The sequence below is a fragment of the Nelusetta ayraudi genome, unplaced genomic scaffold (genome assembly GCF_046127955.1).
Source record: "Nelusetta ayraudi isolate G7.1 ecotype Tasmania unplaced genomic scaffold, CSIRO-AGI_Nayr_v1 ptg000034l, whole genome shotgun sequence".
Lineage (NCBI taxonomy): Eukaryota > Metazoa > Chordata > Actinopteri > Tetraodontiformes > Monacanthidae > Nelusetta > Nelusetta ayraudi.
The window spans coordinates 4,979,115-5,042,500 of NW_027466084.1; the positions used below are offsets into that span (position 1 = coordinate 4,979,115).

The following is a 63,386-nucleotide window of genomic DNA, read 5'->3' on the forward strand; positions in this document are numbered from 1 at the left end:
ATGAGGAAAAATGATGATGGTTCTGAGACTCCACCACTTGAGAACCACTGGTTTACATTAACCAGATTACAATGTGACACATTACTAATTAATTACTAACTAAATAATGAATTCCTAATTAAATAATTGTGCTGCACAGATCTCTCCTTTGTGACTAATATGTCTCAATAGAGCTGTATATGTATCTGGTTTGTCACACTGAAGAACACAAAGGGGTCAGACCCCCCTCCCCCATATAAACCCATGAGACCCCCTGAAAGCCATTTATATGTGTGTGTGTGTGTGTGTGTGTGTGTGTGTGTGTGTGTGTGTGTGTGTGTGTGTGTGTGAATATATATATACATATATATATACACACACAGTCAATTCAAATTAAATACAATTTTTAATTGCGATTAATCGCATAGCATCCTGAGTTAACTCGCAATTAATCTCTAATTTATTGCAATTTCATTTTACCCTGCTCTACATGTAACTTTTAGAAGATATTTATTGTGTTTCTTAAACTCTAGGAAAAATTGGCGAGGACAATAATAATTCCTTTGTGGAAATATTCTATTTTTTATTTTCATTGGAACATTCCAAAACTATTACATACTTATACTGTCCAGATACTCTGCAAAAAACCCCCCTCAAAATTCGAGGTAATCTCAAATCCTGATCGCGTTTGTCAATCGCAGTATTTTTATTTTGAAAATTAACCGGATTCTCTCGTTTTTGTTTTTGTTTTGAGTGACTTCTTGTCCAGCTTGACGCGGATCGCTCGCGCACAAAATAGACCAGACGCTGAAACGATCGCTGCACGGCGCGAGCCGGCCGCGGAGGTGCGCGGCGCTTTGAGTTTGGCGTGAACGATGCCATTGGTTAAACGAGGGCGCCGAAAGGAAGCGGGCTCCGTTTGACCGGGTTCACACCCGAAGTGTCGCGCCTGCGAACATCGCGCCCGAGCCGCAGCCCTCTGGTTCACGTCAGACGCGCACGGCTCGGCGACAGTCGTCAGGCGCTTCTGCCCAGCTGCTGTTTATTCTCATGCAGAAAACGCCCTCTACTTCTCTACTTTCAAGATCAATTTTACATCGTCCATTATGACTTCACAACAAGTCCTCTCTGCCTCTTCTCTGTCGCTCTTTCCCTGTTTGTTTGTGACACCCCACCTCCGCCCCGTGTGTGTGTGTGTGTCGTCTCATCTTTCGCACTCTGATACAAGATACTGACAAATATAACGTACACAAATATGATCGCATTTGTCATTCGCGGTATTTTATTCTGAAATGTCTTTATTTTTGAAAATTAACCGGATTTTCTCGTTTTTCTTTGAGCGACTTCCTGTGTGTTTGACGCAGATCGCTCAGATCGCTCAGCGACTCGCGCACACAATAGAGCAGACGCCGAAACGATAAATTCATGGCGCGAGCCGCGCGGGCAGGCGCTTCGTTTCTAGATTGATTAACATGGACGCCGATTGGAAGCGGTCTCCGCCTCGCGACGGCGCTTTGTGGCGGAACAGGACGGCTGCGGATTGTGATAGAATTCACAAGGATCTGATTCAAACAAACAAAAAAGAAAAAAAAAAACAATTACTTTGAACGACTCAACTGAATGGTTTCCTTAAACAGTTCCCAGTTCAGACCGAGATCTGTTTTACATTCAAGACTTTAAACAATTTTGTTGAACTTTGAAGGAAATGTGGGCAGAGACTGACATTGCCAGTACGACAAATGCCAAGTGCAAACCAGGGCAAGAAGAAAAAAAAAAAAAAGAAAAAAATCAGAGCATGAAATAAAGAACATTAGGTGGAGGAATAATGCCCAGTTGGAGGTCAGTTGGAAAAATGTAACCCTGTGCATTCTGAACTAGCAAAAAAATAAAAAATAGCCAGATTTTTTTTCTTTCTTTGTGAACTGAGATCTTTAACAAAATCCCCTTTTTTGTTAACAATTTCAAGATTAGACACAAAAAAGTAGTTACCTATAGCGAATGTGATACAAATGGCTTAATCATTTTAAACACAAACATATAAACAGCTGACAAATAATAATATTAATAAAAAAAGAAGAAGAAGAAGCAATAATTGTCTATATTCTGTGAGGAAATCTTTAAAATTCAAAGATTCTTTTTTTTTCACTGAAGGTTCCGGCCATTGTTGGAGACAGCTGGGAACTGAATTACTCAGTGATCAAATTCTCTGAACACATAATCTGATTGATATGATCCTCTGTGTTTCTCCTTCAGTGAACCGCGCAGCCGTTTTCTACTTTCAGGGGAGTAAAGTGTTTGTTAAATTAGCCAAATAGGTGCACATATTTTTCTTGTATTGACAGCAGGGGGTGATATTTCTGTATGCTCTTTTTTCTTGTTAATCCCAGTGAAATGTGTGTTTGTAATTCATTATATAAAGTTCAGAATAAACCTGTTTTTAACGTTTCTTACATTCCAACACTCTTTATAGTCTTTCATATCTTCTCAAGACCTTGATTGTGTTGATTGTATTTGAGTCCAACTGTTCTGTATGGAGACAAAGTGTCTGAGGGTGGAAGGGAAAAGTTTGATACAGGACCTCATGATTTAGGGAGGAGACCAGCTGTGAAAGCAGAGGATTGCCCTCGCTGCTGCATACAGACAGAGGAACATCTTTTCATTTTGTCAGTTGCTATATCATTACTGTATATACATCTAAGAAAAAAAAACATGAAAACTTTGTTTTTTGGGACGTATGAGGTGGAGAGTTGGACTGAAAGGTCACTCACCTGCTTTTCCTGTTCACCGTCATCCGGAAGTTGCTGCTGCCTCATATTTGTTTCCCCGTGAGCGTCCTGTGTGAAATTTCCTCATTCCCCTCATTCACCGTGGGGAATGAGGAAGCTAAAAGTCATGGGAAACTGGTAGATTGAAGTTGTGATGCATTTGAACAATAATAATAATAATAATAATAATAATAATAATAATAATAATAATAATAATTATTATTATTATTATTATTATTATTATTATTATTATTATTATTATTATTGTTATTTTATTTTATTTTATTTATTTTTATTTCAAATATGCAGATTTGACAAGGCTTCCAAACTGCTATTAAACAATTCCCTAACATAAAATAACATAGAAAGAACATTTGAGGAAGCTAAATGATCAAAACACAAAAGAAATGTTCCACAATAATAAATAAAATAAAAAAAATACACGGTTGGGCTGACCTGTGTATGAGGGCGTGTACATTTGGGGAAGCAGCGCGGCGCTGTGCGCCTGCGCAGTGGCCAGCCTTCCCTAGAGTAGATTGACTCGAAGCCGATCCTCCAGCTGCTTCCTCGGTTCCAGGTACACGGAAAAGCAGACCGGTCGGTCGCTCGGTCGGTCGGTGTCAACCAGCCTCAAGTCACAAAACGTTGTTTTTGTTTTGTTTGTTTGTTTTAATCGGGAATAAACACATTTTATTTTTTCCGCTCTACGTTCAGTCGGCGTCACTTTGACTCTGCATCTCTCTGAAGTCCGAAAGAGCAAGTGGAAAACCTGCCCTCTTCCGCAAGAATGTACGTTTTTTTTCTCTCTTCCTCTTGCTTGTTTTCTTTTTGTTCGTTTGTTCTAATACGAATCGTGCTGCCTTCCACAAGCCTCCATACTCTCCTATTATTATTATTATTATTATTATTATTATTATTATTATTATTATTATTATTATTGTTATTATTATTTGTTTAAGCGGTTTCTCTCCCCTCGCCCTTACTGACGTTAATATTATATTACGTTTGGTTTAATTTATTTGTCACACTGATGCGGCGCAGACAGTTGAAAGATAATAAACACCCAACACCCGTCCACCCATGTGCTGTTGCTCAATACTGTGAAATGTTCCGGCAGGCTGCTGTGTTCCTGCTCGGCAAACAACGCTGACACTTTTATGATTTGAACATTTCACGAACATCCCGTTCGATTGTGTGGCTCTAAGCCCACGCAATCCCGTACGGCACAATGAAACTGTGGGAGGATAAAGGGATACTATTCATTAGAAACTCTTCACAAGTAAACCACATGATAATGATGTATGTGAAAGACATGAGTTCGGAAAGAGAACAACTGCGACAAGTGTCTCGACAAACTGAGACAGCAGTAGGAGAACCTGCCTCGAGCTGCAGGGTAAACACTGAGGACATGTGACTGGGTTTAACAGCAGGCTAAGAAGCGGTTGATGGGAAAGCTCAGAAGAAGAAGAAGAAGAAGAAGAAGAAGAAGAAGAAGAAGAAGAAGAAGAAGAAGAAATGCTGTTTTGAATTTCAAGATTCGAGAACTTTATTGGTCACATGCGCGTAGGAGGCGCAGTGAAATTTAAAAGTTCTCATATTCATACAATAGCAGTGGCAACAATGTAGAACAACCATATATATACGCCCATTTATAAGATGCACTGGGACATATCGTCTTGTTCCTGAGTTCAGCGGACGTTTCGGGTCTTTCAACATCGTATATGCCCTCCCTCCGGCGACGCAGCCTAGGGTTGATCATTCCCCGGCTCCTCCACACACACACACACACACACACACACACACACACACACACACACACACACACACACACAAGAAGCACACCAAAGGCACTTAAGTTGTAAAATATGTCAATATTTATGTCATATGCCAAATGCTGTTTTAGTACGAGACTCTGAAAAAGTATTTCTAAAGCGAGAATTATTATTTGGTTGACTCGTGCAACGTTTTTTTTTTTTTCTTCTTCTTCTTTTCTGTAGATGGCATCAAATGAGTCGCGACTCCAGCAGCAGCCCTCACACAAGGATGCAGCTGACCAGAACTTTGACTACATGTTCAAGCTGCTTATCATAGGCAACAGCAGCGTGGGGAAAACGTCCTTTCTGTTCCGCTACGCTGATGACTCCTTTACCTCTGCCTTCGTCAGCACTGTGGGCATTGACTTTAAGGTCAAGACTGTCTTCCAGAATAACAAGAGAATCAAGTTGCAGATATGGGTAAGTTATTTAAAGATTGGAATATATGTAATTAAATTATAAACAATTGTTGTGACCACTAGGACATTTCTGTGTGTTGTTTGCATGTTCTCTCTGTGTCTGCGAGGGTTCTCTCTGGGTTCTCCGACCTCCTCCCACAGTCTGAAAACATACATGTGAGGTGAATTGGGAACTCTAAATTCACCATAGGTGTGTTTGTGAGTGCGAAGGATTGTTGTCTTTCTGTGGCTCTGCAACTGTCATCCTATCTCCACCTTACAACAGCTGGGATAGGCTCTAGCAGACCCCCGCAACCCTGAGTGCAGGAAGAAGTGGGCATTGAAAATGGATGGATAATTTATCTGTTCATCAATTTTGAGAAGAAAAAAAAAAGTCATTGGGTGCCTAAAGTGCACTTACTGTCTGAATGTCCTTCAGCTATTATAGGAGGCTTTCAAAGTTAACTTTTCTATTTTTTTTCTTCTAAAATTTGATTAATTATTCCATTTAAATGTCTTTTCATATTGCGATAAAAATAAAAATAAATGATATTTGGGATTTTTAATTATTCTTCTCATCATTATGTCTTGTGGGAACGCACGCAACATCTTGGCTGGGCTGAATTCTCGTTTTAGTAATACAAAATAAGGCACACACTGATTTATTACGGTCACAACGAGGCAGGGGATTGGAAGGACCAGCTCTAAATCATAGTAAAAACCTTTCACTGGTAAGAATGCTAACTTAATTTGACATGGTAACATGCTGCCCAACTCCTGGTTTCACTGGACAGCTTGGACACACCGGCATCCCCATTTTGGGGACATCTTGTCATCTTGTCATCTCGTCATCTTATCAGTCAAACCATGCTCATCTCATGTCTGGAGGAGGAGATGCAAACATGAGGACAAAGGGGTCCTGCATGGCAGCTTGTATTAAAGTTGTTCCAGTAGGACATCAGTTGGCTCAGGGATTCTGGGAACAACTGTTAACTGGACGTGAGCATTGCCCTCAAGATGCAAATTAAGTTTTCAGAAGAAATGATCTTCACCCTCAGGCCGTAGTCCTTGGGTCCCAAGCAACAAAGCAAGCAGGCAGGGAACCTCACGTTGGAAGTAGGTCGTTGAAGATTCCCATGGCAGTAACTGCGGAGCACCTTGTCCAGGCATAATTTATGCATGGACAATAATAATAACAACATACAATAATAAGTCTTAAATTTACATGACACCATGTTTTCTCTCTGTCTCCTTGGTCCACACTAAACCTGTAGGCAGATTTTATTCATGTCTGTAGCTGCTTACCCATCTGAATATGCTTCCTTTATCTTTGTCTTTATCCACTTTTATCTTGTGTTATGAGAGCTGTTGTTTTATGTAATGCATGGTTTTTATGTCTATGCTTTAGAGATTGACGTATTTGAATTGGAGAATAATGCTGCTGCTGCTGCTGCTGCTGAAAATGTCAATAGATAATACAATATATCAACAATAGCTTGTTTCAGTTTTAAGTCTGGAAACACAATCTGGAAGCCACGAAAAGAGCATTATATATATTATAAAATCACTTGTTACAATACTTTTTTTTATTATTATCATTGTTTATAGGTAATTCAGTGCTTATTACAAACACAATACTTGTTTTGAACTATATATTATATTTTTTCCTCTGATTGGTGGTTTTCAGTGCCTCAAAATTTGCTGTTGCTTACAAAGACAGGAAGAACAATAGTCAAGATGAACGGCCAGATAACCGGTGTAAGGATCGTATGATACATCTGATGTTGCTTCAAAAGTAGCTTATTACCAGGTAACGATTTAGTTATTCAAATTAAAATTCATTCAGCTGATTCGTCAGATTCGTTTAAATCATCTGTATGTATGTAAAATATGTCTGTTTTTTTTTTACATTCACTGCATACATTTGATTTATAGCATTTATAGCATTTCGCTCGCTTTAACTTTTAAACTAATATTAGAGTAAGCATGTCCCTCTATGGGACTACTCTATGGAGAAAATACAAATGGTTTGCATTGTTAGGGTTGTTCAAACAGACAATTCATTAAACAAATGACGCATATTCCACTGTACACAAATGGTTGTCGCAATGGTGATGAATCAGCAGGACATCGACCCACACCAAAATACACATGGAAATACGCACGCACGCACGCACGCACGCACGCACGCACGCACGCACGCACGCACGCACGCACGCACGCACACACACACACACACACACACACACACACAAATAGAAAATGCATTGTGCAAGTGATTATTAGAAATAGAAACAGACTTATTATTAACAAACCCAAGGTCCAGTTCACAGGATATTCATTTCTAAAGAATGTAACATTTGTGCTGTGCAGTTGATTGAGGGAGTGGTTAGCAGGAACATGCTCAAGAATCATTAAGTGATCTCTGGGTGATATTCTTCAAGTGAAAGATGATCCACAAGGCATTGCCGTAGTGTGTCCTCAAGGTTTTTAAGACACAGAAGATTTTGGACCTTACAAATAGTAGTGCTGCTGATTAAAGGAAATAACAGAGAGCTGTCATTTCCCTAACCTCAGGAAACAGAGGAAGTTCCCTATCAGCGTCTGTCAGTGACATAATGAAAAGAATACTCCAGTCGTATTGTAGCATTGTTTTTCAAAGGGTGTGGTGACCAAGAGGGCTCCTCCTTTTACTCGTGTGGCAGGAGCAACTGAATGAAATGAATGATGAGAGTAGCCATTGGACCATCAGTTAGAGGTATCTCCAAGTTTCACCTATATCGCTAAAGATTGAAATGATGTAATGACGCCACTTTGTAGGTCAGAATTTTTACTCCCCTTAGTGTCAGGTAGTTGCACTTGCAAATCAGATGGTAAAGTCTTTTGAAAGATCTGTAACGTCGCTTGAAGGTCGGGGACGGTGCCTTTGGATTGGCAGACCGGGGTGCTGGTACCTCTTTTCAGCAAAGGGGACCGGAGGGTGTGCTCTAATTATCTAAATAATCCACACTGGGTGGGGTGTCATCACCCTGGGGATTCCTCTCAGTGTGGATGATCCCCCCCCCCGATGGCTTTTTCCGATTATGGTTCCTCAGTGCCCTGTCATAAAAGGGCAAAAACACCCACTCAAAGCAGTAAGTGGGCGTTTACCTGAGTGCGTTTGGTAGGAGGGGGAGGATTTTAATTGACTGCTGCACTTCAGTTGAATGTTGTTTTTTTTTATTATTTTTATTTTACTTTAATTTTTTTGTCAAGCACCTTTGGTTGCATTGTTAAATATGAAACATGCTATACAAATAAAGTTTGATTTGATTTGAGATTATTTTCTTTTCTATTCTATTCTAATTTAAACAAATAGGTATTAATGAATAACCTATTAATGAACTGCTCTCTCCCTCCCTCCCTTTCTCTGTGTGTTGTGTGTCTGTGTGAAGGACACAGCCGGACAGGAGCGATACCGCACCATCACCACCGCCTACTACAGAGGAGCCATGGGCTTCTTGCTCATCTACGACATCTCCAACCAGGATTCCTTCAAGGCAGTTCAAGACTGGTAATGGTGCTGCTGAATATTTGCTAGACGCTCGTATGATGAATGAATCATTTTTGTTTTGGTTGTGTTGCGGTTTGTGCCAGACTAACAAAGAGAAAATCACATTAGAGACAACATGAGAAACCAGGCGTTGGGGTTGTTTATGATCTACCAAAAAAAAAAAAAAAAATTCTGTTATGTGTTGCTCTGGTTTTGACCATGCAGATTCTGAGTGAAGAGCACAGTATCCCTTATAAGTAGAAGATGCAGGTTAACATATTGCTGAGCGAAGAAAATACATTGAAGGTCCAGTGTGTAATATTTGGCTTGATTTATGATTTTTAGATGAGTAAAAGCAAAATTTACTGTTCATAATAACAATATAGAATTAAAAAAAAGTGTATACTGGCAGGACAATAAAAGTCATTTTGTTTTCCTACCCTTAGAGTGGTTCTTATATATGTTTAAGAATGTCCATTGATCAATAAGGGTCTTTCTCCCAGTTAGCTGCCATCTTGAACCATCATATTTCTAAGGAAGCCTGGCGTGGACAATCCAGTTGCCTGACAGGGCGTTTAGTATTAAGGGTGAACGCTGGCGTCCTCAAATAAACTAACGAAGAAGAAGGTGGACGAGGTCTCCAGGTTTGGGTACCCAGGCCACTGTAATTCACTGACTAACTCAGGAGGGGGAGGGAGAGTTAAAGACACTGCAATGTAAAATGTAACCACTTGATGTTGCTGTTACGTCTTCCAAATCTCCAATTATTGCACACTGAACTTTTAAGAAATAATACCTGGAAGAAAACAATGCTGTGATGAAAGGGCCAGTGAAATGATAACTCATATGTAAGTAAAGTAGATAAAGTAAGTAAGTAAATATGTACAGCTGTGAGAACAGTCACACTTCTAGTAAAAGGTGAGAAATACAAATGTGAAAACATGATCACAGTCAGTTGCTTCGCAGGATGTAAGACATGTTATGTTCTACAGGGCAACACAAATCAAGACCTATTCATGGGACAATGCTCAGGTGATTCTGGTTGGAAACAAGTGTGACCTTGAGGATGACAGGCTCGTACCCACGGAAGATGGCCAGCGGCTAGCGGAGGACCTAGGTACAATTTTCTAAAGATAAGCTTCAACGTTTAAGCCTCTGCAGACTGATGTATATCTGTCATCTGTGTATCTGTGTATGTACAGTATGTGTCATACCAAGCACTTGTTCAGAATCCATAAAGTAAAGTTGGGTAAACTGGACTGGTTTTTGCAATATTGAATACGTTTTGCCTCTCATCACGAAGGCCACTTCAGTTCAGAACTTAAGAACTGAAGAAGGCTTTCAGATGAGAAGCGAAACGTCTTCAAGATTGCAAGAACCAGTCCAGACGCCCCAACTCAACTGAACTCTTCAACATTATGATGACCTGGATGACTGAGAACCTTCACAGACACTCCATAAGGTGAAAACACCAACCTGGTCCTATGTATGTTTTTAGGTTTCCAGTTCTTTGAGGCCAGTGCCAAGGACAACATTAACGTAAAGCAAGTGTTTGAGCAACTGGTGGACGTCATCTGTGAGAAGATGAGTGAGAGCATGGAGGGAGACATGAACCTTCACTCCAACGATGGGAAGCAAGTTCTCAGAAATCCACCGTCGGAGAGTCACGGAGGTTGTGCTTGCTAAGTTATCTGATTTTTATATAATAATAATAATAATAATAATAATAATAATAATAATAATAATAATAATAATAATAATGATGATAATGAAATAATACAACTTTATTTGTACAGCGCTAAATCACAACCAAAGGCGTCTCAAAGCGCTTTATACAATCAGAGAGAACGTTCTATATCGTGTCCTTCAACGCGGATGCAGTTGTACACACTAATAAAGATTGTTTTACTGTATTGTTTGCCTCGACCATGGACAGATAAAAGTGTCCGTTCTTTCTTTCCACCATCACTGGCCAAGTCTGCATTACCTCACAAGATCTTCATCAGATGGTGGGAGACTATGTACTTCATCATTCAGTTAAATTCAGTCAAAGCCACCATACCTTCCCCTTTTGACTACTGCTTTTCAAAAGGTTTGAAGTACTACCAGCAGAAATCTACTGATGCTGATGCTCAGATTATTTTTCTATGTGGATGGGGGGTGTTGGGTAAGATAACTGTAAGTACAAGCACTCTAATACTCAGCCTATATTTGTTATTTATGTCACCAAACTTTAGTTAGTATAAAGTATAAACACATTAAATAGGTAAGTATAATTAGTGAATATTAATGACTTTCTCGTCCATGGAACTCTGTTTGGATGCCAGTTATGCAATCAGGCAGAAGTCATAAAGTACTCAAGTACTTTTAAAGTCATCATGACACATTCTGTAACTGTAAAGGTCCTTACACACCGGGAGCGGATTCGCCAAGAGAAAAATGTGTGTTTTTTTTAAAAAACCTATTGAAGTCAATTCAACTGTACACACCAGCAGCGAATGTTCGCAACGGTTATTTTTTTTTAAAACTCTTTTGTCGAATTTTCCGAGGCGGAAAGGCGAACGCTGGACACCTGGACCAATCAAAATGATGTTGGATGGTCGATGACGTCACATCAAAACGTCAGTTATGTTGTCATCCTCTGCAACCGTTGAGCCAGTTGATGCAGCAGTCCTCGAAATTGTCCAACGGACATTCTGAAGTGCTAACGGAATTTCACTGGGTAAAATCTGAGCTCCTGTATCGTCATGTTGGACTCACCCATCTCCTCTGATGTTTGCTTTTACTTGTAAAAATAAATAAATAAATAAAATAAACAAAAGCCGAAATAAATGTTATTCTTTTGTTTAAATCTGTTCCAAAAAGCTTTCTAAATGATAAGTACATTCAAAGGAAAACAAAAAGAAAATATTTTATGGTGTGGTGTCTGAAGCTTTGGTCCTACTCCCCAGGATGGTTTCATCTCAAGTGCCTCGGAAGAGTGTTTAGACAACAATTCCAACTCTGTTCTGTAACTTTCCCATCCCTTCGTCTCCTGTTTCACATTTATCTCTTTGTCCTCCTCATAAGGAACTGTGCATAATGAGACCTGTGTGTATAAGAAGGTGATGTTCGAACTGTTTTGATGAGGTTGGGCGATTGTGAGAGTTTGTGCGCATCTGGACACACAACCTCCTCAGGCGCCTGCTTGATACCTGACTTCTTTGTAATAAACCTGCTTTATACAATCAAGTCGGTGTCAACGAGGATTCCTTCAGCATCCGCACTCCACTGCTGCAGCCTGACGAATCCACCACAATGGCAACACAGGAACTTAAATAAAGTGGACAAAAAACAAAAAACAAAAAACTGTTTGTAACCACTGCTTCTTTAGTGTCTCCCACCTGCGTCGCTGCAATTTCACCTGACCTATATATCCACCTGACGCAAACAACATGTTACGTTATAATATCAAAAATAACGACATAGATAGAGAGAGTGACAGACTTCGCTCTCACGGGACGACTGAACATCATCGTCAGAGTGCGAATATTCCTCTTCGGAATCTGAGTCAGCCATTACTTGACGAAGTACTTCGTCAACGAACAAACCTCTCGGCGATGTGTTCTCGGATAAATTCGCTGTCTCTCTCTCCGCTCCCACTACAAGCACTTCCTCGTCTCCTCGACTGAGGCGGGCTTTCTCTCTCTTCATGCACCGAAATCTGAATATAAACATCCCCACAAATGCTGCTCAGATTGAAGCCACAGGTGTCTGCCCCCTCCTGGTGTAAAGTGGAAACTACTTTCAGCACCGTATTTGCCGCTGTGGCCTGTTTAATTCAGCAATGACGCTTGTCGCAATTTTGCGACCATGGCCCCCAAAGGGTTAAAACACAATAACATCTAAACAGTTTGTTTTGTTTTGTTTTGTTTGTTTGTTTGTTTTTTTAAGTAAAATTCAATGACAGGGACAATGATTCATAAATATGTCAGCTTACACCAGATTGGATAATTATATTCTTCTCACTATTTCATGGTATAAAATTCAAACATTCAAAAGATTTTATTTGTCGCGTGTCCCATTACATGGCAAGAAAATGTTGGTGTGGCAGAACACAACGTGATGTGCACCACAAGGAATGACAAAAAAAATAGAGAGAATTTGTAAAAATGAATAAATAAATGATTGTGACGCGTGAAGGGGGGAACTGAAAGGAATACAACTGATGATAAAGTGGGCTAACAAGAACAAGGCAAGGGGGGGACCGACAATGCCACCGTGGGAATTTCACCCAGGGATTAAATAAAACTAATAAGGCACACACGTTTGTTACTCAGTAACGGACACGAGACGTGGTTCTCAAATGATACAAAAGATACAAATTTTATTTATAAAATTGTGCTGCAAATAAAACCAGTCTTTAAAAAAACAAAAATCAGTACAATGGAAAAGAGCAAATGACAAATAAAATAAATCACACTCTCGCACACGGACACACACACACACACACACACACACACACACACACACACACACATTAATAGGCCCTACTTAAATACCGTCCACAGTGTTGCAACGACCACTTGGGCACCGTGTGGGCCAGGCAGTGGTGGATGCAGCACACAAGCACAGGACTTTGTACAGAAAGCACAGGAGTTTCAGCAGCACGTGGCGTGAAGCAGTGTGAGATAGCAGCGAGGCAGCAGCGACAGGGTAGCAGCAGCGAGGCAGCAGCGACAGGGTAGCAGCAGCGAGGTAGCAGCGACAGGGTAGCAGCAGCGACAGGGTAGCAGCAGCGAGGCAGCAGCAGCAGGGTAGCAGCAGCGACAGGGTAGCAGCAGCGAGGCAGCAGCAGCAGGGTAGCAGCGACAGGGTAGCAGCAGCGACAGGGTAGCAGCAGCAATGGCGATGGCAGCAGAACAGTACGACACCTTCGTCAAGTTCACACACGACCAGCTCATGCGGCGATTCGGGGAGCAGCCCGCAAGCTATGTTTCCTGAGTGTGGTACGGAAATCTTTGTGTGGCTGGCCTGCTCTTGCTGCAAGGTATTTGTATGATCTCCAGAGAGAGACACCCCATCATCCAAGAGATTCTGCTGAGTTTGTTTCTATTTGTTAGTTTGTTTCTATGTAATAATAATAATAATAATAATAATAATAATAATAATAATAATAATAATAGTGAAACTGTGCAGTATAATATTCACAATAAAAATATTCCAAATCAGAAACAAACTGACAAGTGTGGATAGTGCAATCTAATGTGCAACAGCTTGCCACATATCCTCCTTCCTTCCTTCCTCTGAAGAAGAAGAGCAAGAGAGACAAGCTTTGCCATTTCTGACACTCATCACAGATTTCCTCCAGTTCCTCTAAACCACTGAGGTACCATTCCCCTTGGAATACAGTTGCAGCAGTTTTTTGTTGTTTTTTTTTGCAAAAAACTGTCTCTGTCACCACTATGCTGTTTACTGATCTGACTGGCTTTGTGGCCCTGTGACGTTTGAAGACAAGTGAGAACTGCTAAGTGTATGGATGTGTATGGATGAATGAGTGTTTCTGAGTGTTTGTGTTCATATATAAACGTTAAGTAAAAAGAAAGTTCACTATCAGTCTGAACAATTTTCCAATTTTCACACACTTTTCAAGCACTTATTAAACCCCCAACCCCAGCCCCCCCCCCACCACCACCACCACCACCACTGGGCATTGGACATCTGGGCCTTTGATAACGATGCTTCAGTGATGAAACACTTGACTGCACTTCCTAGATAACCCCCCAGAACACCCCCCCCCTCACCCACCCTCCTGTTGCTTTTGTTTTTCACCGCACACCCATCAAGCCAAGCCTATGCCTACATTTATGCGCTTTTATGCTTTGCATGTCGCCTTTTATCAGTGAGGGTATGATTCCTATCACATCGGCAGAGGTGGGAAGGAACAAAGTACAAATACTTTGTCACTGTACTTAAGTTGATTTTTCAGGTATCTGTACTTCTACTTTAAAAGATACAAATTCTTGTGTTTTTTTTCTGTACATGTCCAAAACTTAACTGTCTATTTGAACTCCGCTCTGCTCTAGTGTAGCTCAATGTACAAGTGGATGATATTTTAGAGACAGGAGATTATTTTAGAGTTCTTCGGCTTTGGGGTCAAAGTTTTTGTACAGGGAAAATGATATTGGTTAATGTTATTAAAACTGTTATTGGAAACATCCAATAATGGCTAACTGATCAATTGTTTTTACCTTTTACTTATATTCATGTACTTATTTGTATCGGGGAGTCTTTTTTTTGGCAAATAGCTGTTCAAGTACAGAACATGAATACTTTCACCACCTCTGCCCAGTGAAAATTTTACAGTGAGAGGTAGAACCGGGCTACAAGACCCCCCCCCCACCCCATACTCCACCACTGGGCTTATCGCTCTCCAACAGGCACGCAGCACCGTTTGGTTTGCTTCTGGTATCTAAACCAACAAAACAACCTCCCCTCACTCGAGTTGCAACAGACACGTTTGGAGGGTAACCTGTTCTCCAGTTATTATCCAGTTATTATGTGTGTGGACGACGGAAGGCCAAAACCTTTACGTTTACAAACGGAGGCGAGAGGATGATATACAATTTTCTCAACTATCTGGTGGCTCTTCACGTGCTGGCCGCCGCTCTGACAAGACCGACCTTGACGCAGGGAGCCCAAGATTTCCAAAGAAAGGGTGAGACAATGACGTTTGAAGCCGTGTGCACGGAAAATAAGGAGGATACGGTTAAAAAGTTGGTTTTTGGTTTTAATTTACTGACAAGGTATTTTTTCATTCCATACATTTTGCTTTTTGGGGTGACACGGTGGTCAGCGTTGTCGACACTCACAGCAAGAAGGTTGTGGGTTTGATGCCCATCGGTGTCTCCTGGGACCTATCCCTGTGCTAGTATGCATGTTCTCCCTGGCTGTGTCTCAATTCAGGGTCTGCACCCTTCGAAACGAGCGTCCTCTGTCTGAAGGAAGCGTCCTTCGAGGACCTGGCCTAGATAGACGGACGGACCAAACCTCGCCTCCCCGGTAACCACACGGGACGGTCTAGCCTTCGGCGTATTTCCTCGTTTCGTCACCGCCGTTCCCTCCGGCTGGCCAACCCTGAAAGTAACGTTTTTATAGCATCAAGCTAACCATTGGTTCGCCATCTAACGATGTCGTTCGATATTCAAATAAATAAAAACCCGATGTTAAAACTGCATATTTTATGTGAAATTTCAATACTTAAATTTATATGTTGTGTCTTTACCAGTACATGCCGCTAATTTCATAGGGTTAACCCGGTTACATAAGTACGCGAAGGATAGTAGCCCTTGCTGTGTCTCAATTCAGGGTCCGCATCCTTGAAGTACGCATTTTGAAAGGAAGTTGCGTCATAGCACTGCGCGAAGGCTTGTCCCAATTCCCAAGGGTCCTTAGGACGCTCAAAATGCGTACTCGGACTGCATCCTCATCTTATCCGATTTCCAAGGCTGCACCGCTACTATCCTTCGCGTACCTGTGTATCCCATGATGCTTTGCATGCTGCTGCAAGGCATCGTGAGATCTTGGGAAGTCAGCTGAAATTAGCGGCATGTACTGGTAAAGACACGTATAATTTTAAGTATTCAAATTTCACATAAAGTATCCAGTTTTTAACGTAAGAGTTTATTTATTTGATCATCCAACGGCATCGTTAGATGGCTAACCAATGGTTAGCTTGATACTATAATAATGTCACTTCCGGGGTTGGCCAGCCGGAGGGAACGGCCGTCACGCAACCAGGAAATACGCCAAAGGCTAGACCGTCCCGGGTGGTCACCGGGGAGGCGGGGTTTGGTCCGTCCTTCTAGGCTGGGTACTCGAAGAACGCTTCCTTCAGACGGAGGACACTCCGCTCGAAGGGTGCAGACCCTGAATTGAGACACAGCACCTGTGTCTTGCCAGGGTTCTCTACGTCTGCTCCAGGTTCTCCACCAGGTTCCTCCCACAGTCTAAAAACATGCGTGACAGGCCAATTGGGAACTCGAAAATCCAATGTTTTTAAAATAACTTTTATTGAACTTAGAAAAGTATTGCGGAGGCCCGAGGAAGCTCAGTATTGCACGAGAGCAGCAAGGCTTCATGCAAGGGATTTTACAAAGAAAGAGGACGTTACAATGATTTAGCGGGTTTTACTGTGTCGTGTGTGTGTGTGTGTGTGTGTGTGTGTGTGAGAGAGAGAGAGAGAGAAAGAGAGAGAGTGAGTGAGTGAGTGGTTGCCCTGTAATGAACTGGATGGATGGATGGATGGACATTTTGCTTTTTATGCCACAGTAAAAGCACACACCATTGTTTGCTGGTATCACACTGCGATTACTGTCACCTCTCCAGTGTCCCTGATGCTTCAGCAGGAGCCAGAAAACCCGAAATGCTTTGCTCAAGGCCGGAAGGACTTCACATGCTTCTGGTTGGAGGATGAAGAGCGGGCTGGCTCTGTGGATCAATACTCCTTCACCTACACCTACACGTGAGTTTCATCGTGAGCAGTGGCCTCACGTCAAGGCCTTCAGTGACGTCGTCCTCAGTCCCACCTCAATGAATACTCCTCATAATACCATAAGTACTGTCAACACTCAAAATAAATGAATCGAGATTTTAAGACATCAGTCAACACAGCAGAAGTCCAGCAAAAGTAAAGCCATGAGAGCTTCAAGAAGTTTGTCCAGAAAACTGGGCACTGTTGCTATTTTATATAAAACAAGAACGAGACAACAACTCAACTAACGAATTCATTGAAAATGAAAGTGAACAGATTATTTGCATTTGTTTTTGAGAGTATTTAACAATACCTCGCGGCATTATTAACATTATAAATTGCAGATGACTGAGAAATGTACCTTCAACTCCTCCTTCAGCCGTTGGAGCTCCAGGGTTGGTTAAGTCTGTCTGGCTCTCACGAGTGCTTATCCAATCACAGTTCAGCGTAAGGTCTCGACCTCGCACTCTCGAGATATGATTGGTTCATATCACAGCTGACAGTGGTGCGTTAACTGACTCAGAACAGCAGTCTGCAATGTTATGGCAAATATGATTGGATAAAAACTCAACCGTAATACACAACAATGGAAACAGCGCCACCATGTGGATATCATACGACATGAAGAAAACAGACTGTGGAGAAAAACTTTTAAAAAATGTACTTCTCTGAGTTTGTTTGGACCATCTGAGACGAAGAAGTCCTTCCTGGTCTTGACGGCCTCCCACTGATCGTTGGGAGCATGTGGGTGAATGGGGCGGGAGGCGGTGTGGCCCAGTGTGCTGCAGAGCTGATAGGTTAAAGCCCTGACATTCTGCTCCAAACAGGAATGAGAACAGCAGCAGGTGCCCGCTGAGAGTCGTCCCTGGGGACGATGGCAAGGTGCTGTTTGTCTGCCACCTGAACAAAACCCAGATGTTTGTCGATATGGAAATCCAGGTTCGCAGGGAGGAAATGCTAATCCACAACCGCACCCTCCTCATTGACCGCGTCTGTGAGTAGTGTTTACTCAACATACTGAAACATTTTTTTCTAAGAACATTTGCTGGTATTTTGAAATAAAACGATGAGTTTAAGTTAAGTTAGCAAATTTGGAACGCCATTGTCTCCCCTCAGAATCATATTGACTACATATTACATAATCCCTTAAACAACAGGCGATCTTCCAGGCACACGTCTGGTTTGGCAAGAAAAATGACCATTCCCAATCGTTCCCCGTGGTATTCCCAACTCTTGCTCATATTGGTGATGCATTTAAGAGTGGATTGAAATTTGGTGATTAAATATAATTGTAAAGTTTAAAGATTGTAAGGTTAAGTTGGTTTATGTGTGTGTGTGTGTGTGTGTGTGTGTGTGTGTGTGTGTATATATATATGTATATACATATATATAGATATACTTTACAATCATATTTACAGAAAGTCATATTTGTTTTCAGTGTTTACAAAATTAATTGTATGTGTGTGTGTGTGTGTGTGTGTGTGTGTGTGTGTGTGTGTGTGTGTGTGTGTGTATGGTATGCTGTGCCTTGTTCTTGGCATATTTGTGGGTTTGGATGTTTACACCAGCATCCTATGAAAGCTAGAATGGTGACCTACTTCTGTGTTTTTGCCTTGGTGTGGTTAGTCTAGCCTTTGATTGGTTGATGGGGTGTCAAGTGCCTTGGTGGATCGGGAAGTGTGTGGTTGATAAGAAGTTCTGATACAGGCGAAGAGCTTCAGTAAAGTTCTGCCAAAACATCTCCTGTCTCCATCCTGCTGTTTTTGTGTTCTATTTCCAATCATCAAACCCTCACGTTCTATAACCATATCTTTACTAATACTGAAAGGTTCAGCGCTTAAACCTCAGCACAAAGAAGTTTTTCTGACAGTTTTGACATTCTGAAATGAAAAGCGATGAATGAACTGTGGCAATTTTGTACCTTCATAGAAATCAGGATGTTTGTGCTTCACAGAGTACAGAGTAATAGTAGTAATAGTATAGAGAGCAGAGTAATATTTGGGAAACCCTTTACATTCACCAAGTGCTTCTACCAATAGGTATGTAAAAAAAATAATATATATATATTTTTTTTTAAATGTGTACATATTACTCTTGTAATAGAAAGGAAAAAACAAAAAACTCTTTGCTGTAAACAGTCGTTTGCAGGTGTTCACCTTTTACACCCTACCTTTTACATTTTCCTCCAAAATTTCTCTCTTAACAATTTACTTCATGTCCATCTGCACCGCAGTTCTCTTGAACCCGCCGGCTAATGTGTCCGTCAGTCCAGGCCAAGACCGGCTCAACGTCACCTGGTTACCGCCTGCTCTCAAGTACATGGATGACAGCATGATGTATGAAGTCAGCTACGCCACCGCAGACAGCCACTTTTGGCAGGTAACAAGATTTTTTTTTTTTTAAAGTCTCACTCTTGAATCGTCAAATACTTCAACTTTAACTTCGGGCCTTGGCCAAGAGCTCAATTCAAGTCAAGGACACGTTTGGCGACCTTGCAGGTGGAAGTGGTTGGAGCCACTTCGGAGCTGATCCTGAGAGGCCTGCAGCCTGGGACCATGTATAAAGTGCGAGTGCGAGTCAAACTGGATGGTCTCAGCTACAACGGTTACTGGAGTAGCTGGAGCCAGCCCGTTTCTATAGAAACACTGCCTGCAGGTTGGTACTCACATGAGTTAACTTAGGGACCCACAATACCAATACCAGTGTCAGGGTTGAGTACTCTATTTGGACTATGTAAAATATGTACCGATTGCAACATTTGAACACAAATGCAAAAGAATTCATGATATTCTGTTCCTCCCAGAGCTCGACCTCCTCATCGTGTCCATGGCCCTTTCCACTTTCTTCGTTCTCCTTGTAATGTTTCTAAAATTGGCCCTGTCCATTCGCAGGTCAGTTATTATGGTTGCTGATGTCTGAATTTCATTACGACTACCTGAAGAGTAGAAGAAGAAATTTTGGGGGTGGGTTTTCTCACTATTTCTCCTCTTTTCAGATATCTTGTTCAAAAGATTTGGCCCACTATTCCAATTCCTGATAACAAGTTCAAAGGCCTTTTTACTGTTCATGGCGGAGACTTTCAGGTAAGACTCAGTCTCAACGAGTTTATCGCGTAGGCTAAAGGCTTTTATTTTGACATCAAGTACTGACCTAACCTGTTCCTTCGAAAAAGAAAATGAAATATTAAACCTCTTCATACACATATAATAATTCAAATTTTGATCTGATGTTTTTAAAAGTCACGTTCCTTGTAAATATGCATTTCAACAAAGCATCAGAATGTATATTTCTTTAAGGCACTGTGTATTCATATTGGTACTTTTTAATTTACATGTTTTTTTAAAGGTTCAATGTTTACAATTTGGTCTGATTTATGTAAAAGTTGAACATACTTCTATTGGTGAAACCTTTAAAACAAAAATGACATTACTCAATGAAATATATTTATAACTTCAATGAATTCAAGAGTCATCATCCATAATAATAATAATAATCATCGGTACGAGTGGTGTTCAATCATCCACCATTCTTTAACTGTGATTGCTGTGAGCAGGAGTGGTTGGAGCAGACCAGCGGTGGATTGTGGCTAACGCCGGCCGTCTTCAGCCCCCACGAACATCCTTCTCCTCTTGAGGTCTTGTCAGAACTGAACCTGTACTCCTCGCTGCCTCCTACGCCCCTGTCTGTGGAGAGAGTCCACACAACGGCGACAGCGGACAACAACGGCAACGTGGCAACGAGAGGGTCGCATGGAAGGGAGCTTCTGGAAAATAGACCTTCGGCACAACACAGCGACCTGCTGATGGACTGTCTGCGCATGCTCCACCAGGACAAGAGGCGGAACCCTGCTCCCTGCTCCCAGTCCTCCCTGCTGGAGTCCCAGGATGCCTACGTCACCCTAAGTGCTGCCCCCTGCAGCCAGGAGGGACGTTTGGAGGGAGTTGCAACGAAAGACCTGGCACTCTTCACTTCCAAAAATCCAGCTCCCTGCGACACCCATTCAGACACGGGATCGGTGCCGCAGAGCTCTGGCTCAGGCCGCCTCTCGTCACAGTCCAGCGTTGAGTACCCAAATGATGTCTGGATGGCCAAAGGTCCTGGTTACACCTACATGGCAGCGGCTGACTCAGGAGTGTCGATGGACTACAGTCCCATGAGCAGGATAGACGACACAGTCAAATCCATCATATACGCTAACAACGCCACTTACAAGAATGACATAACAACACATGAGAACGGCTTCTGTTAAGGCAGCGCCCCCTGCCTTTGGAGTCAAGTTTTGCACATACACAAAAATAAATGAAAATAAAAAAAATCACAACTGAGGAAAAAGTCTTGGCAATGTAATAACACAAACCAGGACAGTCCGTAACCTCCGCCATAGTAGAGATTAAGGTCCCGCCTCCCAGAGGTGTCATTTAACCAACTGGATTCAACGCCAATGAGGATGTCTCCGTCTGATGACTCTCGATCAGGCGCCACCGACCTTTCAGGACCTGAGAGCTACCTCACGGGTCCTGAGTCACAAGAAGGTCCGACCATTTTACTACACTCGCCTGAAATAGCGAACTCATCTTCTCTTTAGCTACATCTTCAACTTATCTCTATGTCATATATTATTATAGATTCTACTGATCGATGTCAAGACTAAATGATCCCGTTAATGAGTTCTCAATCCAACATTGACTCAAGGTTGGATACAAGTGAATTTTAGATGCAGCTCAAGGAGTTGTGCTGTTTTTAGAACTAGTATCCTGCAGGGGGTGACTCATGTTGTCCTTGGCGGGGGGGGGGGGGGGGGGGCACATGTGTGTTGGTAACCCCTGGTTCAGCAGCTGATTGGTCGGTGGTGAAGCGGCTCATCACTGAGTGCAGATCTGTTTTCTTGTTGCAGAATTTCCTTGTGTGTTGTGTGAGTAACAGAGACGGGCTGTACCAGGCATTGGCAAACTATAGCCTGGGAGCCATATGCGGCCCATAAAGCTTTTTAATGTGGCCCGCAAACTTGAAGAAATGGTATTAATTGTCAGTAAGTCATAAAATAGCTGTATTTCATCCATTTTTTCTACGTTTTAAGAGACATTTTAATAAATAGCTAAACACCGTGGGGCTTCAAAGATTTTTTTTTTTTTTGGAACTCTGCCTTGGTTCCTTTTCAATTGACATTAAAGCTCATGTTTTCTACATATGCCATTACATATTTTTTTTCCTTTTATGAGGTGGGTCACCAAAAAACTCCACCCATCTGCTCCTGCTCTGGCCCTTCAGTCATATTTTAGAATCCATTGTGGCCCACCAGTCAAAGAGTTGGCCCACCCCTAGACTATACTGTAGACCTCTGTTTCTATCTGGCAGCTCAGACTTGCTCTGCCTGTCTGTCCGGCATAGTATTTCAATTTTAGTTTTTCACTACTAATTACTATTCTCTTTAGTAAAGTTCAGCTGACTGCTAACAGAATGATTGGTTTTGTAAAAAAAAAAAAAAAAGACTTTAAACGCACATAGTCACACAAGAAACTCTCCTACATTTAAATATCTGTAAAAATTGAATTGTTTGTTCGTTTTTTTCAACAAAGCTTCTTTTGGTGGTAATTAAAGTAGGATTTGATTAGAATGCTATTTTCATTAAATGTAGCTCTATGAATAGACTTTTTCGCCTAGTATTTCAAATACTTCTAATTCACAAAATACTTGTGTCAGTCCTCGCCCATGTTTATATTCGCTGTAAATGTAATCATGTATTGTCAACAATATAACATTTATTGCTGTGTAATTGTGTCCGTCTGTATTTTTATCGATAAGATTTGAAAAAAAAAAAAATAATTCCTGATATCTGCATTTCTAATATTATTAATATTTCTGTTTAAGATACTTTACTTTATTGCATTTATAGCACTTAACAGATTCATAAGACCACCACACAATGTCATGTTTATGCCACTGCTACCATAAATGAACAGCTTTGGTAATTGCCAAAATCATATTTCAATGTTTCTGTAATGGTTAATTCATTAGTATGAAGGAGCTCAGTGCTAAAATATAATTATGATCCATGGATTTTCAAATGAACTGTTTCACAAAAAAATATTTAAAACACTTTTGATTAAAATGGCAAATTAGGCCATCCCTGTACATAAAATATTATATTTTTTGTTGTTTGGATTTTATGCTTTCTTAAATTTTGAGCCGTGACAAATGTATGCCTATCAGTTTGCTATTAAGTTTTTATCATTCATCTGATGAGTGCTACAAGTGCAGAGAATGATTATTAAAAGTATTTGTACAGGCAATAAAAAAAAATACAACAATGTTGCAGAGGTTTAATTTTTGGTTCATAATTGTATTTGTAATTTGTAAAATAGTCTTAAAAAGGCTGACAAATTTTTGTAGTGTCCATGTACAGTGAGTTTCAGTAAGATTTTTGTAAGCTTTGTCATTTTTAACTCATTAAAAGTATTATTAAGCCGTTATGTCGATTATCATCACTTGATTACACTCACAAAAAATATCGATCTTGCTTTTTATGAATGAAAACAGTGACATTAGTCACAACAATCACAATAAAATAAAACACACCTTGAAAACCAAAAACACGACACAAGTAGAATCTCGGGTATTCTGTGACAGCCATGTTTAATTCCTGGGGATGTACAGTTTGATGTCACATGTTGTGGGATCAACAGCAGCGAGACAACATATTGTAAAACACAACTATTGCAAGATAACACAGGGAATGTAATGACCTTATAGGGAGGAAAACCACAGGCTGCAGGACATTTTTCCAATCAGGGACATTGAGAGATGAAAGGAGAAGACAATAACTCGAGTACCTCACTGATTCCAGGTTACAATCTGCAAAATAACTTCTGCAAGTTGATACAAATGTATTCTAACCCCCAACAACTGCTTTTACTTCTTATGAGGCTCCATTCAACAACTGAATATCACTTCCTTTCAAATGATATGTATTTCTATATTTAGTCTCATAGTGAATGCAAGTTTGCGAGATCAGTGTATTTAACCTTTGATTGAAATCATAGATCCCATACACTTTTAAAACACATATGAACTGAATGAGGTTCATCACGTCTTCATAAGATATACACGATGATTAGCCTTTTTCTTTTATAACAGACACGTTACTATTTTTGAGACGTTCTCTTTGTAACTCGACGTGTTGCCACGATAGCGTCTCACACACACAACACCACCACACAGGTGACGTTTTGAGGAAGGCGGAGGCTCCTGTGGAAACATGTCCAGGTACGAAGATAACATCTTAAGATAGTCCTGTGTCTGTTATAGAAGAAAAACACACACAGAGACCTCCCAAAACAGAACAAACACATCAATAAACTGTCCCTTGACACTTATTTAGATATGTAAATCCATTGTATACATATTTATATTTATTATTACTTTACTTCATTTTAATTCCCTCTTGGCAATCCCAATGTGGGATCAATAAAGTCTTGGCAATCCCACTGTGGGATCAATAAAGGCATTCTTCTTTTAACTTTTACATTTAAACTGCAATAACCCATCAGTGAAGAGCACCATCTGCCACTCTGGGGTCGCTGCACCATCAGTGAGACCTCGGCCGGAGAAGTAAACGTTCCAGAGACCCTGAACAGCTGTTGCTGCTGCTTCTCTGGCTCCAGTCTGGTAATCCCCAGCCCGGTGCAGGGTGCAGCGGGTCTGGAAGTAGCGGTCCAGGATCTCCATGATCTGTGGATCTGCTGTAGACGGCCCACCGGCGTCGCCCTCCGACAGAAAGGAGCCAATCAGGCGGCAGGCTGCCGTGCTGGGGTCCTGCTGCTGCTGCTGCTGCTGGAGATGCGTGAGGAAGGCAGACGTGTCCAACAGCAGTGAAGACAGGTGTGCAGCACAGGAATAATGGCGCAGCTGGTGTCCACCACTGCCGCCGCTTCCAGAACCAGCAGAACCAGGACTGGCCAGGTAGGAGTCCAAACGCTCCACGACGATCAGTGAGGGAAGAGCAGCAGGCATGTGTGTGGCGGCCTCGTGGAGACCAGACACCTGCTGCAGGAGCTCCTCCAGTGTCTTGGGGTACAAAAACTGGATTTTCTTTAAGGAAAAAGAGAGAAAGATAATTCAACTGACACGTCTTTTAAACTACATTCACTGTTTTTATCATCAGAATATCTTAAAAATCAAACACTAATGGAAATAGAATAGAATAGCCTTTATTGATTCCACATTGGGGAAATTTGCAGAGTTACTGCAACAATATAGTACAAAGAGAAGGAAAATTATGTTACTTGTTAAGTTAAGAAATTCAGAAATAATATATATATATATATATACATATACATATATATGTATGTATGTATATATATGTATATATATATATATATATATATATATATGTATATATATATATATATATATATATATATATATATATATATATATATATATATATATATATATATACACACACATAAAATGTGTATATAGTAAGAAAGGAAACAACAACATATTACATGTAAGAAATCACATGCAGTCCAAAAATGGTTCACTCTAGTGGTAATAAAAAGTGGATTCTTTGTATACTGCAACATCAGGTATCTGCAATTGTTTTGTAGCTTAAAACTGTGTAAAAGATCAAAATGTAATTTTATTATTGTATTAAACTTGAAAAGATTAAAATAAATTATTTTAAAATTAAATTAACTCATTTTGGGAGGTATTATTCGTAAACATTTTTGTGAATTTTTGTATATGTTTGACTTGGGCCGTAAATATTGGCCACTATGACGAAGCTCATTCGGCGTAGCATGAGCCGGGAAAAATTGTTTATTTGGTATTTTGGATTTTTGTATTATTTTGTGTTTTTATTGGGTGGATTGTTGTTATAATGCAGTTATTTTCGATGCACTGAGAAATATTTATCTTAAATGCGTATTTGTAAGTATATGTTTAAAACATTTTCACGGTGCTGTAAGGAGACTACCAAGATTATTAAAACCTGAAGCATCGGTCGACTCTCACGAATCGTCACTCCAAGGGTTGCTACAAACTGGAAAAACTACTTTGTGAAGGTGCTGGCCAATTCTGTCCCAACTCGTGCTTCGCTTTAAGTACATTTTTTCAGAGAGATGTACTTTACTTTGAGTATTTCTTTTTACTTTTACTCTCTAGATTTGTGCTTTATACTTTTTACAATGGAAGAACACACTTGTTACTTTTGTGCTTCAAAGATGCAAATGTTAAAGTCTGTTAAAGGCATTGTTGTTGCTTGATGTGGAGCTATTTGAACTGCCATACCTCTCGTCAATGCTAAATCATTGTAGCTGCAGTAGGTTACATTAAAATTTGATTTATAATCCATTCTTCTGGAAAATCCTGTCTCTTCTTCTTCTTCTTCTTTAAAAAAAAATCAAAAAAATCGATATAATTAAAATGTAATAATTTCATACTATACTTATGGTGATGAGAGGTGATGAGAGGTGTACAGTGATCATGATAGGCGGACAATAAATGAGTTAACTCAACTAACTCCGCCCCCAGCACTCACCGCGTGATAATATCAAACTGAACTTGAGAGTCCTATCATATGGATTCTCATCCTGATGATTAAGGAAATTAATAAGGTTGACTGGACACTGGTAGAAAGATTACAATTAGTCTTAAGAGGTGAAGTGATATAAAATACTTCCGTGAGCTTATCTGAAAACTGAGTTCTGATTGAATCGTTAGTTTGTTGATTATTACATTTTAGAGACTTGCTGTCAGCCTCAGGCTAACCTAGGTTAAAGGTGCTGGGTACCTTGAGAGCCTCTGGGCTGAGGTTCGGAACACATTTCTGCACAGATGCAGGAATCTCTTGGATTTTTGTCTGTGTGAAGAACAAAACTCTCGCCCCCATCTGCGACGTGGCCGTCACGGCCGTCAGCAGCAGCATCGCCCGGCTGATGCAGTGCTCGCCGACCAGCAGGGCGGCGCACGGTGATGACGATGCAAGGACTCCAAGCTCCGTCTCCACGTTTCCGGTTACTGGCGTCAGCGTCCTAAAGACGGCGTTTAAAATGTCCGTCATTATTTATTTAATGACTTTCACGACGCAGCTTTGTTACCGTGGAGTGAAAACCATCACAAAGTTCACTTCTTCTTCTTCTACGTCTACTTCTTCTTCGTCTTCTTCGTCTTCTTCTTCGTCTTCTTCAAATGGCGGGTGCCAAACAACTTCTGACACAATACTGCCATCAACTGGTACGGAGTTCGTATCGGGACGTTGAAAATCTAAATTAACTCCATTTTATTTTTATTTTCGTTTTAAGCAATTTTCCAAATCTCGAATATTATCTCCTCGTGGGGCTCAGTTGTAATTTTTTAAAGCAACATTTTCTGTCTGTGAACCCCATTTCCACCTATTATGAATTTACTCATTTATTTATTCCATCATTACATGTTCCAGTGTTTCCGGTTGTCCGTGAATCTCACACCCACTTCTGAATAATTTATTCTGTAACCAAGAGAAATTGAAAACCCTCCTTCACTGGATTTATTAACGAATTTAAGTGGTTTTTCTCATGTCTCAAAAAGTTGAAAATAACAGAATAGCTAGGAAAATTCAAAATACATGTCCTTACCCTCCAGTATGTGAATTTAAGAATTTAAGTGTCTTTTTTATTTTTTTTATTATTTTTTTTTTTTTAACTTTGTAATTCATAATCACCTTTATTTTTTTTTTCTATTTACTTGGACTTTTTTTTTGTTTGTTTCCTTAACAAACCCCCGTTTTCATTTATTTTGTATTGTATTTAATGTATCTGTGCTCATTATCCTCTTCTAGAGTTTGTTTTTTTTTTCTTATTATTTTCAATAAAGTTCTTATTTAAAAAAAAAAAAAAAAAAAAAAAAAACAGAAGAAGAAGAAGAAGAAGAAGAAGAAGAAGAAGCTTTGACAAACATGGCGCAGACCACTCCAGAATGCGGGGTCTCTCCGGACGCCCACCGAGCCGCTGGCCGAGAACAGTGTGTCCAGAGGCGGTGCAGAGGGAGGCCGAGGCTCGCCGACACGGACCGCGCACAGAGGCGCCTCGAATCCCGGAAGAAGTACGACGTGAGGAGGGTCTACCTGGGGGAGGCTCACAAGCTGTGGACGGACCTGCGAGGGCGTACCAGCCTGAGCGACGCCGGGCTGGCAGAGCATCTCATCCACCTGCTCAATTCCACGCACGAAAACAAGTCAAAGAAGGAACCTCGCAGGTAAATTCCAATGAATACCGCTTAGCTTCTGCTGAGCTACAGCACAACTACCAGAGCGTGGAGACGGGCAGTATGTGTGAAATACAAGGGGGTTCAGGGGTGTCGGACCTAGTCTCAGTCTCAGACTAGACGGACTGAACATTTTTGATCCAGACTCAGTGGAGACTTGGCCAACACTGATAGCTTTTAGTTCCATCATCTCATCCCTCTACACTGCGGTCAAGCCAACCGACACAGTTCGACAAAAGTGGTCGAGCCAGCAGGCACTCGCTTTTTTGCTGGCTCCTTGTACACCAGGCATTACGGTAATCATTGAGCACAATGGGGAAACTAGATAGCTAGAATCGCTTTTCTCTGAACTTTGGTTCAGATTAAAATTTTTGGAAAATTCTTCATTGTCAGTCCATTCTTCCATGTCTGCCTGGTAATACATCTCCCCCCACTCAATTTCAGAAAATTCTGATGTAGCATTTCAAAATAAAGCTCCTCCAAAAATTAAGATTTATCTGTTTAATGTTCTTGATTTCATATTAAAGTTTCAGGGAAATTCTTAATTGTCAGTCCATTATTTCACTTCAGGGTGATAGTGCACAACCCCAGGAACACCCTCGCTGAATTTGAGAAAATTCTGATTTAGCATTTCAAAATAAAGCTCCTCCAAAAATTAAGATTTATCTGTTTAATGTTCTTGATTTCAGATTAAAGTTTCAGGGCTAAAGCTTCTCCACAAATTTACATTTTTCTGTTTATTATTCATGAATTCAGATTAAAATGTTTGGAGAATTCCTAATTGTCAGTCCATCATTCCACTTAAGGGTGGTAGTGCACCACCCCAGGAAGCACCTCACTGAATGAGTGAAACTTAAATAGAGTGCTTTCACCGACGTCACATTTTTTTTTTTACCAGTTACCCGGATGCATGGCCATAATGGAGATACTCCGATGTAAACAATACAATAAACAGCACGTTGAATGTACATTTTTGGTGGAATTTTAAATGCCAAAACTACAGGAAAGCCAAGAGGAACGCGTGGAAGCTGCAAAAATATACAGAGAAGGACTCGGTCAGCGGAAGAAACAGCGATATAATAAAAAATGACGGTTAATAGGAGGTAAAGAGCCGTACGAACTAGCCGCCTCGTCTTGGAAAGATGACCCAGCAGTTCTACCTTCAACATCATATCCAGATATAGTGAACTACTTAATCCCTTCTCCAAGCCCATACACACCTCAAGACCTTAAGTGTTATAAAGGTTTGGATGCCTATAACCAGATAGTGTGCCTTTGGGTGAGTGAGACACATCGATGGCATATGTGTAATCAAAGCCAATGTAAGCGATTCTGTAACGCAGTGGTCACCAACCCTGCTTCTTGAGATCTACCTTCCTGCATGTTTTTTTAGGTATCTCTCCAATCCAACACACCTGATTATAATTCTTCGTCATTGTTATCAAGCAGCCAAAGCTTATCGAGGGCTTGATAAAGAGTTAAAAAAAAAATGGACAGAAAAGCATCAGTTAGTGTTTTTATGCGATGTAAAGTACACCGAACATCTCCAATGACATTCGATTACTTTTTCAGTTATGTTGAACTTTTTACTAGTCATACTTGTGCCAATAAAATCTCAGATTTTGTGCGAGCCACAAATGTCTCTGTTCTTTGTAAAGTTTTTTTTGTACTCCTCTCCCTGATTTTGTCATGGCTTTTGCTAGTCCAGAGTTTTTCAGATGTTTTCCTCAGTCTGACTGGTTATTGCTGGTGGTTGTGTTGCTACATACACAGTGTAGTTGCAGTGTGAGTATCTCCAAGATGGCGACTTCCGGTTTTGCTGACGGTATGTAAAAGCACTCTAGACACAGCGTGCCAAATTTAAAATAAATAAATAAAATAAAATAAAAAAAGAAGGGACAAGTGGAAGGCTGCTGGTTTATTTGAAATGATTGCACATATTGAATCTGGACCTATCACAGCCTATATAACGTTGCTATATGGCGTTGCCTAAATATGAATTATTAAGCTAAATAAGTAAGCAAATAAAATCAGTTGTGATATTTTCTCCTGGCTCTATCAATAATTTCAAGTATAATCATTTTAACTGGCAAATAACGGCACAAAAAAAGATATATTAAAATAAATAATCAAATCTGTCCTTTCAATAACTAGGGGGGGGGGGGAAAGTACAAAAATAAAGCTGCATTAAAGCTGCGTCGAACTCCGTTTGCTGCTTTGTGATCCTCACAAATCACAGCTTTTTTTTTTTAATAAATTTTGAAAATAAATAAAATCAGTTGCATGCATTTCTCATGTCTCTATCTCTGCAACCTTTCCGGTGTCCATTCAACTGAGAAGATTTCTACAGGCAAACAACAACCGAAAAACAATTTCCTTAAAGGAAAAATGAAACGGCCTGTCGTAGCAAGAAATTCAAAAATGAAACTACATTAAAAACTGAAAATGGGTCAGTCTGCAGCTGTACGATGCTCACTTGTCTGAGCCAGATACTTGGTGTCTCATCTTGTGTACAAGTTCATCACTGTTTGTGGCCAGGCTCTGCGCTGAGGAAATCCTCAGGATTGAGTGAAGGTGCTCATCAGTAAAATGAGTTCTGTGTGATGTTTTGTTTATTTTTATGAAAGAGAACCGTGGTTCACACAACTACGCGCTACCAAACATAGGGGCCGTTTACACGGTGACGAAAAGGCCCTCAAAAAAAAAAAAAAAAAAACGTGTTTACAAAAAGCCGTCTTCAAAAATGTTCTTGTTACACTGAGACGCTGGAAACGACTGAAAACGATGCAGTACCTATGCCAGGCCTGTTGTGGCACCACAAGTTTACTCCCTGAAACCCTCAAAGCACGCCAAGTTTTAGAAGTAGCAGCTCGCTAACAACATCAGTAGAGAACAGAAAGAAAGAAAAATCACTTGGGAAACTGTGTGGACAAACGACAGAGTTGAACTTCTGCTTCCTGTTACTTCAGAACACAAAGCCTTTAAAGGGCCATGTTAAAGGTTCCCAGTAAAAGTTGGCTAACATTTTTGTCATTTAGGTTTCCTGCCTCAATGCCCCGGTCCGTTGACCCAAAAGTGAAACTCAAACATTTCTAAATCTGTTGAAATATACTTGCTTTCCTTCCACCAATTTTCATTAAATTGGCCATCGAGCAATTAGCCAGAATTATATCAATAATTGCATCCTACAACAAGACATACAATTTAATTACTGAAGTATATATAGGCATTATATATATTTTTTTTATGTATTTACACTTTTAAGTAGTTCACGGCAGAATTACGTATTTAATGTGTTTATTATATAGGAGTTTATTAATTTCGACGGTTCATACCTTCATGTACGACAGTGTATTTGGCTTTACTTGACGACTCACTCTCCACATGAACACGTTTTTGTATTGCAGACCAGAAACTGTTGCAGATGTTGCGGAAAAGCAAAGTGAAGGTACGTGGTTGCTATTTGTAGATTGAGATTAGGGCTGCATCTAACGATTATCTTTGTTGTTGACTAATCTGTCGATTATTTTTTTCCATTAGTCACGATTACCCTCTTTATTTTCACCACCTATTTTGGACTTCTGTTCAACCTAACTTGCTTAAATCTTCACACCTGCTTTATACTGTTGTACTCTGACAGCATACTTTTTTAAACAAATATATCAAAAATAATGATAACACACAAAGCTTCTATATGTGACTTAGTCATATCATAGGTATATTAATTCATGATTTAAAGATTATATGCAATGTTAACCAGAGTTAAATATCGTGGACAGATTTTAAATACCTTAAACAGAACTTAAATATCAAATTAATATGCCCCAAAATAACACAGTGGATGAGTGATAAGTGAAAGAGTGTTAAAATTCAATATCGACGCATAAAGCACAATGGCTGCAAGCAGCGGGCGAGGTCTGCCTTGAGGCATCCGTTGAAGCAGCATAAGCGTAGGTTGGGGATAGCCTGGACGGAAGCTGTTAGTTGCATCATCATTTGACGTATCTCTTCAACCTGCTGTACAGTGGCCATCTTACTGGAAGTGGGTGAGGAGGAGGAGGAGGAGGAGGAGGAGGAGGATGCTTGGGTTTCCTGGAGCAGGGAAAGATTAGCTTCAGCTCCTCTTTCAGCCACTTATTGCTGCTGCATGTGCTCACCTTGTGAGGCTACTAAAGGTGTGCTTTCATGCTGTGTGCATACTGGGTGCTATAGTCAGTCAAATACAAAGGGGGCCGGGTTGGCCTTGTAGATTTTCTTCCATCCATCCATTTCATTAGCGCAATCCGGCTGAAAGGGCCATGTTAAATTTTATTTTGGTTATGCTGGTGACAACGTAGTTTGGCTAACAAAATAGGAGTGCGGTCGGACGCCAAGAGCCTCAGAGTTTAGGATGCAGGTGAAGTTGTTTAATTCAGGAGAATACGTGGATGACAGGAGTTGTTCCACTGATTCACTGTTTTGTTTTTTTCTTCTAAAAAAAGTAAACACAAATATAAAAGAATATATAAGGCTTAACTCGGACTCAGCATGGTAAATTAAATTCCAAACAATACAAATATGACAAATTAAATTAACCAGAATGCCACAACATTAACATAATCAAATGTATGAAGCAAAACCTCGCATTGGGGTGCCTCAAGAGTCCATTTTAGGTCCAATTCATTTTAATCTTTAAAATGCTTCCCTTGGGGGACGACATCAGGAGGCACCGCATCAGCTTCTATAGTCATGCTGTACACAGCTGTAAATCTCCATGTCTCCTGAAGACACTGGGCCAAATTATGCCCTTTTTAACTGTATTTTAGATATAAAGTCATGGATGGCAGAGAATTTCCTACAGCTCAGCAAGGACCAATGAGGTTTTATTCATTGGTCCTGAAGGCCAGAGAGAGTCTGTGGTGGTGCCCCCTGTGGCTGCAGACTATGTATACAGACTATATGTATATATATATATATATATATATATGAAGATACTGGGCCAAATGATGCCCTTTTCAACTGTTTTTAACTGTATATATGTATATATATATATATATACATATATATATATATATATATATATATATATATATATATATATATATATGTATATATATATATATATATATATATGTATATATATATATATATATATATGTATATATATATATATATACATATATATATATATACATATATATATATATATATATATACATATATATATATATACATATATATATATAAAGGGTGCACGATAAATATCGGACTGTTAAATATCGGGCCGATATTAGGAATTATGATGTCCCAATAAATCTGCCATTATTAAAAAATAGCTCTGATATTTCAAGATAAAAGCTCCGGTCAAGATTGCGTAGATTGCCTGTGCTTTGCTGTAGTTGGGTTAGGGTGACCAAATCAAGCCCTCCCTTTCTCCATGGACTTCCTGCCTGTGCTGTAAGCGGGGTGTGGTTTTCCCCCAAAAAAAGCTGCAATTTCATATTCAAATTCATATTTAGGAAAAAATCTTGCATGCCACGAGCCTGTCATAAACTTCCCCTGCGTGAGTGACAACAAACATGGCGTCAATTGTGTTGCTATTTGCAACCAATGTTCAGCAAATACACTGCAAATACAAGTTGCCACCAAAAACAAAGGTCACACATAGGTGTGCACAAACTACACGGTGAATCTAAATGTAATAAACATAAATATGTTATCGGTTATCGGTATGGGTCTTGAAAAGCAGGAACTTATTTCCTCTGATGTGTTTCTCATGTATTCATGGGCATTATGTTAAGGTTTTACAAATATAAAAATCATAAATCAGGCCAAATATTACACATTGGACCTTTATTTGAAACGACTATTTGGTGGATTTACATCGTCAATGTTTCCCAGACGTCCCTCCAACGGAACTGGATGATCTCCCAGCTGTGAGCAGCCGTGTGTCCAGCCTGCGGGGCCTGGTGCGGTGGTACCAGGATCACTCCCGTTGTTGCCTGGAGGAGCCCCAGCTCCGAGCCCTGGAGCCCCGGCCTGACTGCCCCACGGCTGCACTGTGGCAGTGCGACTCTGACCATTCCTTCGTCCAGTACCTCTCCTCATCGCCGAGGCAGTCCAGCCACTCCGAAGAGGAAACGCACATGAAAAGAGAAGGCGATGGAGGCAACGCCACAGTTACACACCTACATCCTGCAACTTGTGGTAGCAGGAGGAGGAGTGAGACTCAGCAACACTCCAGAGGTACAGAGGGGTTGTTTTCATTTGACTTTATTTATTATTGATCAAACATTTATCATTGTGAATAAGGATGCACACGACACCACTTTTTTCCAGAACGTGTACGAGTACTTGCATTTCAGTGTTCACCAACACCGAGTACTTAATAAGGCCATTACACATTATAGATACACACATATTCTTTTTCCCACAGATGTGTTATTTGAACAAAGTTCTTCAGCATGTTTTTCTAGAACAACTTTCACTGCAGTACAATCACACATTGAACACACTTGTTACATACGTACATATACAACTGGTATCGGTGTCTAGGTATCAGCACGTATCTTACAAGTACAAGTACTCCATCCTGGTTTTGGTACTGATACCCAATACTGGTATCCTGAGTGTGAAACACCCGCCAATATTCGGAGGTGGATGAATATAGGAATAATGGCCAAAGTATTTTTAAAAATAATATTAGACAGGGCGATCTTAAATTAAATATTATGTATGTATGTATGTATGTATGTATGTATGTACACTATATTACCAAAAGTATTTGCTCACCCATCCAAATGATCAGAATCAGGTGTCCTAATCACTTGGCCTGGCCACATGTGTATAAAATCAAGCACCTGGGCATGCAGACTGTTTTGACAAACATTTGTGAAAGAATGGGTCGCTCTCAGTAGCTCAGTGACTTCCAGCGTGGAACTGTCATAGGATGCCACCTGTGCAACAAATCCAGTCGTGAAATTTCCTCGCTCCTAAATATTCCACAGTCAACTGTCAGCTTTATTATAAGAAAATGGAAGAGTTTGGGAACAACAGCAACTCAGCCACGAAGTGGTAGGCCACGTAAACTGAGGGAGAGGGGTCAGCGGATGCTCAGGCGCATTGTGCAAAGAGGTCGCCCACTTTCTGCTCAGTCAACTGCTGCAGGGCTCCAAACTTCATGTGGCCTTCAGATCAGCCCAAGTACAGTTCGCAGAGAGCTTCACGGAATGGGTTTCCATGGCAGAGCAGCTGCATCCAAGCCATACGTCACCAAGTGCATTGCGAAGCGCCGGATGCAGTGGTGTAAAGCACGCCGCCACTGGACTCTAGAGCAGTGGAGACGCGTTCTCTGGAGTGATGAATCACGCTTTTCCATCAGGCAATCTGATGGACGAGTCTGGGTTTGGAGGTTGCCAGGAGAACGGTACATTTCGGACTGCATTGTGCCAAGTGTGAAATTTGGTGGAGGAGGAATTATGGTGTGGGGTTGTTTTTCAGGAGTCGGGCTTGGCCCCTTAGTTCCAGTGAAGGGAACTTTGAATGCTTCAGGATACCAAAACATTTTGGACAATTCCATGCTCCCGACCTTGTGGGAACAGTTTGGAGCGGGCCCCTTCCTCTTCCAACATGACTGTGCACCAGTGCACAAAGCAAGGTCCATAAAGACATGGATGACAGAGTCTGGTGTGGATGAACTTGTCCTGACCTGAACCAGATAGAACACCTTTGGGATGAATTAGAGCGGAGACTGAGAGCCAGGCCTTCTCCACCAACATCAGTGTGTGACCTCACCAATGCGCTTTGGGAAGAATGGTCAAACATTCCCATAAAAAACACTCCTCAACCTTGTAGACAGCCTTCCCAGAAGAGTTGAAGCTGTAATGGCTGCAAAAGGTGGACCGACATCATATTGAACCCTATGGGTTAGGAAAGGGATGGCACTTAAGTTCATATGTGAGTCAAGGCAGGTGAGCAAATACTTTTGGTAATATAGTGTATATATATATATGTATATATTTTGCTTTTTTGAAAAAATATGAGACCCCCTTCAATGTTGCTCTGAGGTTTTCTGGGGGTCTCATGGGTTAATAGGGGGGGGCCCAGCCCTCCTCACCCTCCTCCTCCCTGACCCCCTGGATTTTGCACACTGCTGGTATTGGTGCATCCCTAATTGTAAACACAATGATGTGTCTGAGTAATCGTGTGTCCAGCCTTGAACGACTCTACAATCACATCTTACCGACTCTGTTATTTTATTTCAGACACGGTAGAAAACGTCTGTGTAACTGAGGTCCAACTTGGTGCCACTGAGCAGGATGCAGCTTCAGACCCACTGCCTGGTGCTGAGGCCTCTTCAGCCGACCAGTCACACCCAGGAGAGTCCGTCTGGGAGATAGAAATGCTTATGGAGCAGCAGCAGCTGCAGGGTCCTGGACCTGCAGCGTGTCCCAGCATGCCTTCAGAAGACAAAGAATCTGAGGAGGCGGGGGATCGAGAGCGAGGCAGAGATGGTGGAGATGAAGGAACTGAACTTGGGAAAAGTGACCAGGACTCACTTCAGGAGGTGCAACCAGTGCCACCTGCTGTTCAGGGCCAAACGTTTGCTGAGCCTCAGGCTCCTCAGGTTCCTCATGTTCCTCAAGCTCCTCAGGTTCTTCAGGCTCCTCAGGTTCCTCAGGTTCCTCAAGCTCCTCAGGTTCTTCAGGCTCCTCATGTTCCTCAAGCTCCTCAGGCTCTAAGCAGCTGCGCTCTTCCTCAGAACAGGAGCAAATTAGACGACTCACAGGTAGGTGAGTGGAATAGAATACAACAGTACTACTATAATACTTTATTGACCACCGCAAGGGGGGAAATTCATCTTGTTACAGCAGCAATAGATACACAAGACATAAATAGTATCAATGTTATTGAATAGGATTAGAATAGAATAGAATCTGAGCCTTTATTAATCCCACATTGGGGAAATTTTCACAATTACACCCACAATATATAGCAGAAGAGGGAAAATTATATGAATTGAGAAGAAATGAAAGAAAATATTTATACAGTAAGAAAGGAAAAAATAGATATTTCCATCATATGGACAGTTGGATTATTTATTTGTCATGTAGTTATGAAGTGATGTAGTTCAAATGTAGTTTACGGCCACCAGTGTGAATGTGGTGTTTTATTATTATTATTATCATTATTATTATTATTATTAATAATAATAATAATAATAATAATAATAATAATAATAAATTCTCTCTTAACGCTCTTTGAAGTGAACCAAAAGAGCCGGCTCTTGATTGGCAGAGCCGTTTATTATTAAAATTATTATTAGTATTATTATTAGTATTATTTAATTTTAATTATTAAAATTAAATTATATTATTATTTTTTGGGGAGCTGTTGGTTTTTTTGGGGTTTTTTTTTGCGAAAGAAGATTAGTCAAGATGTGTGGCACTGCCTACCTGCGCTGAGTTGAGACAGAGAAAAGGCGCAGATAATAGACGTTATCCTGAAGTAAACCAGAAAACAGGCGAATCCATATCCAGTCGCGGAGTTGGCGGCGATTTAGGAGGTGTTTGAGCAGAGATGTTGTGCGACAGAGAAATGTCAGAACTATTAATGTCAGAAATGGGATGAACGGAATAATGAATACTGTATCATACATCAACAGAGACAGACGCACAAGATTGCCATGTAGTGTTTTTTTTTTAATGCCAGTCTTGGTGAAACTGAAATTCTATAGCTGAAAATTGCTCCCCCCCCCCCCCACCCCCCCCCAGCTCATCATCATCACCGGGCCGAGTTACGAGGGGCTCCAGCTGGACATGGCCGATGCTAACCTGGATGGCGTGGCCTGCGCCCTCATCAGGGGCGTGGCCTACAACCAAGTGTGCTCGTTGGACTCCACAGTGGGAGCAGCTGAGGGCCAACACTCCCTGGCAGGTGTGCTTCTTTTGGACTGGCAGGTCCTCCATCATTAGCAGACTTTAGCAGCGTAAAAACATAGCGTTACAGCAAGAGGAAAGGCTACCAATTAAAATGTTAATTAAAAAAAAAAAAAAAAAAAACTTGCACATTAAGCCTTGTATTTAATATCATCGTGATTAAAATGCTAACTATCTTTGAACCTTTTTGATGTCCATGTAAAGCTAATCTGACCAGAGTGTCTTAATTATTTCTTTCAAAACAGTTCACCGAGACCCACTTATTATTAAATTTGTATTTTGTTGAATGAAACAATGAAAAATAACTACCTGCCATGAATCCAAAACAAATATATCAGAAGGGTTGCGAAGAACTGCAAAGATTAACTACACTTCACTTCACTGATCTGCTTCAAAAACGAAAGTGAAACTTAAAAAAATTGCTTTTTTGATTTTTCAATTCAAGTATATTGGAGCTCGTTTTTACATTATGAGCTATTTGAACACATGCTGTTCTGCAGGTTTCACTGACGAGCGTCTGCAGCCCAGTGTTCACACTGTGAAGCTGGGAGGAAACAGGAAGTGCCAGCGCAGTCTCAGCAGGTCTGTGACCTGGTGACATTTTGGGTGGGAGTGGGGGGTTGGGTGGAGGGGTCACTCAAAAAAAAAAAGAACTTGAAGGTGTGGACGGCAGATCCACTTCACCTGTAGTTGTGTTCTTCATTGTGTCCACCAGGTCCAAGAGGAACAGACAAGGCCCCGTCACAGAGGAGGACGGGATGCTGAAGATGTTCCACTGTCCGTACGAGGGCTGCAGTCAAGTCTATGTAGCCATCAGCAGCTTCCAGGTGAACATCTGGACTGACTGAGAACAAGTCAAAATGACCACTAATAATAATAATAACAAAAATAATAATCATACATTTTTTTAATATAGTGCTTTTCAAAGTCCTCAATGACACAAAAGTAAGGTTAAAACATATACCTACAAACATATCTACTCACCCAGCACTCAGACTGTTTGCCCTCCTGCCCTCTGGGAGGCGCTAAAAGAGTTTCCAGACAAGAACCACCACGTTCAGCTTCTTCCCTACAGCTGTGTCCCTGATGAACTCTTATTTATTCATTTAGTCATTTACTACACACACACACGTATATATATATATATATGTGTATATGTATATATATACAGTATATATATATACATATATATATATACATATATGTATATATATATGTATATACAGTATATGTATATATATGTATGTATATATATACATACATATATACACATACATACATACATACATACACACACATATATATATATGTATATATATATATATATACATATATATGCATTTCTTTGCTCTGTACTTGTGACGTGTAATGACAATAAAGTTGAATCTAATCTAGTATCAGAATAAAATGTTCAATTCAAATATACAGACAAATAAATTAAATACAGATTAATGTAAGCATAGAGGAGGTTAATGTCAATTGTAATCTGATAATCTAACAATAATCTAATTCATAATAACTAAAGACTTTGTCTTTCTGCAGAATCACGTCAACCTGGTCCACAGGAAAGGACGGACTAAAGTTTGCCCCCATCCAGGCTGTGGGAAAAAGTTTTACCTTTCCAATCACCTGCATCGCCACATGATCATCCATTCAGGTGCGTGCAACAATATTCTAAAATATTCTAAAATCATCAAATTCCCTAAATGTCACTGCAATAGCTTGAGAATGTAACCCACACTTCCTCCACCAGGGGTCAGAGATTTCATCTGCGAGACTTGTGGGAAGTCGTTCAAGCGTAAGAATCACCTGGAGGTCCACCGACGGACCCACACAGGGGAAACACCGCTGCAGTGAGTCCAGAGTCACACTGGTGTCAATGTCAAGTGGTTGAGAAGATGATTTGATGATTGTACTGAGTGCAGTTTTACAGCCTAGTGCAGGCATGGGCAAACTACGGCCCGGGGGCCATATGCGGCCCCATCAAGCTTTTTAATCTGGTCCGTCGAACTTTAAGAAATGACGTTAATAGTCAGTAAGTCATGAAATAGCTGTACTTTTGGGATTCACACATCCCAGAAAACAACAACGAAAACAACCAATACACAAAAAAGTATAACACCACAATATTCTCCTAACACTTAGTGCTACCCGACACCTCCCTCATCCCTGTACCTCTTGAAAATAGTGTTGAAAATAGTGTCTTTATACCACATTTTAAACGGTTCCATATTTGGACAATGCTTCAACTGATAGAGAACTTGTTCCGTAGTCTCACCCCGCTGACTGAAACACAAAAACCCTTCCTGTTTCTGCAAAATAGCATTCAATTAAAGTTGCTCTTTCCCCTTAAATTATAGCTCCCCTTATGAACACTGACTAGTTTCTGTATATTTATTGCTAATAGATAATTTTTTTATTTTTGAACATTATTTGAGCTGTTGATTAGCTCACGATGTCTGTAAATTTGAATAATGTAGTAGTGATGTTCTGTAATTTTTGCCCCACACCTTGGCACAGTAGTGAAAATATGGTGAGACCAGGGAGCAGTAAAGAGTACGTAGTGATTTTCTATCCAAAACCCTTTTTACCTTGTTTATTATTGCATTGGTTCCTGAGACTTTAGTTTGTACACGATTGATGTGTGATTTTCAATTAATTCCGTCATCTATGATTACCCCCAAAAATTGTATTTCATGAACTTTTTCATGAACATGACTTTTTCTATTTTAACTCCTTCTGTTTTTACTAGTAACTGTGTATTCGGCTCAAAATTACCAATCCGCATTATTATTGTCTTACTCAAATTTAATGATAATTTATTTTTTATCAAACCATTTTTTTTAGTTTGTTCATCTCTGAAGTGATGTCATTCTGTAGTTTTTGTAAATCATCCCCGGAACAGAATATATTTGTGTCATCAGCAAAAAACACAAAATCCAACACTTACACTTACTCCAACAACTCCTACATAATGTCATTAATGTACAAAATAAAGAACTTGGGGCCCAACACTGACCCCTGGGGGACACCACAAGCAATGTCCAAATACGAAGAAACCGAGTCACCCTATTTTACAAACTACTTTCTCCCACTTAAATAACTTTTCACCCCGTCCAGCACTATTCCCCTAATACCATATCTTTCCAGTTTTTTTGATTAATATTTCATGGTTAATTGTGTCAAAAGCTTCTTTTTTTTTTTATTATTCCATGAACACATCCACAGCATTATTTATGATCTATAACATTTGTGATTTGATCTGTTAGACCTAAACCCACCCTGATTCTCTGCAAGTATTTTGTGCTTTTTTAATTTATTCTTTTTTACAGGCATTTTGTAGACCTTTAGTAATCCCTGGACAATTTTTATATACCAGTTATATTTCTTCATTGGACAATGCTTATCGTGTAATGAGGAAAATATGCTCTGAAACTCGTTATATACAAGCTCAACATCTTTTTCTTGGTGTGTAACATCCCAGTCAAACTCCAATAGTTCATTTTTTTTAATGGGTTAATGGATTCTTCTGTTCTTACTCGTTTATGTACTGTTTGCTTGTCTGGCTTTTTACTGTGACCGATATCATAAACAGTAAACACTGGCAAATGGTCACTCATGTCATTCAATTGTTGCTTCTGTTTCTTCTGGCTATGGTTGTCCTCCAGGTGTGAGATCTGTGGCTACCAGTGTCGCCAGCGTGCCTCCCTCAACTGGCACATGAAGAAACACACTCCAGAAGCCCAGTACAACTACACCTGTGAGCTCTGTGACAAGAGGTTTGAGAAGCTGGACAGCGTTAAGTTCCACAAACTGAAAAGCCACCCAGACAAGCAACTCATCTGAGGTGTCCAGGACCAGTGGCAAGACGTTGTTTCTCAAGTTTGTGGAAGGAACCCTTGAGAATTGCAAAACACAATAAAGACGAAAAGTAAAGAAGCAGCTATTCAGGGTCACATCCCAAACTATTTGATCTTATTGTCACAGCAGAATTTCCATAAAGAGCCTGAAGTCGTCAGAGTTCAAAGTCTCATCACATGCATCAAGGCCTCCCACAATGTGCTCCATCGAGTCCACTTCTCCTGGAATCCAACAACCCCTAACCTTCCTCCTAGGGCTGCTCGATTCTGGAAAAAAATCAGAATCATGATTTTTTTTTTTTTTCAAGACAAATATCTATTAAAATTAAAATATTGCCAACAATGTTGATCTGTTAGACCTAAACCCACCCTGATTCTCTGCAAGTATTTTGTGCTTTTTTAATTTATTATTTTTTTACAGGCATTTTGTAGACCTTTAGTAATCCCTGGACATTTTTTATATACCAGTTATATCTATTAAAATTATTGTCTGCAATAGAACAGAACTATGTATATATGTATATGTATATGTATATATGACTGCGCTTCATGCAAGAGTGGCACATCAACACAGAGGTGGAAGTAACCAAGTACAAATACTTTGTTACTGTACCTAAGTACAGGTATCTGTACTTCACTGAAGTACTTCTTTTTCTGACTATTTTTTTGTACGTTCACTCCCTACGTTTGTATATAAAAAAGCATTCTATTTCTTACATTGCAAAAAACATGCTCATTGTGTTTAAAACATAAAATACTGTTCACAGTAATTTATTTACTTATTACAGCTGTTGTTCCTTGAAGTAGAGCCACAGTGCTTCAACTCCTCTGTTTTGAAGTTCAATTAAAAAAAATGGATCATATTTTAGAGGGAGGTTATTTTTTGAGTATTACGGCTTTGGGTTCACTGCTCAGTAAGAAAGATACGCAAAATTGGTCATTAATATTTAAAGGGTAAACATCCAATAATGGCTCATAACTGTGACCAATTACAATTTTGTTGTGCTGCAGTTTTTTTTTTTCGACAGAAACAGAAAAAATATACATTGAAATGACAAAAGCTGTTAAAATGATCCTGATGTTCATGCAAGTCCTCTTTAGAAAAATAGGCATGTATGCCGAGATAATATTTTGAAAATATTCAAATTTTTAACAATTTGGCAGAGAGTACACAGAATAAACATCGACAGTTTTTATGCAAGGATATGAGCATTTCTGCTCTTGAATTGAGTAACTGTGACTGTCTCATCATCGCCGTCATCCTTTTCTAAAACGTAAGAAAAGGAAAATATTTCTATGCAGCTCGGCTTAAATAATCAAAAACTGCATGCTGCTTGCAGGGTGACGGCGTGCCAAGTGCAGGATATATTTAGCGTGGATGTTTACCGTCGCGACGGAGATCACAGTGGAGCTTGCAGCTGCGACAGCAGCAACGTTAGCAGCATTAGCACTGGCACGTAGCCTGTTAGGTACAGGGGGGTTCCACTGGAGCCACACACCACCAGGGAATGGTTTTCATTGAAATCAGTCGTGTTTATTTTCCACAGTTGAGTTTGCCGCTTGCCTCGGTTCGAGGCAAGAATAAATGATCATTTAATTGAATCAACTCTTGAACATATTACATTCCAAATCAACTAAAGCCATATCAAATAAAGAACAAAATAACAAATGAACTTGTGTATCAAATAAGCATTAAATCAGTAACTTAGCAACTTAAATAGCTTGTAACTAGTGATGTTCCCTCTGACGCGGGGCTTCGAACCACGGCCCAAACCTCGTTAGGGTTTTTTTCTGAAGCACTGCTTGAAATCACGTGACTGATGACGTTTGAACCACTTGACTGCTTCGTTCAGACTGAATCAGCTGACTGGTTTGGTTCAATGGGCGGGGCTCTGAAAGACTGGCGGGTCTCAGTTGAGTTTAAAATGGATGAAACAGCGCTATGCAATGGGAGTGGGCGTGGGGGGGGGGGGGGGGGTGCTGATACCACCTCAAAGCAATACGAAGTTCAAAATATGTGTACAACCACAGCCTCGAGGCTTTTACATACAAAGTTGTCATACAGAAATTTCACATGCAAAAAAAAAGAATTCATTAAATCTCAAACTCTTTCAATCTCTCTTTCCAATTGCCACCATTACCAACCAACACTTTTTGGTGTGTATGGTCAATTGACCTCATATACATAAAATTATACCTAATCTTTTAGTAAAAAATAAGCAGAAATTCTGAATTACTTTGACTATAGTTACACTCATATAAATGGATAGATTACCGCAGACTGCTACAGTATATATGAAAATGAAATGAAATCATTTCAAATGTTTGGACCACCACCCAGCACCACCCAGTGGTGGGCAGATCAAATGGACCAGGGAGTATCACAGGAGGGGAGAAATTGAATAAAATATCCATAATTCAATGCAAGTAGTGATCATTGAAGTGAGTGATCAACTTAGCCAAAGCTGCCGAAAACATGTTGCCTCCGATCACTGGCAGAGATAAATTCCTGGCAGAGTTTTTTCCTGTCCAAGGCATCAAGTCCTTCTTGGTGTATGTGACAAACTGCCACATTGTTCAGGCGTCTCTGATTCTTGCAGTTGCGAAGCCAGGTTTTTAACCTCCTTAGTGCGCTGAAACTCCTCTCAGCTTCAGCAGACGATGCTGGAACAAGCAACAACAGCCTCACAAGGACCTCCACCTGGTCAAAAAGACCTCTGACTTCAGGCGGCATGCCTCCCAGGATGTCTGCAGCTTCTGTGCTGGATATGTAGTTTGTAGTTCTTTGACTGGAACACGGCACATCCAATGTCCTCCTGTTAATCTCTGGATATTGGTCCACAGTGGCATCACTTTTTCCAGTTACAAGCACATCCTCCAACGTCTCAAGAACTTCAAGGCTTGTTTGATGAAACCGCTCTCTGAATTGCACATCTGCTGTGTCAAGTATCTTGAAGGACTCCCGACTGAAGTCATCAACAGAAACTGCTGGGGCCATGTGCTGCAGCTTCACCAGCTCGACGTTTTGGTGGCCTGCGGATACGAGGCGTTTCAATTGGACACCTTGAACTTTCCTGAAAGTCCAAACAGACGACCCAATTCATGGACCCGCTGCAGCGCGTCACGGACAACAGATGAGGCTGCGCAAGTTGTCTGTGTTATCAAATTAACACAGTGAGGACCACAGTGTACGAACAGTGTCAGTGGTTGTGCTTGTCTAAGAAAGGCCTGTGCGCCAGCGTATTTACCGGACATATTTGCTGCTCCGTCATATGTCTGTCCCCGGAGCCCACCAAGAGACAAATTGAGACGAAGCAGCAAATCTTTGGCTACATTTGCTAGGTTCTGTCCTGTTGTGAGTGACACTTCATATAAACCAACAAATTCTTTGCGAGGTATGAGGTCGTGGTCAACGTAGCGAAGACAGATTGATTCCTGTTCGGTCCCAGTAATGTCCTGTGTTCCATCAATAATGATGAAGTATTGCAACTGTGGTTGTGATCGGATTTCAGCGGCTATATCTCCGATGATGGAATTTGCCATTATGTTCAACATGTCACTTTGGATTTTGGGGCTTGTGCAATCACGAGCACGTGAATTACGCCACTCGAACAGCACGGAATCATCATCTGATCTCAGCTCGAGTAACTGAGAAACATTTCCTTCGTCTGATTGATTGCCTCTGAGAGCCGGGCCTTGTCTGCCGAGGAATTGCACACAGCTCATGATCTTCATCAAGCGTGACCTTGCCTTTTGCTGTGATGCTGCCAATGCACTAGAATGCTTAGAATCAACCGAATTTGCTTTTTTGACAATGTGCAGTAATTTGCAAGCTTGTGAGACTTGCTTTTTGTATGATCTGTAAATCTCTCCACAGCCTTTTTCCAATTTCTGAACCCAGCAGAGACAAATGCTGAATCAGCGTTTTTCGCCAGCGAAGACTTCTGAAGTTGAAATGCTTTTACACAGTAAAAGCACAGGACTCCATTCACATTATGACTGTCGTGAATCCAAGGGAATTCTTTAAACAATTTCTCTTGGGAAATGTAGTGTTTTGTTTGCAAGTTTTTGAACTGCTATTTCCTTTGGATTTGGTTGATAGGGCTCAGTTGTCTGATCTCGCCCTGCTCTTTCATCTTGTGCTCCTGTGCAGCCTGAGCATCCACTGACCCCTGGCTGCTGCTGATCAAGCTAAGATAAACATAACAAAAGGTGGAATATCAATGAGCCATCTATAATTTAACTAATTACAATAATGACAAAGAAATATTGCCAAATAACCAAGTTTATGTCATTCCCTCCCACTGCTAGTACTATTAATTACCACAATATACATTTGGTCAAATGTACAATACATTTATACATGATTAGACCTTTTAGTGCGCCAGCCTTAATATAAAACTGTAAAAAAAATAATTAGTTATATTTACTCTTGTTTTTTCCATCACAATGCTCAATCTCATGACTAACTATTCTTTCAACTTCACCTGCGAGCCTCCATCCTCTCCTCCTCCATCTCCTCCAGCCTCTGCTGCTCTACCTCCTTCAGTCTCTCCTCCTCCATCTCCTCCAGCCTCTGCTGCTCTACCTCCTTCAGTCTCTCCTCCTCCATCTCCTCCAGCCTCTCCTGCTCTATCTCCTTCAGTCTCTCCTCCTCCATCTCCCCATTGTCTCTCGTCCTCCATGTCCTCCACCCTCTCCTTCTCCATCTCCTCCAGCTTCTACTGCTCTACCTCCTTCAGTCTCTCTTCCTCCATCTCCTTCAGTCTCTCCTCCTCCATCTCCCCTCAGTCTCTCCTCCTCCATGTCCTCCAGCCTCTCCTTCTCCATCTCCTCCAGCCTCTACTGCTCTACCTCCTTCAGTCTCTCCTCCTCCATCTCCTTCAGTCTCTCCTCCTCCATCTCCCCTCAGTCTCTCCTCCTCCATGTCCTCCAGCCTCTCCTCCTCCATCTCCTCCAGCCTCTACTGCTCTATCTCCTTAAGTCTCTCCTCCAGCCTCTGCTGCTCTACCTCCTTCAGTCTCTCCTCCTCCATCTCCTCCAGCCTCTCCTCCTTCATCTCCTCCAGCCTCTGCTGCTCTACCTCCTTCAGTCTATCCTCCTCCATCTCCTTCAGTCTCTACTGCTCTACCTGCTTCAGTCTCTCCTCCTCCATCTCCTTCAGTCTCTCCTCCTCCATCTCCCCTCAGTCTCTCCTCCTCCATCTCCTCCAGCCTCTGCTGCTCTACCTCCTTCAGTCTATCCTCATCCATCTCCTCCAGCCACTCCTCCTGTATCTCCTTCTGCATCTCCATCTGTCACCTGACAAAAATATATTGATGCATGACATATGAACAGTTGCTGCCTTTCAACACACAAATAATAGATTTAAATAATAAATGACAATCAATAAAACCCAAAGACACTTTACAAGAATCAAACAATTACATCATATGAACATATTGCAATACATATGTTTATCATAAAGTTATAAAATAAAATAAAAATAAATAAAAAAAAAGTAATAATATTACTACTAGTAGACTAATAATAATAATTATAAGTGAAAGGTGTCTGAGATGTCAGTTGTGTGGGGGTCAGGTGTTGTAGGCCAGTTTGAAAAGGTGGGTTTTGAGTTTGTTTTTGAAGAAGGTGAAGGAGTCTGAGTTCCTGATGGATGAGGAGTTCCAGAGGGCCGCAGTGTAATGTGTTCCTTTGAGGAACTTACACTTTGACTTCTAAAGAAGTCTCTTTTGTCCATTTTTCTTTTTTTTTTTTGGACATTCTGCCACCTGGTTGCGCCTAATTACCAATTAACACACGCACACACGCACACACAGACACACATTCAAATGTTAATGTAAATGTAAATGAAACCTTTGATATTAAAATCCTTCTACCTGACGTGACCGAGGCAGAACAAACGGCCAGCGTGTCAACAACTTACAGTAGCAGATAGCGTTAAGACGGACTCTAGCGATAATGAGCAACGTCTTTCTTTTTTCTTTTTTCCACCGGAGAGCAAGTAGTCCATGCGCTTTCTAGCCACATGGAGTGACAGCGGGGACAGCCAATCACACATTAGCAAGAAACGGCAGAGCCAATCGAAGAACTTGGGGGCGGTCTCAAGGGAAACAGGCTTCAGCTAGAGCGGCCGTTTTCCGCTGGGTCCCAGTGTTTTTTTTGTTTTTTTTTACATCATCTTACTGTCACAACAAGTTATTTAATAAAACGAGTCATTTTTATTATGTATATTCTATTTCCATAATAATATTGAACATTTTGCATGTGTCCCTGAAATTGCTGTCCCCCCTGTCATTTTGGGCTAACTGCCCCTATAAAGAAACCAAATGATGTTTTCAGTGACATCACAAGCACCATTTTGCCTTTCTTCAATGGAGACTGAAACAGTGGCTAGTTGCAGAGTAAGTATTTACTCTTATTTTTTCTAATTTTCATAATTTTTGATGTGTAGTTTGATGTTGTCAAGCTTAACATGTTCACCCTGTCATAGTGAAATATCAATTAATATAAAAACCTTTCAAAAACTCAAAATATCTGTGTTAAACAGCACACAGTCCTCTTGCTAACCGAATCATTTAGCTAGCTGTAAGGTCCACGTGTGCTAATTAAATGCTAACATTAGCCAAAAATGTCCACCTTGTCGTTGTCCACCCTGTCAGCAAGCCTTCCATGATAGGGTGGGCATGGGGACATTTGCATAGTTTAGACCACATGCTGACAATGTTACACAGCTATTACAGACATTTTGTAACAGTACATGCTATACAGACTCCCAATTAAGGTGTTTAAGGGAATATGTTGAATTGTCTTTTTCAAGGTATGAGTTCCAAAGGTCCACCCTGTCATGTTACTGTCCACTCTGTTATTTTCATGATAAAAAAAAATAAACAATATATTTTCATAAGTTAGAAAACTGTTTGTGTGATTCCTTTATAAACAAGTTAGGGCCAAATAGTATTGTTGGAAAGTTTGACCAGATATATTTGTTGTTAGATTTTTTATTCAGAAGAGATTCTCGCTGATTTTACAGAGAAACAAACGGTTTGCCATAATTTCACAACTATCCACATACTTTTCCCACTAACTAAAACATAGTGTTGAGAAAATGACTAAATAGCTTTATGAAAATACACATTTTATAATCACTATGCAATTTGAATGTATTTATTCTACTTTGAAATTCCATGACAGGGTTGACATATTTTGCGGTTTGCATGTACATGCTGCTTGCAGTTCATTTATAAAAAATTGTGGGAGCTCGACCAACATGCATTTCTAACAGCATAACATCGACTTAATACATGTGTAGTTAAATGGAAAATCTCTGCTTTGTTGGGGGGAGATTGGGAAGTCTCAAAGGCACCTTATGGTGATATTGACCCAACAAATAAACCGCGCACACACACACACACCCTAACCCACACTCTTAATGATAAACTCATTGGAATTGAGACCACAAGTATCTTCTCATTGTCTTCACTACTTCACTATCCAAGATTTAAAACACTCAGATTCCAAAGACCTGCTAAATGCTGAGGCAGCTGTGCGCCTGTTAAAATCTGAATGTGCGGCATTGTTTGCCGAATGTACTTCTTGCTGTGAGGCGGCAGTGCTAACCACTGCATCACTTATATAATATGTCAAATTCACCTTTTAGGTTGAATTGCAGAAATACAACAATCTTTTCAAGATATTCTAATTTTCTGGGTAGTACCTGTACATTTGCTATTGGTGACAGGTACATCTGAGGTGGGTGCACAGCTGCACCCGCCAGTGCAGGTGGCTGTGGGAGTTGCACTGACGGACGCGTGACACCCAGGCTGCGGGAGTGGGGTGAGCAGGCTGGGCAGACTGTGTGCGCGTGTGTGTGCCTTCTTCAGGGTCAAGACCCAAACTCTTCTTGTGTTTCTTTCTTTCCCTCCTCTCAGTTTTCCATATTTGAAATACCTTCCCCATTTCTTCAATCTTTTGAATAGTTCCAATTTGCACCTTTTGGTTTTTATCTGCAAATATTTTATCCCGTTGCCCTTTTAGTTGCTGTTCCAACACGGCAAATTTTGACAGAGAAAATGACCCTTCTTTTGGAAACTTGAATTCATCATGCCAGTACCTCAGAAATTTCACAGAGTCCGGTCCATATTTCTTTCTCATATTATCCACCAGAGGTCCTGAGGCCTCACAACCTTTGCCCTGAGCGGATCCCATATCCTGACTGTCGGATTCCCTAAATCCCTGCACTTCACTTGACCTGACTGTACCCCGCTGGTTCCCTCAACCGCCCCAAATTGACGTTTCCAATTTTTTTGTTTTGTTTTGTTTTGTTTTGATGATAGCCTCACTCTGTTCAGATTTCCCGAAACCGCTGCAAGTTCCCTAAACTTGATAAGTGTTGGACCTTACCAACACACCCGCGCAGGCTTTTACACACACTCGGGCAGCCTCAACACGATCTTCAGGATAATATGAGAGAAATATGGAAGACTCACCGTTACATGTGACCACTCAGAATCTTTCGGGGCCGAACAGCTCTCTGCTGCAGCTGACAAATGTCACTAGAGACTGGACTATTCTTTGTTAATCCAGGGTGATCAGCCTCTGTTCGGATCCAGTCCGCTCGGCCATTCCAGGGATCCCACTTCTGACACCAAATTGTCGTGGAGCGTTTTGCGCCTCTGCGGTGTGAGTGAAAGCTGAGCTACCGGACGCCTTCGCCAATCTGTCTTGGTCAACCTGACCTACCATTGGTGTTAGAGAGGCTGCATATAGCAAAGGCCTGCTGAAATGTCTCTACAAGTCCAGTTGTCACAAACCACATGATTCAACAATCATTTTTTCCACCACATTCTGGAATAGGTTTTATTAGGGTTCCTGCTTCCTCATTCGGCAGCTTGTTCAATTTGAGAGGTCTCAAAGAATCTGAATTTTTTTTCTTCTTTAGATGTTAGTTCTTTAGCTTTGTATAGCCGTTTATAGAATAATGCAAATATGTCTGATATTTTAGAAGGATGGGTCTCAACCTGGTTGGTTTCAGGATTTTTAATCTTAGAGACTGCACAGCTAGATTGAGATTTTCGGAGTTCGGAGGGTTCATGGAATTGGTCTTCCAGGGGGGCACGGGGCGGGGCGGGTACACACCTCAGACGCATGCCCGGGACTCTCAAAAAGCATACGTCATCGTGACAACGCTTTGTGATTGAGATCCTTGTCATGAAAGACTTCTGGAACAGCAATTAGCTGTGTTTGCTCCTCCTTCACCTCCCTCCCGTCTTCCCTTCCACTGCCTCCCCTCCCCCGCCCATCCCTCCCTCAGGTGAACTCCATGGTGATGGATATTGTTGCTCGGTGTCTTGATCACACCCATCAGTTACTCTTCCTCCTTTCCCATATCTTACAAGCAGCAGCAGTAACAGCAGCAGTCATATATTTAAAACAGAGCAGTGACAAGTCACACAGATACTTTTTTAGGAGACAAAGAGCGATACAAAAGAAAGAGGGACGCATTGTCACTTTCAAGAACAGTGTCACAGAATTCAATGCTTTGCTTTTTTTTTTTTTTTTCAATCCACACAGCAGCTTCAATCACCAAACCTGTCTTCTGGAAGTGACTGAGTTTGATATTTTTCTGGAAGGTAAGTGGAACAATGAATGTACCTTGACAATTCAAACCAATTTAAAGAGACATGCCTTGAGTTTTAAGACGTTTTTTTTTAAAATTATTATTTATTTATTAAACTCACACAAAAGGTATTCCTCCAACAGAGGTCATCTTTTGCACCCTGCATATTCACTTGTACAACCATGTCTGTGTTTATCATGGTAACAATGCCCTGTTTTTGCTGACAAGTTAAACAAATCGTTATTTAAGAAATCCTAATTGTAAGTCTGTGAGAAAGTGAGCGATCTCCGCCTCCCCTTCTCACTGTCTCCCCCACGAGGACGCGGCGGCGTGGCGTTGCCCACGCGGGAGAGCAAGCGGAAGAGACGCGGTTGCGCGCGCACACACACGCGCGCACACACACGGGGTTGTGTAGTGGATTTTTTTTTTTTTTTTTTTTTTTTTTATTGTATTTAATACTGTTCTGGTGCCCTGCCGTGCTTTGGGGCGGGGGGACGTGTGGCGTGAGCAGGGTGTCGGCGTCGGGAGCGCGGAGCACCGCGACTCCCATTCTGTCCCATTTACCAACCTGTAACAGTTCAGTGCACTGGTCGATCATCTCTCATCATCCACTGTTGCACACTCGTCACCATGTTGCTCACCCACACCTCACCTGCATCCGCTTGGTCCCGGTCGGCTCCGCTGCTCCTGGGCGGAAGCGCGCGCCGCTGCAGGGGTGGGGTTTTATGGAGCGCCGGGCTAAGTGGAGTAGCCCATTGCCGTAAGGGTGGGTGTTGTTTTTTGGTTTGAATATGTAATTAAGGGGAAAAGGCGGGGTTTAGTTGTCTTTAAGGGTTTGTATGTTTAGGGGGGGGCTGTGTTCTGTTTAGTGAAGTGTGTATTTCTGTGTATGTTATTGTTTTTTTTTTGGAACGTTCAGTATGGTCGACGTCACCACGGTTAGTGGGATGGCCCAATTGGCCATAGGATGCTGCCCATTATAAAGAGCGCTCATTTTGGTGTGGGAAGGGGAGCTGGCTAGTCTGTTGAGAGACTAGAGGGCCGTGAAGCTGTCTCCTGGAGCTTTATTTATGGGTCTTTTGGGGGGGTTAAAAGAATAAAATTTTATTTCTTCCTGCACTTGACGCTGCCTGCCTCCTCCTTCAACTCCACCACCTCAATCCGCTCGGTCCAGATCCCCTTTTTTGTGGGGAGGCCACTTTTTCAACTGCTCAGTGCTGACATGGACCCCCCCCACCATGTACCTGAGGTTTAGCGGCAGGAAACCCAGCAGCATGCCGAGCCATATCCTAACTTGGATATTTAATGACAAAACTCCCTTGTCATAATTCCATTTTTATATGTGAGACAATTTAATTGGATTGAAGTCAGTACAAGTAAAGGGCTGCTGTATTCCCCAATATTTCAGAGGAAAGTGCATATTCCCACTGTTAATTGGTCTTCTTAAATAGCAAAAACAGAACAGATAGACTTGTTAAGTGCAATGGTTACAATGAAGTCTTTGTCCCTCTTTTTTCTCATTATGACAGAACAAGAAACAGCAAAAATGGGATGTTTTGGATTTCTCAAAGTGATGATGTTTGTTTTTAACGGCATTATCTTTGTAAGTTCATGTGATTTTCTATTTTACGCTTTATGAGTTCTGTGTGCCCCAAAGTTCTGAGACACCCTTCAGATTTTATAAAATTATTCGGAAATTGAGATAATACTATTGAAATAAATTCATTTTAAATGAACACTAAGCTGGAAAATTTGATTAAAGTCCACAGACATGTGCATTCACTGATGAGGTCATAGGCAACTAATCTAACTATCAACATATCGAACATACTGCCCCTCATCCTCATCACCATGCAAAATGACCTTAAGCACACCCAACAATGAGGCAGAATATGGCAGCAATCACACATTACATGCAGTACTCAATAACTCAGTACTCAAGATAGGTCGGAGCTTTGCACAGAACCAATGCAGAAATCCAGCCGTAAGAAGGAGAATGAAAAACTGAAAATAAATTAAACACCCTTTTAAATACCATTGTTGTCCCCACTTGTCCTGTCTCATCTCTTCATCTCTGTGTTAATCTCCTACAGCTGGCGGGCTGCACTATCTTGGGTGTTGGGATCTGGGTGAAGGTTGACAGTGGTTCCATCTTTCACCTTTTTGGGCAAATTGAAAACGCCCCAGCAGAACTCAGTCAAGTGCTCAGCGTGGGCTATCTGTTGATAGCACTAGGATCATTCCTGCTTATCATTGGTTTCTTAGGCAGCTGTGGCGTCATCAGAGAGAGCAAGTGCCTGCTCCTGCTGGTAGGTACACACTTCCTACTTAACAAGGTAGAAGGAATGGGCAGAATTTGTTTTTGAGTGTAGGTCTTTCTGAAGTTTACATTGTATGTAAACATATATATCAATGCATATATACAGTATGTGTGTGTGTGTGTGTACAGCTCTGGAAAAAAAAAAATAAGAGACCACTGCAAAATTATCAGCTTTATATGTATATGTATATCTATATCTATATATATATATATATATATATGTATATATATATATATATATATATATATATATATATATATATGTATATATATATATATATATATATACATATGTATATATATATATAGAGAGATATAGATATAGATATAGATATACATATATATATGTATATGTATGTATGTATCACCCACAGAGCCAGCCTCATTAACCCACAAGGATTGTTAAAGACTCAAGAAGTTCAATTCTTTTTAGCCAACAACTTTTTAACCCTCAATCTTGGCCCTCAAAAATAAGTGTGAGGGCTATCTTGTGACTTAGAAATGGGGCACCCCTTAAGTGCAGTTACGTCTTCAGACTGTGGGGGGTGGCCTTACGCCAAAGCTACGTCCAGTCTGTCAAGAAGACGACGACGAAGAAGAAGAAGGAGAAAAAGAAGAAGACAACTAAAAAGAACAAGTTCTCTGTTGCTACACAACAAGGCATTCAAGGAACGTGAAGCCGGGACCGCCGGTCCGGCTGACAAACATCGTAAAGTAAAAAAAAAAAAAAATGTTATGCAACAACGATGTCAATAATCCATAAAAAAAAGTCTTAAACTAAGACAATAAAATGGTTTTGTAATATTTATATCTTTGTTAACTAAGAAAATGCTTACATTTGTAGCTCGCTTTTTTTGTCGCCATCTTTTTCGAAGATGTCTTGGCGAAAATACACAATGCCTTCTGGGTAGCCCTTACTCCCAAGGGTTGTGCCGGAGAATCTCAATATTGAGGGCAATACAGCCCTTAAACTTGTCCCTCAACGTTCTGAGAATCGGGACAGCACTTGCACCTCGCGGGAGCGCGCATTTTTGAGATTGAGGGTTGAGGGAGGAATTGGAATTCACCCCAAATACCATCTAATGCGTGGTAAAAGCTCCTGCAAGGTTACAGGAACTCGCCCAATGTGTTCATCATCGTGTACATCACCAATGACTCAGAGGACAAACACCTAGAAAAGTTACAGAAAATGATGGAAAAGCTCACTGCGGGAGGACTCAAACTTAACCTCAAGAAATGGCAATTTGGACAGTTCACTGGTGAATTTATTGAGGTTTCAAATGTTCACTGACTTAGGGCTCTCAGAGGGTTACAGACAGAAGATAGGTCAGATCATCCAACTGGATAATGGGCCTTCAGAAGATGCTTGGACTCTGCAGTTATGTGCCTGGTTATCAGAATTATGCATAGCCACTACATGTCTGTCTCAAAAGGAAAATAGAGAGGAGAACATTTGGACGTGGACCGCTATGGACCAAGAACATCATCTGGAAAAGCTGAAAGAAGCCATACAAAGAACAGTGTGTTTTGAACAAAGTAGCGTCAGTACTAGGTTCAAGGTTGAGGTTAGCTGTGAAGATGAGAACGCATGCCAGAGGCGCCGGATTTGTTGCGGCATACCCTCCTGACACTAGGTAGCTGCACCCCTGGCTTAAGATACAGATGAATTCATAATTTACAGTAGATACTTCTGGCAGACCAATTCCAATTGTATCCAGTGTTGGGAAGACGAAGAAGTCCAGTGGCTCTAGGAAGTCAACAACCAACGACATGTTGAGGGTCCATTGGTCCGGAAGACCAAGCAGTCAGAGGACTCCTTGCAGACAAAGACACAAACTACATACCATTGGTGCCGGTGGCAACTATCCATTCTTTGTTGGACATGGGCAAGGTCATCAGTGGCTCTGCTGTCGCGGCATTTGGTGAAGACACCTACTATCGCTTGTGCGCAAACCTGTACATGTTTCCCAGTGGGCTTGGCATGGGGGTTTGATGGCGTGGGTAGGATGTTGAATCAATCAGCAAAAAAAAAATGTAAACAATTTAATGGGATTGAAAATGTTATGACAAAGTGACTAAAATCTGATTTTGTTCACCCAGTTCTTTACCATAGTCCTGTTGGTCTTCATCGCAGAAGTTGCAGGAGCAGTGGTGATTCTGGTTTTCAAACCACTGGTAAGTTTGGATTTGTATTTTAGAAGTTGGTGAAAAAAAATAAATTAGCACCCAAGAGATTTTGGTGTTTTGACCAGCAATGTGATTTTTCTTCTAGGTAGGGAAGCTTTTTGCAAAGTTGGGCAGATCTGCAGTTGAGAGCATCAGAAAAGACTATGGTAGAAATTCTGACATCACTGGATTGTGGGACGCCATAATGACAACAGTGTGTACATTTTCAAAGCAAATTACAAATTCTATTTATTAACACTCATTTTTATTTGTTTCTGGACTGAAAAATCATATATTTTTTAATTTTCTTACTCTATAGATATCTTATTTGATTTCTTTCTTTTTAATTTATAATAATTTTCCTTCTTGTGCATTATATCGTTGCTGTGATTATGTCTATCTATCTATCTATCCTAGCTAAAATGTTGTGGATTGGACAACTCTACAGACTTTGTGGGTTCCCCATACTTTGTGGAACACGGCCTGCAGTTCCCACCATCGTGCTGTCAAGGCAACAACCAACCGTGCAATCAAACTGCGGTTGACAGCACATTAGTATGGCTTTTTAAAAGTTGTAACGACATGCACTTTTCCCATTTTCCAGGTTTCCTAATCATCTCAACGTTAAACCACTTTTTGTCTTGTTCAGACAACAGTCGGTTGCTTCCAGAAGATTCAAGAACTCGTTGAGGACAACGCAGGAGTTTGTGTCGGAGTGGCCCTGGGATTTGCCGCTCTGGAGGTAAGATTTTGTCCCTCATCCTCTACTTTTCATGTCAAATGAAACAAATGGGGATTTAACTAAATGAAATAGTGTTGGTCAGATGTGCAACGAATGGAGCGGCAGCCGTTTTCCCCCCAATGATTCATAGACGTATAGATATACGCCACCTGAAGAGTCTGGTTAGGGACCAAGTTGCGTGAAATGATAAATTCAAATATATTCAAATGAGTCTGGCGCAGCCATGTCGCTACCTGCACCTCGTGGCATTTTTTGCTGCTTCTTACCTTCATGTCCGTTCTGTGGACAGAATGCGTTTTTTGGTTTTTTTTTTGTCATAACATATACAGTATATATACAGTATATGTGTACATATACATATATACGGTATATACGATATATACAGCATATATACATATGTTGGCCCTTTGATCCAACCATTTCAAATGAACAGGTATTTCCACATCCCACCATCTCACATGGTTTAAAACAACAGTTGGTGTCCGTCAAGGATGCATTTTGTCTCCACACTTATTTAACATCTTTCTAGAGCAGATAATGATGGATGCCCTCCACAATTTTAATGGCTCTGTTGATGTGAATGGGCATACCATCAACAACCTACGATTTGCCGATGACATTGAGCTAATTGCAGGATCCAGAGAAGAACTGATAGAACTTACTGGACGCTTAGATAGCATTGCAAGAAGTTATGGCATGGAAATCAGTCATGAAAAGAGCAAAGTGATGATTACTTCCCAAATTGGTGATGTCAATGCAACACAGCGGTTAAAATAGATGATATAAGTTTGGAGGAGGTGACCACCAGATTTCAGTACCTTGGAGCTATCGTCACCGATGATGTCTCATCAGATAACGAAATTAAGAGACGATTAGCAATGGCAACTGGACAGCTTGCAAAGCTAAATAAAATTTGGACAACAAAAAATATAGCCTTTCAGACAGATCAAGTTGCTGAGATCCCTCAGTACTTCAATTGCACTATATGGATGCGAAACATGGACACAACGCCAAAATGACTAGACGTATCGCTGCCTTCGAGATGAGGCGCTCTCGACGGCTTCTTGGAATAACATGGACAGATTAAATTAGCAATGATGAAGTCAAATGACGAATTCAAGATCTAGATGGAGTATATGAACCACTTGTAGAGATTGTACACAGGAGGAAACTGCAGTGGTTCGGTCATGTAACAAGAAAGCCTGGGACTCTCGCACACACAATCATGCATGTAAGAGGAAAAAGACCTCGAGGAAGACCAAAGAAATCTTGGCTGTCGGATATCACAGAATGGACAGGGAAAGTCATCGCGAACAACAGTTGAATCATCAAAGTGCCCAAACGGTTTACAGACTATGGGAGTGACGTGACGTGACGTCACGACCATCTCACATTACATCTCCATCGAGAACGGTCTTGAGCTTTTCAACAAAGAATTTAGTAAACATTGTGTTTAATAATACTAATAGTAATAGTATTATTATCATTATCATTTATGTTATTATTATTGTTGTTATCGTTGTTGTTGTTGTTTAAAGTATTTTATATTTAATCATGTTACTACATAATTTACAATTACTTTATCTTTCCAGATCTGTGCAATGGTTGTTTCCATGGTTCTGCTGTGCAAAATAAAACGTGGGACCACCAAATAACAAATTGATGTTTTAATAAATCACAGATTTCTCTTCGTCTTACCTGCGTTGGTAGTTCTTTCGCACTCTGCTGACACCCTTGCTTATGTATTTATATGTATATATATGTATCTTTATGTTTTCATATATATATGTATATATTATATATATGTACATATATATATATACATATATATATATATATATATATATACACACATATATATATGCGACTTTATGATGAGGGAAAAATTGATGCTGGTCCTGTGTCTCCACCAGTTGAGAACCACTGGTTTAAAGCAGCGTTTGTGAACACATGCTGTCCATGTGTCTCTCTATAGGTGGGCTCCTTCATATTACTGCAATCATCTCACAATAGTGTATACAAACACAATAACCAAACAGCTAGAAACTCGTTTAAGTGGCAGTTGCTTCCTCTATCTTTTTTTCCCAATAGTGTTGCACACACACACACACACACACACACACACACACAGCGGACACGTAGTGCACACACTGCTCTTTATGATGGCATAAAGTAAGACCTGTGGCATGTTTCAACTTGATTGCACAATGAGAGTGGAGGCAAACGGGGCTTTGGGTTGAAGCTGCATTCATAAGCTTGAATGGTGGCCAACAATACCTTATTAATGTGAAAGGGGTAAACAAAAAAGGGAAAAGCTTTAGGCTGGACCTTTTAGTACTAAGTATTGTTGTTAGTTCAATACATTTATATCAGGTATTTGTTTTTTCCCCTTCTCTCTGAACTAAATGCAGTAACCAGCTCGTGATACTCATACTGCAACAATTACGTATTTGTGCACATGCATCAAGAATTACTTTGCAAACTATAAAATATGTGGAATTGACACGATCGTACATCATTTCATGTTTTCTTATTGAGGCACATACATTATTCATTCATTCGTTCAACAAACATCATTTAAACTTGTGTGGGAATTGCTGCACCGAAGCATGAAGATGCAACTACTAGACTAACACTAGAGTCTAATAGCCAGAGGTAGGAAGTAACAAGCTACAAATACTTTGTTACTGTAGTTGTGTATATTTTACAGCAGGGGTCTCAAACTCAATGTACCTGGGGTCCGCTGGAGGTAGAGTCTGGGTGAGGCGGGCCACATCAAGTATTTCACAAAAAAAAAAAGTTCAAGTATTTTTAAAACAAAGTTCAACTGATCCAATCTTCTAAATCTTGACTAATAACAAGTCAGAACATGCTGAACATAACAGTTCTTCAGAACATAGGCTTCACTTCTTCCTACTTTTTGCTGCCAGAGACTTGGCAGCATTTCCTCTCACACAGCTGAGCAACATTTGGCTTGAGGGAGGAAGCAACTGAGACCCTCAGTATGGCTTTTAGATACTCATCTTTAAGCTTGGACCTGACCTTTGACTTATTAAAGTTCACTGTGGAGAAGAGCTTTTCACACAGATAGGTGCTGCCGAAAAGCTTGAACATCCTGGAAAGCTCAGGGAAGGTAGGGGGCAACTCTCTCAAAAAATTGTCCAAGCTTCTCTGTGTTTCCATTCCCCTCCCTGAACTTGGTTTTGAGGACAGAATTTGCACTGTAGGTCAATTAGCTCCATCTGCAGGTCAGGGGGGGGCATCTTCCACATCAAAGGTAAAGGGGTCAGCACAAATGTGAAAAGTGGCTCTGTGTGTCTTGAAGTCTGCGAACCTGTGATCAAATTCTTCCTGCAGCTTTACAATGGTGGCAGCATACTTCTCACCACTGAACGATGTGCCTGAATCCATGAGTGCTTTGCACGCTGGGTAATGGCAGAGGTTTGTCTGGGAAAGCCGGGCTTTACATAGCACAAGCTTTCTGGGAGAATGCTCTGACATTGTCATATGCAGCACCGACAAGCTGGCCCTGGCCTTGTAACTTCTTGTTCGGTACATTCAGCTGCTGGGTGATGCAAACAAGAAAAGCTAAGTCCATCAGCCTTTGAGGATCACTTAGTACAGAAACAGCCATCCCATGTTTCTCCATGAAAGCTTTCACTTCTGCTCTCAACTCAAAAATCCTCTTCAAGACCCCACCGCCCCCCTCCTGCTAAGCCAACGTACTTCGGTGAAGTAGAGCACGTCCTCATATTCTATTTCCTCTAAAAAAGCGCGGAACTGCCGGTGCTTTAAACCCCTGGATCTGATGTGGATGATGACTTTCACCACTTCAGACATCACACAGTCAAACTTCAGAATTTTGCTGCAAAGAGCCTGCAGTGCAGAGCAATAGCCTCTTCCGCACCCTCCTCTTCCAGTTTTTTCCTCCCCGTCATTGATGGCGCTCCGTCAGTTGTTATTCCAGCAAAACACTTCCATGGTAAGCCAGCATCCTCAATGGCACCACACAGCTGGCGAAACATCTCTTGACCGGTGGTCTGACCATGCATTGGAATCATTGTGAGCAACTCCTCCGTCACCTCAAAATTGTCATCAACACCACGCATGTGTGTTGCGGGCTGCGCAGTGCCAGTGACGTCAGTGCTCTCATCAAGAGCTATAGTGGATATGAATGAAAAATGTTTCGCTTTCTCACGCAGTTGATCATAAATGTTATCTGACATGTCTGTGAAATGCGCTCTGCCACTGTGTTGGCTGAAATGCTGATGTTGCTAAACTGACCCTTTTTTTTTCCGGGGCAGACAATCTTGCAGCCTGTAACATGCACTGTTTGATGAACTCGCCGTCTTGGAATGACTTTCCCGCTTTAGCGATCATCTCACTCACCACACAGCTAGCTTTGACAGCCGCTTCACTCTCTGTGCTTGCTCTCTTGAAGAAATCTTGTTGCCTCAGTAGACATCCTTCAAGTTTGGCGACCCGATCCTCTCGCTCATTTCCATGGTATTCTGCGTACTCCTCAGCATGTTTAGTCGAGTAATGACGTATATTCCTTATGCACCGCAACTTTCTCCGCGCATATTAGACACGTTGGAAATCCTCGGTGCGCAACGAAAAAAAAACCCCTCTGTCCCGCGAGTTTGAGACCCCTGTTTTACAGATATCTGGACTTTACATGAACATGTCTTCTTCTGATGACTTTTTACTTCCGAACATTTGTACACGCAATCTTTACTTTCTACCTCTTCCGTTGTGTCTTAAAAGATACAGATTCTGTTCAAAGTAGAAAACTTATTGTCATTATAATTTTTAATGCTTAAAGAAAAGCTATTTGAACTACTTGTTGCGTAGTTGAATCTAAAAGTGGATGATATTTTAGAGACGGGGGATTATTTTAGAGGGGCCTCGGCTTTGGGGTCAAAGTTCAGAACGTTTTCAGTCCAGAGGAGAAAAAAAAACATGATAGAAAATAACATTGGTTATTGTTATTAACAGTGTCAACATGCATGGACTCACCAATATATTATTTAATCAGTAGCCAAAAAATCAATTTGACTTTTTACTTAAAGGAGACCTATTATACTTTTCCTCATGGTTCTGCACGCTGTGTTTTACCGTCTTTTTTTTAACATTGTGGTCGCATTGACGTCAATGCAGGCCGGACTTCCCTACATGGCCATGCTCAGGCATGCTCTAGGCCTGGCCCCATCCTCCCCCGCTCTGCCTCAGAAGTTACATCGCTATGCGCTGCTCCAAGAAACTTTTTTTCGGGTGTGAGGGAAAGTTAGTTTTGTTTAGCTTTCCTAAAGAGGCAAGCAGCAGGCTGAAGTGGATGAAGTGGCTTTTTCCTGGACCGCGATTGTAACCAATCACAGTGAAGTGGGCTTCGAGGGAGGCGCCGTCCATGGAGGAGACCGAGGGTGGAGTGAAATAATCAGACCGTTTTCGCGGGAAGCAGGAAATACAAGGAAGCGATACAGCGAGAGACACAGATCTAATCGTGTGTAACTGCTCCTTAGGGCCCAGAAATCAAATACAAAGGCCTGAAAATTAGTATAATAGGCCCCCTTTAAGTACATTTAGGAACCTATACTGTATTACTTTCACTTGAGTAAAGGAGTTGAATGAGTACTTTCAATTTTACCAATTTATGTCTTGACACAAGTATCTGTACTTTTGCTTAAGTACTGACTGTGATTACTTTTTGCTGCTAATAGCGAAGTACATTTTTTTTTGGGGGGGGAGTGCTTCATTTGTTTAAAAGAAATAAGTGCAGTTCTCCCCCTGGCAGTAGGACAAATAATATCAGCAACATCAACAACAAAAGAAAACAACAAACTAATCACAGAAAGGAAGAAGGTTTTTGTTCTCCAGCAGGTTTCTTTAGCCAGGTGTTACATACCTGTCTGCCTCCACTCCCCCCTGGGGGGTCCAGGCCCGAGACATTGGAGCTGGGGGGAGGGTCACATCTCTCCCTCTCCCTCTCCCTCTCTCTCTCTCTCTCTCCCTCTTCCTCTCTCTCTCTGTCTCTCTGCCTCTCTCGACATTGGCTGCAGCTCCACTGCCCGGAAGACGCGGTAGAGAAGAAATCCAGTCGCTGGCTGCTGTTGTTGGTTTTTATTACTGTTTAATTCATTTCTTTTAATTGGAGAGGAATCTTTGATCCCGGACAGCGAGACGACTTTTGCACCCAAGACAGGATGTCGGAGCTCTCCGTGAAAGATCAACTCGAAGGGATTTTATCAGATTTTGAAGGTATGACGTTCAAAAAAAAAAAAAGAAAAAAAACTATAATTCACTGTTGGTTTTGTCAGTCGTAACAATGAAGATGTGTGGTTGATCAGGTTCTTTTTAAACCGCGCTGCTTTGGGCTGGAGATTAGTGGAGGCATTTAGAGCGCTCCCTCTCTCTCTCTCTCTCTCTGGGCTGCGTCTTTAATCTTATTTTCATTTTTGTGCGTCCTTTACGAATTATTATGTGACTGTGGCAGGGTGAGAAAAGCATGTCTGTGCACA

General features: G+C 40.9%; 7 protein-coding genes across 11 annotated transcripts in view; 6 read left to right on the forward strand and 1 right to left on the reverse strand.

Annotated features, from left to right (window-relative positions):
- The window catches only part of tmem205 (transmembrane protein 205), a 4,118-nt gene extending 3,982 nt beyond the window's left edge, over window positions 1–136 (forward strand). For both annotated transcript variants that reach the window (XM_076032644.1, XM_076032645.1), the window contains exon 4: window positions 1–136. This exon is cut by the window's left edge and continues 1,199 nt beyond it. The gene's annotated coding sequence lies outside the window, so the exon portion shown is untranslated.
- Window positions 137–3,218: 3,082 nt separating this feature from the next.
- On the forward strand, window positions 3,219–11,719 carry rab3db (RAB3D, member RAS oncogene family, b). Of its 2 annotated transcripts, XM_076032649.1 has the most exons (6): window positions 3,219–3,321; window positions 3,459–3,533; window positions 4,742–4,978; window positions 8,391–8,509; window positions 9,481–9,605; window positions 9,987–11,719. In XM_076032649.1, exons 3-6 carry the CDS (start codon window positions 4,742–4,744, stop codon window positions 10,172–10,174), a joined length of 669 nt encoding a protein of 222 aa, XP_075888764.1. In that variant the 5' UTR covers window positions 3,219–3,321; window positions 3,459–3,533; the 3' UTR covers window positions 10,175–11,719. The 2 variants fall into 2 exon arrangements, with proteins under 2 accessions (XP_075888764.1, XP_075888763.1); XM_076032648.1 differs by lacking the exon at window positions 3,219–3,321 and having other exon boundaries at window positions 3,376–3,533.
- A 3,181-nt stretch (window positions 11,720–14,900) lies between these two features.
- epor (erythropoietin receptor) lies at window positions 14,901–22,186 on the forward strand. The gene is made up of 8 exons (XM_076032646.1): window positions 14,901–15,185; window positions 16,856–16,991; window positions 17,828–17,994; window positions 19,234–19,379; window positions 19,499–19,655; window positions 19,804–19,891; window positions 19,996–20,083; window positions 20,554–22,186. Exons 1-8 carry the CDS (start codon window positions 15,083–15,085, stop codon window positions 21,247–21,249), a joined length of 1,581 nt encoding a protein of 526 aa, XP_075888761.1. The 5' UTR covers window positions 14,901–15,082; the 3' UTR covers window positions 21,250–22,186.
- Window positions 22,187–22,818: 632 nt separating this feature from the next.
- On the reverse strand, window positions 22,819–27,483 carry swsap1 (SWIM-type zinc finger 7 associated protein 1). 2 transcript variants are annotated; one of them, XR_012927431.1, is made up of 3 exons: window positions 26,794–27,483; window positions 23,823–25,088; window positions 22,819–23,743 (listed from the first exon to the last, which is right to left on the reverse strand). XR_012927431.1 is itself a non-coding variant. In XM_076032647.1 (2 exons), the coding sequence occupies exons 1-2, from the start codon at window positions 27,061–27,063 to the stop codon at window positions 24,513–24,515; spliced, it is 846 nt and encodes a 281-aa protein (XP_075888762.1). In that variant the 5' UTR covers window positions 27,064–27,483; the 3' UTR covers window positions 22,819–24,512. The 2 variants fall into 2 exon arrangements, 1 of the variants encoding a protein (XP_075888762.1); XM_076032647.1 differs by having other exon boundaries at window positions 22,819–25,088.
- A 402-nt stretch (window positions 27,484–27,885) lies between these two features.
- znf653 (zinc finger protein 653) lies at window positions 27,886–42,633 on the forward strand. 2 transcript variants are annotated; one of them, XM_076032652.1, is made up of 11 exons: window positions 27,886–28,235; window positions 31,652–31,692; window positions 34,125–34,469; window positions 36,488–36,894; window positions 36,958–37,011; window positions 37,997–38,159; window positions 38,662–38,743; window positions 38,877–38,988; window positions 39,704–39,818; window positions 39,915–40,014; window positions 41,830–42,633. In XM_076032652.1, the coding sequence occupies exons 1-11, from the start codon at window positions 27,937–27,939 to the stop codon at window positions 42,005–42,007; spliced, it is 1,896 nt and encodes a 631-aa protein (XP_075888767.1). In that variant the 5' UTR covers window positions 27,886–27,936; the 3' UTR covers window positions 42,008–42,633. The 2 variants fall into 2 exon arrangements, with proteins under 2 accessions (XP_075888767.1, XP_075888766.1); XM_076032651.1 differs by having other exon boundaries at window positions 36,488–37,011.
- Window positions 42,634–51,415: 8,782 nt separating this feature from the next.
- On the forward strand, window positions 51,416–60,584 carry tspan34b (tetraspanin 34b). Its single transcript, XM_076032723.1, has 8 exons — window positions 51,416–51,653; window positions 53,170–53,243; window positions 53,734–53,949; window positions 56,061–56,135; window positions 56,233–56,340; window positions 56,544–56,681; window positions 56,776–56,868; window positions 60,561–60,584. Exons 2-8 carry the CDS (start codon window positions 53,187–53,189, stop codon window positions 60,582–60,584), a joined length of 711 nt encoding a protein of 236 aa, XP_075888838.1. The 5' UTR covers window positions 51,416–51,653; window positions 53,170–53,186.
- Window positions 60,585–62,916: 2,332 nt separating this feature from the next.
- septin12 (septin 12) overlaps window positions 62,917–63,386 on the forward strand; it is a 28,670-nt gene continuing 28,200 nt past the window's right edge. Inside the window, exon 1 of the mRNA XM_076032653.1 lies at window positions 62,917–63,126. Within this exon, the coding sequence (XP_075888768.1) occupies window positions 63,072–63,126 (55 nt within the window). The 5' untranslated portion in view covers window positions 62,917–63,071. The remainder of the gene's footprint in view (window positions 63,127–63,386) is intronic.

Coding starts and splice junctions, on each gene's coding strand:
- rab3db (XM_076032649.1), top strand. CDS start 4,742: ATGGCATCAAATGAGTCGCGACTCCAGCAGCAGCCCTCACACAAGGAT. Junction 4,979..8,390: donor GAATCAAGTTGCAGATATGG/GTAAGTTATTTA, acceptor GTCTGTGTGAAG/GACACAGCCGGACAGGAGCG. Junction 8,510..9,480: donor TTCAAGGCAGTTCAAGACTG/GTAATGGTGCTG, acceptor TATGTTCTACAG/GGCAACACAAATCAAGACCT.
- epor (XM_076032646.1), top strand. CDS start 15,083: ATGATATACAATTTTCTCAACTATCTGGTGGCTCTTCACGTGCTGGCC. Junction 19,380..19,498: donor CAGACAGCCACTTTTGGCAG/GTAACAAGATTT, acceptor GCGACCTTGCAG/GTGGAAGTGGTTGGAGCCAC. Junction 19,892..19,995: donor TTGGCCCTGTCCATTCGCAG/GTCAGTTATTAT, acceptor TCCTCTTTTCAG/ATATCTTGTTCAAAAGATTT.
- swsap1 (XM_076032647.1), bottom strand. CDS start 27,063: ATGACGGACATTTTAAACGCCGTCTTTAGGACGCTGACGCCAGTAACC. Junction 25,089..26,793: donor TCAGCCCAGAGGCTCTCAAG/GTACCCAGCACC, acceptor TTTTCCTTAAAG/AAAATCCAGTTTTTGTACCC.
- znf653 (XM_076032651.1), top strand. CDS start 27,937: ATGGCGCAGACCACTCCAGAATGCGGGGTCTCTCCGGACGCCCACCGA. Junction 34,470..36,487: donor GACTCAGCAACACTCCAGAG/GTACAGAGGGGT, acceptor ATTTTATTTCAG/ACACGGTAGAAAACGTCTGT. Junction 40,015..41,829: donor ACAGGGGAAACACCGCTGCA/GTGAGTCCAGAG, acceptor GTTGTCCTCCAG/GTGTGAGATCTGTGGCTACC.
- tspan34b (XM_076032723.1), top strand. CDS start 53,187: ATGGGATGTTTTGGATTTCTCAAAGTGATGATGTTTGTTTTTAACGGC. Junction 53,244..53,733: donor TTTTTAACGGCATTATCTTT/GTAAGTTCATGT, acceptor AATCTCCTACAG/CTGGCGGGCTGCACTATCTT. Junction 56,682..56,775: donor CTGCGGTTGACAGCACATTA/GTATGGCTTTTT, acceptor TGTCTTGTTCAG/ACAACAGTCGGTTGCTTCCA.